Source organism: Lissotriton vulgaris, chromosome 11 (genome assembly GCF_964263255.1).
Source record: "Lissotriton vulgaris chromosome 11, aLisVul1.2, whole genome shotgun sequence".
NCBI lineage: Eukaryota > Metazoa > Chordata > Amphibia > Caudata > Salamandridae > Lissotriton > Lissotriton vulgaris.
This window is the reverse complement of record NC_141699.1, coordinates 741,621,994-741,694,082: the sequence shown is the minus strand read 5'-3', so window position 1 is coordinate 741,694,082 and position 72,089 is coordinate 741,621,994. Positions and strand designations below refer to the sequence as shown.

Sequence of the window (72,089 nt, the reverse complement as noted above, 5' to 3'; positions counted from 1 at the left end):
GATGGCTCTGAAAGAGCTTCCCCCGAAAGTAATCCAATTTCCGGCTCACCTTATCCCAATCCTAATGAGTGTGTCAAGGTTCCTATTTCTGGGGAAAAGATAGATATAGAGGTTTCCTCAGTTTTAAACGCAGTACGTTTTTTTCCAATTTTTAACAAAATGAATGTAAAAGAACTAAGTCCTCAGCCATTTGACGAATTAGGTAACACCTCAGTTAGTGCACCTGTGGGGGAGGCCTCTTTAGTGAGTAAAGGCAATACTAAAAGTGGCCATAGGGGGAAGAAGAAGAAGATGAAGAACCGTCTGTTTCCGAAACGTAAACAGAAAAAATTGTGGTTCTATCCTGAAAATGAAACAGGAATTAGTTACACATCCCCCACCATCAGAAAGAATACAGAATCCGTGGTGCAACCCATAATGGAAGATAGTCAAACTCATGGGCATGAAAATGATCTTCAGCATAATAGTTCAACCATAGCATTGAATGCCCCTTTGATTCAAGAGGGTAAGGAAGCTAGTGGGCAAAATTATGGCTTAAACATTGACCTTAGTTTAGGAAGTAAATTGGTTAAATCAAATAGCCCCTTAATAGTCCCGAATGTAGGCTCAGGAGGTGCCGCCCAACATCCCTATGGGCCTGTTCTGTCCTCAATGGGTGCTGTATCCGGCCAGGGTACGGGTGGGGGTCGGAGAATAACATTGATTGATAATAATAGCGGGGGAAAGCCAAAAAGTAATGTACCTATGGGCCAATTAGACATGAATTTAACTAGGAACACTGATATAGGTGCCAGGCACGTGAACAAGGTTCTAATCTTTAGCTCTCTTTTAGACGCTGAACCGATGATATTGAATAGAAGTGCCCTCCTTAGAATTATTTCCGAAATAGAGGATCTGGGGTTAATCACTACTAAAGATATTGAATTGGTATACTTAGATTGGAGGAGCTCTCCCCCTAGTACCAACACTTTCTTTTTCCTCAGGGATAGTGTCAGCACTTGTTTTAGCAAATGCTGATAGCTTTAGGAAAAGAGGAATAGACATTTTACCTAGTGTTGTTCCTCATAGGACCATGACAAAAAATTTAGAGTAGGTAATCAGGTGCAAGGGAGGTGCTTCACGGAGTATAAGGATGAAAATACCTACATAAAGTTTGAAGACATGGAAATAACGGTAGGAAGTAAAACGGTGTAAGAAAAATTAAGTTTCCAGCACTAGAGGTTCAGGAGGCCCCTGGAGAGGTCATGGAAGATGAGGTGACAAAATGGAGTTGAGTCGCAGGTACCTTGAATGGGGCAAAAACATCTAGCATAAAACCCGTAGAGCGGGGGTAGCGAACTGGGGAAAATCATATCATGGAACGTGGTGGGGCTAGGTAAATCTTGTTACAAGCTCATATCCTTGGCTGACTTAAGTAGCACGATCATCTGCCTTCAAGAGGCGTGGGCGATGGAAGAGTTCCAGCTAAAGAACTTTTATGTGTATTGCAGTACAGCAGAAAAATCTTTAAAAGGGCACGCAAGTGGAGGTCTAGCCATTTTTCTTAGTTGCCATATAGCATGGGACCCGTGATATATAAACACCCCTCAAATTGCTGTATTTGTGCAAAACTGAAATTAGGAAATGATAACTTAGGGCATGCAAAGTTTTTGCTTTTGGTAAATGTGTACATTGCCCCAGGGAGGGCATTTAACCCACTGGTTGATTCCATCTGTAGTTTCGTGCTAAGTTTATGTAATATGGAAGAAAGTGCACGTATATTGATGGTAGGGGATTTTAACGCTAAGTTAAATAACAGTGCTGTTCTGTCCTTCTCTAATACGGACTTGGAGGAGGTGTGGGCTATTCCAGAGTCTGTACTCCCGGCACAGTTAAAATCTGATAAACGTGGCCTTTCCCTCTTACAAAATCTTAGGAATCTTGACCTAGTACTTTTAAATGGTAGATTCCCTGAGGACTCCCCTGCAGCTTATACTTTTAATGGGACATACGGTCAGTCCCTCATTGATTACATGGCAGTCTCCATTCAAGTGTTCAGTGCGTGTACGCAGTTTAAGGTGCTCCCTTCTAAGATGAGTGACCATAACATTCTGGAGGTAATTATGGTTACAAATATCGAGAAGCCTGAACTCTGGAATCAGAGAAATGAAAATGTCACTTACTTTCGAAATAATGGCCGTACTTTCTGGTCGTATAAGGCACTTCCGAACTTCCAGAGGGTATTTAAGAATATTGCGTTTAGGCCAAGTCTGGAGACCCCGGTTGTGAGGTATGAGAGAGTTTTGGCAGCAATTAGAAAATTGTGAAGAAATAAGCAAGGAATGAGAGCCTCCCCTATAGTATTAACTTCATGGGAAATTAAAAAACTGAATAAGGAGATTAACAGGTTGATCAGACTCCAATTTAGAGTTCCTAGTTCACAAATGCAGAGAGAGGTACACAGATTAAAACAGGCAAGGAAAAGAAAATTAGCATCAGATAGGAGGGCCGTTGAAGATGAAAAATGGGTCACCTTACGTGAAGTGGCCCTAAACGGGGATACTAGAAAGTATTGGGCATTGATAACGAAGTTTTGTGATGGTAGAGAAAAATCACAAACCATTTCAGTCTCAGAATCTGAATGGACCATTTATATTTCCCAACTGTATGCTCCCAATCAATTAGCAGATCAGTTTGAGGGGGTTGCTAATAACTCAGAATTGGGGGTTGATGTAGGAGAACCAACAGAATTGGAGATTGAAGGTTATATTAAGGGGGCAAGATACTCTGGGGCAATGGGGTCAGACGATGTTCCAGTAGCTATAATACAACAGGATCGTGAAGATTGGGCAACATTTTTATATCTGTTGTTTGCCCATTGTTCTGCTACTGGGGATATCCCGCATTCCTGGAAGGGAAGTATATTGGTCCCGTTGTATAAGAAGGGCCCAAGAAATTCCCCAGCTAGTTTTATACAAATCTTCCTTTTAGACGCAACGGGGAAACTGTTTGCGAAGAGTATCCTTGGGCACTTGCAAGAGTGGGCATTCGGAAACAATCACATACCTCTGGAACAAACAGGATTCCGTAAGAATAGTGGCACTCTGGATAACATTTCTGTCCTACAAACGTTAATTGAAAAATATCCTGTGGGCCGAGGGGTCCCGTTGTATACAGCCTTCATAGATATCTCCACAGCGTTCGATAGGGTAGATCGGGGGATGCTGTGGAGGAAATTGGTCACAATGGGGATCCCAGGGAACCTTTTAAGATTAATAATTGCACTCCATTCTTTGACGTGGACAAAAGTTTTGTTGGGGGGATCTCAATGCCTATCAAGGAAAATATGTACTCACAACGGGCTGAAGCGGGGGTGCCTTTTGGCCCCTTTGCTCTTCTCTATCTATATCAATGATCTGCAGAGTCGGGTAGGACGGAGCAAAGAGGACCCTCCGCAAATAGGTAATCTTAAATAAAATTGTCTGTTGTATGCAGATGATGCATTCATTATGGACTTAACACCAATCGGGTTCCAAAGAAGATTGACAGAGTTGGTCAGGTACACAGAAGAGTACTTTTTAAAAATAAACATTTCAAAGAGCAAAGTTATGATTTTTAGTTATCAAGGGTGTAAGGTTAGAAACAATTTGAGTTGGTTTCTTGTAAAGGAAAAACTGGAATCAGTGAAATTTTATCCATATTTAGGAAAAATATTTTCAAACAGGTGTTCTGCTACCAGACATATGGACCATTGTAAAGGGAAAGCAATTTGACAAGCCTCGGCAATTAATCGCCTGTATATGCAATGTGGGAAAAGACACTTTTCCCACATCATTTCGGTTTACAAAATAAAAATCCCACAGACTTTGAATTATGCTAGCAAAACAGTTGATGAGTGTAAATGGGCCAAATTTGAGAGAGTGGAAGGAAAGATCTGGCGCCAAATTTGTAATTTGAATTAAGCTGCGCCGATCGCGGCACTTAGGCTCGAATTTGGTCTCCTCTCGGCATACGTGTTATCGAAGGCTGCCTGTTTAAGGTGGTGTAATGCTTTGATAAATGGCCCCGGTAATGTGTTGAGGGTAGCATTGCACAGGGAAATATTTGTAATTATGATGGGGAAAAGCAGTATTTTTAGAAATTATATAAAGGCATTAAGTATGTTTGGTTTAGATAAGGAAGGGGCAGCAGCTTTATGTAAAACCTTGTTAAAGCAGATAATTAAGAAGACAATTTATGTGGTTTCTCGTGAAAGAGATTTGATACTATGTTCATTGAATGGAAGGATGGACTGCATTGTGGGGAGCTCCATTGTTAAAAACCCCCAACTGTATGTTTTATGGAACCTGGAACACGGAGTACGTAGGGTGATTCTGTTGTTAAGAATGAATTTATTACCCCTAAGAATTGTAATAGGTTCTGGGGATGGTATTCCCAAAAATAAAAGATACTGTCATCTGTGTAACTGCGCTAAACAAGATTTTAATCATGTTTTGATTATGTGTCCTGCACTCCATTCAACACGACGTAGATATTTAAGGACTGGTTTTTTAAAGTTTAATATCTCAACAGCTGAACAGGCCCGTAATTGTCTTCTGTCCCCTCCATCCAAACTGATGTATTTTAAAAAATTTCGTTTTTTAAAGTTTTTAAACGGTTATTAGGATTGTAACATTTTAAAGTGACTCGAGAGTTTACAATATCCTGATGCTAAATCATTTATACTGCTGCTAGGAGAGGGTGGGAAATATTTGCCCTAAAAAATTGCACAGAGCACTTGCACTTTTTGAATGACATGTAAATCGCCTTTTTTAATATCTTTATTCTAGATTATTTACATAGCTGCTAGGGGAGTTATGATAAATACTCCTCAAAAAAAAAATTCCACAGAGCACTTGCACTTTTGTATGATAAGGTAGTGCCTTCCTCTTTTCCGTAAATCCGGATTACAACTGTTATTAATTCTTCTGTGTACCTTTTTTTATTTTTTTATTCAGGTTTTCCTGACAGCCCAGAGTGTGTTTTAACCAAAAGAAGTTTGTTTGAGTTGTAAGCCTTTCTGCATTGAAATGTTGTTGTCCAGTGTAGAACTTTTTAAAGAGTTTTTAAACGTTTATTAGGATTGTAATATTTTAAAGTGACTCGAGAGCTTACAATATCTCAATGTTAAATTATCTATACTGTAGCTAGGGGACACAGAGCACTTGCACTTTTTGTATGACATGTAAATCGCCTTTTTAATACTTTTAGGCTAGATTATCTACATAGCTGCTAGGGGAGTTTTGGCAAATACTCCTCCAAAAATTGCACAGAGCACTTGCACTTTTGTATGATAAGGTAGTGCCTTCCTCTTTTCCCTAAATCTGGATTACAACTGGTATTAATTCTTCTATGTACCTTTTTCTTAAATCAGGTTTTCCTGACAGCCCATAGTGTGTTTTAACTGAAATAAGTTTGTTTGAGTTGTAAGCCTTTCTGCATTGAAATGATGTTGTCCAGTGTAGAGCTTAGTCTACTGAAGGAAAAAAAGGGTTTTCTTTCAATTGTTTGTATCTTAGCATAAAATTGTATTTGTAATTGTATTTCGCGTTCTTGTATGTACTGAATGATGTTTTATTCATGTACTTTATGTGGAATTCTTCGGAATTCTAAATCATAATAAATATTAATTGAATTGAATTGCTGTCCTGACCGGGTTTTTGGCTCTATTTCTGAGTGATGGTGACTTTAAGCTTGCTACCATCCTGGATCCCTATTCTTAGCTTGTTTTGGTCCTTTTAGGCCTCTTTTCAGACCTAGAAGCATAAACTAGAGGATAGCCACTTTATATGAAGATAGATCCCTTATTCCTGACTCTAATCCATCTATTGCCTATTGGCTTTGACATAATTATGTGTCCTTTCATCATTCTACCTATAGTAGAGGGTGGATCCTGTAGTTCTGACTTTATATTATCTATTGGTAGGGTTTGTGTATAGAGTTAAGTGTCTATTTCATCCTTTTCGGGCCTACAAGGCCCAGAACCAGAGAGACTCCATTTTGCTTTCTGCCTCTGCAGACTGAGATGCATGTAGGTCAAGTGTGATGTTTTAGTTATGAGGTGTTATTCACTTGGAGAGAACCGGCCTGGGCCGGCCCTTATCAGTAGACTGTATTTGTGTCGAAGACATCACAAAAGGCCGGCCGGCTGGGTGTGTGTCCTTGGCGCGGAGTGGTGCAGGCATCTGATGGGCGGCAGGCTGATGACTGGAACTTTCCACTAGGGGAGAGCATTCCATATTAGCGAAGTGCAGAAGAGGCGGAGTAGTCAGTTGGAGCAGGAGAGAGAAGTCAGTTGGTTGCTGGAGCTGGAGAGAGCAGTCAGTTGGTTTTTGGAGTTGTCAGAAGCAGTTGTATTCAGATGGTCTCTGGAGCTGAAGAGAGAAGTCAGATGGTGTTTGGAGCTGAAGAGAGAAGTCAGATGATTTTTGGAGCTGAAGAAAGCAGTCAGAAGCAGTTACTTATCAGAAGGAGTTGTGATCAGTTGGAGCAGGCAGTTAAGAGCTGGAGTTTGGAGTGATGCCTTTTGGAAGAGACTGAAGTTATATTGTGGATTAGTCTGTGGGAGCAGCTGGAGTGAGTTGGATATTGGAGCTGAAACAATCAGACAGAGTGAAGAAGCTAGTGGAGCGAACGGTTATCAGAGCGGCAGAAACTATATCATTAGACTGAAGTTGGAAGGTGAAGACAGTTTGTAGGAGGGAAAAATCCAATGCAGAGTGATCAGCACAGATGTGTGTCCAAGAGTGCAGGGTAGAATATGAGCTGAGCCATGGCACAGACGAGAGAGGAACACAGAGGACAGCTAAAACAAGACTTCATACTAATCAGGTGATATCTGTCCTGTTATATTAGTGCCCATATACATTAATCTTGTCTTTTATTTCCTAGGCTAGATTCCTTACTGTATTGTTATACTGATTAATCCTTTTTCTTTCAGCGGTGTGCAGTCTGTTATAATCCAGTTCCCTTTTTAGCTATCTACAGTTATGTGTTAGTAATAAAGCTTTCCATTATAATAAAGAGACCCCGCAGATCTGTGTATGTGTCTATTCCCCTTTACTTTTCAGGCTATGTCTAGATTGCTAGTTATTAGGATGTTATAATAATAAAGGAACCGCAGTTCTTAGTGAACCATTATGTAACTGTTATTATTCATAATGAAGTTAACCTTTCTTCTAGTCAGATGCTGTTATGTGAACGGATGTATCTCCCGTCCAGGTAAATGGTAACTGAGCAAGGGAGTAGAGGAGCACTTGTATTTGATAATAACCTTGGCATATTGTGATTTGGCCATTCTTGTGTACCACATAAAATATAACAATTGTATATGAGACATTCCCAGTAGATATTAGATATATATAGAGAAACTTCCCAACAGAGAGAAAGAGAGCTGAAGGTATTCATAGGACAGTGATCGTCGTTGTGTAGCTGCGTAAATGAGAGCATTGATTGTGATCAATGTGTATACCCACAAGATTGTGGCTTGAGAGAGCACTGATTGTGGTCAATGTGTAATGAGATCGCCGCTAGGAAAAGTGGCGTTAATGAGAGCATTGATTGTGGTCAATGTGTATACCCACCGGATTGTGGCTTGTGTATGTGTTGGATTTCACCCAACTCGACCCACACCAAGGAAGCGAGGATGGCCCCAATCCTCTGCCCCTATTCGGAACGCAACACGCCCATTATATATCACAGCGTGACAGCGGACCGAACAAAGGGAGAAGGTAGGAAAAAAACAAAAAGAAAGAGAAACGCCAAGACTCTTTCTATGTTTCAGCTAGGCAGACCCTGTTCTTGCGGATATATATATAGGTCTTCTAACCTGCAGCGGAATAAGAAAAGAAACAAAGAAAAAACAGAATGTCAATACAGTTCCCAGTGTCCTCTCACCTGAGTTCTCCTCAGTACCCACTTATCACTGCCCAACACAACCCAATTCCCCTCCTTACTTGTGTAACACAGAAGAATTCTCAGGAAAGAGACTTGTGGAGGAAAGTCCATTAGGTGAAAGTAGACAAGCTCTCTTTTTACCAGCGTTTCATTTACAGGGGGGAAAAAGTCATAAATCTGACAAAAAACCCCTTTGACAGCTATTAACAGCAAAACCGCTGTACTTGCATAGCGTTTAACCTACTTGTGGCCACAAACTAAAGCGCGTTCCTCGCAAAACGCCAGAAGCAACTTGCTTCGTGAAATCGTCCAAAATTTCACATAACGATGTGAAACGGGTTACACAAAACCCGGAAATCGGCCCCGCCGTATGTAGCAAAGTCCCCACACGATCTAAGCAAAAAGACGTCCGCTGTCCCAAAAAATAAAAAGAATTATCCAATCCTTTTAGGTGCACTTGCGGTCAGAAGCACAACTTCCAACTCCGAAGGAGAACAGCTGACTGGAAGGCGTCCGACGCGTCCCGACTCCAGGAAGCAGAGCGAAGCCTCGTACTGCTCAGCGAAGCTTCCCAGCGTTATTAGAATCCAAATGCTGTGGAACATACCCAGAGGGAGAAACGCTAACTCCCCAAAACACAACCTGGTACTAAAAAACCAACCAGGCTAGAAACCAAGCCCCGAGTACTGGCGCTGGTTCCTAGATAAGGAAGGAGGAGGAAAAAAGGTGCGGAGGCTACCGGAAAGCAGAAAACAGAGAGAAGACACCGAGGATAACATGCAGAAAGAGGCACAGAGAAAGGAAAGTCAGTAAACATCTGCTAATTCCCAACAGTACCTCCCCTCAAAGGCCTCCCAACAGGACGGGGTTTAGTCGGATGACGGAGGTGAAACAGTCTAATCAAACGAGGAGCATGCACCCCTGTAGCTGGTTCCCATGTGGGTTCCTCAGGAGGATACCCTTTCCAATCGATTAAGTACATCAACCTCCCCCGTCTCCTCCTCGAATCAAGGATAGCATTAACCTCGAATTCTTCTTCTCCATCAACCAACACTGAAGGAGGAGGGGGCAGGGTCTGATCAGTGTTTTTATATGGCTTCAATAAAGAGGTGTGAAACACCGGATGAATGCGATATTCATCAGGCAACTCCAACCTCATGGCCACAGGATTTATCACTCGTGCTATAGGAAAAGGACCCACGAATCGTGGTTGCAGTTTCCAAGAGCCTTCCATTCTCAAGTTCTTTGTTGACAACCAAACACGATCACCGACTACATAAGAGGGGGCGGGTACCCTGTGTTTGTCAGCCTGCCTTTTCATGTCTTCCTTTGCCTTGACCAAATGATCCTGAGCTAAACCCAAATCCTGCCCAATGCTATTCCCAATGAATCGACCGCTGGCACATGACCCGAGGGTTGAATAGGGATGGCCTTTGGAGGAAATCCCATAGAACAGTAAAAGGGGGACATACCAACAGCGGAATGAACGCTGTTATTATATGCGAATTCCGCAAGAGGGAGGGCTAACACCCAATTACAGGTCAAGGAAGTCAATAAACACCGTAGATACTGTTCCATCGTTTGGTTGATCCTCTCAGTCTGACCATCGGACTGAGGATGATAGGCAGAAGACAGGCAGATTTTCATTTGTAACGCCTCACATAACTCAGTCCAGAAATGGGACACAAACTGAGCCCCCCTATCGGACACAATGGCAGATGGTAAACCATGCAGTCTCACTATAGATGACACAAAGATTAAAGCCATTTCCTTAGCGGTAGGCAGTTTAGATAAGGGGATAAAGTGGGCCATTTTTGTGAAGGAATCAACCACAACAAGAATCACCGTGCAACCTGACTCTAACGGTAAATCCGTAACAAAGTCCATACTAATCGTATGCCAAGGCGCAGGAGGTACAGGTAAAGGTTGTAACAGATATATATTTAACAGGGTAGGAGAGTTAAGGGATTTCATCCACTACTGTGGATGGAAGGGTACTCCCAATCCCCTGGATAGGTAGCTATATAACAATACGAAGGAGTACCACCAAAGATAAGGCTAGACAGCCAATATTGGTGGGATGAGACACTAGTGTGAAAGAAGAAGTCCTCCTTTGTTTTTGAGGAACCCCTCACTCACCGACCTGGTCGGTGACATGCTTCATCATCGGGGCCACCTTGACAGCCGAGTGCCGCCAAGGTGTGCTGCAACACCTGGAATACAGTGGAGCGGGTATGTGAGTGATGAATGTGAAAAAAGAAAAAAGTCAGTGAGTTAAAAATTGTCCTGGTATGACTTATCCAAATATTATTTATTCTAAAGCTACTGGACAATATTAAAAACAGTGATGATACAATAAAGGCTTTAATGGGACCATCACAATTCTATGGATGGCTTCAAAAAGCCATCCATAGAAATACTGCCTACAATCTTTTCTGGTGAGATGAAAGACCCCATATCCATGTCGGTCCCCCACTCGTTCTGTTTCACATGTATTCTGGACAAGGCATCTGATTTCAGTTGCTGTGCGGCAGGCCTATAGGTAATTATGAAATCATATTCATTGAAGAATGAAACCCACCTCATCTGCCTAGGGGTCAAGGCACGAGCGGACCTAAAGAATTCAAGATTCTTATGGTCCGTAAAGATGGTAATGTTATGTTATGTTATGTTATGTTACAAACTTTTGTATTGCGCACAGCTGCCCCAGCTAAGGGGCGTCCTGGCGCATGGCAGATAAAAAAAATGCAACACCACAGGAAACATAACAGAAAGGAGGAAAGTGATTTATTAAAACAAAAAAGTTTTTAAGACTTTGCGAAAGACTAAAAGATCGTCTAACAGCCGCATCTCTACAGGAAGGGAGTTCCAGAGCTCGGCTGCTCTGACCCAGAAAGAACGGCCACCGACCCGACACAGTCTGTATCGGGGAATCACAGTAAGTGCTTGGCCCAGGGATCTCAGGGGCCGAGTAGGCACATACCAAGACAGAAGGTCCGCAAGAATTGGGGGACCTACCCCCCTCAAAATCTTGAACGCCATACACAGCACTTTAAACTGAATTCTGGCCCTGATAGGCAACCAGTGCAGTGATCTCAATGTGCTGGAGACAGAACAAGTTCGAGGTAGGCCAACAATAGCTCTCGCCGCAGCGTTCTGGACGCGTTGGAGGCGGGTAACCTCAGCCACATTGGACCCTACAAGAAGAGAGCTGGCATAGTCCAGGCGAGATAACACTGTAGCCTGGACTATCAGCTGCCTGGTGCGATGGTCAAAAAACTTCAGAACAGGGCGAAGCGACCGTAAGATACCAAAGCAACAGGCCGCGGTTTTCTTCGTGTGGCCTACATAGCTGAGGGAGGGATCCATCCATACTCCTAAGTTCTTTAATTCCGTGACAGGAAGGGGGGCCGGCCCCAGCTCCGTAGGCCACCATCTGTCCCCCCATAGCTCTGATCTCTTACCGACGATCATGATCTCTGTTTTCTTAGCGTTGAGCTGGAGACAGTTGTTCTTCATCCAGCTCGCCACCGCCACCGCCCTAAGTCCACTCTGAAACCTGGGGGCATCCCGGTCCGCATCCCCGCTGATCGTAACCGCTAGCTGAGTGTCGTCAGCATATGAGACCATAGTCATGCCCCATTGCTTGACGACCTCAGCCAGCGGTCTCACGTAAAGATTAAACAACGTGGGACTCAGCGAGGATCCTTGCGGCACCCCCTGTTTCAAAGGATGGAATTGGGACTGGAACTGTGGGATGGCAACGCTAAAGAAACGATCGTCTAGAAAAGACCGGAACCACTGGAGGGCAGGTCCACCCAGCCCAATCTCCTCCAGGCGATGCAACAGGATAGGATGCGAGACAGTATCAAACGCGGCGCTCAGGTCCAATAAGACGATTGCCGCTGTCTGTCCCGCATCCATCACTGTGCGAAGGTGTTCAGCCATGGAGAGGAGGGCGGTCTCCGTGCTGTGTCCAGCACGGAACCCATTCTGGGTGGGATCCAAGATGTTAGCATGGGTAAGGTGAGCCGAAAGAACTTTGTTGACATGGGCCTCCAACACTTTGGTCGGCCACGGAAGCAAGGAGATGGGCCGGTAGTTTTCGGGTTTATCTGGATCCAGGGACGGCTTCTTCAAAATGGGAGAAACCACCGCCCGCTTCCAGCTAGCGGGTACCGTGCTTGACTCCAACGAGATGTTAATCAAGGAGTGAACCACGGCCCGTCCCACAAAGGACTGCTCTCTAAAAAGAGTTGCTGTAAGCGGATCAGCGGGGGACCCTGATTTAACCTGCTGAGCCAGGAGGTCAAACCCCTCTGATGTCAGCGGGGGCAGCACGTGCAAGGTGGAAACTCCATAGATGTTGATCGGGGGCTCAACTGGAGGCCCTGTACAAGGGAACGTCCGATAGATGTTTTGGACCTTTTCCAGAAAAAACCGAGCAAGAGCCTCACAGTGAGTGGAGGACCCAGTCGTCGTAATACAGGCACGCTTTGCCAAGAGATCCTTCATCACTTTAAAGATGGTTTTAGAGGGGTTGAAGCTGTTGCCGAATTCAGCGGCGTAATAAGCTGCCCGAGCTCGGCAAACAGCCCGATGGTATATTTTGACGGAGGCGAGATAAATAGCTTTTTTCCCGCTATCGTACGCCTTCCGCCAAGCCCTCTCCGCTCGCCTACAACTACCCTTGAGTGTACGTAAGGCGCCGTCGTACCACGGACTGGAGTCCCTGGAGCTGACTTTACAAGCGGTAATTGGAATAAAAGCGTCAAGCGCCTTGGAGATCCAGGAGCAGAACTTCTCGTAACCTGAATCAACCATCATCAGAGGTTCTAAAGGCTCCTCGGCGAGGACACGATGTAAGTCCTCCAGCCGTAATTTTCTCCAATGCCGCCTTGTGACCAGCTTTGCCGGGGGAATAGTAATCATTCCCGGCAAAGGGGTACAGATGGTAACCAAAGAGTGGTCCGTCCAGCCAAGAGGTGTAACGGCGGAGACAGCAGCGTCTGCCAAATTAGTGAAAAAAGGATCTAAGGTGTGGCCGCCTGTATGGGTAGGCTGTCGAACCATTTGCACCAGTTGAAGGGCCTCCAGGTCAGCAAGAATGCCGCTAACCGAGGGGGTGTTAAGGTTCTCAAAATGTAAGTTGAGGTCTCCCAAAATAGAAAAATTGGGGCAGCCTACCACCAAGGAACTAACCACGTCGGGGAAGGCCGCTCTGAACACCACATCACTACCAGGGGGGGGCGATAAACCACCATCCCCGAGATGTTATTGTGGGCAAGGAGGTCATTATGCCAGAGATTGTTCTGTAAAACCATCTTCGATTTCTTCTAAAAAAGTGGTAGCATGTGTGCAGCCACCCGAGGATTTGGTAGTGGAAGATAAACTTAATCCATCATATCAGATTTCTGGTATAGTCAAGAGAGTCCCTAAACATTTCATGATCACCGTGTGTTTGGTTATATCTAACAGCCATAGGGCTCCTGTGTCTGCATTATCGGACTCTGGTGCCACGGGTAATTTTATGGACATCGAGTTGGCAGAACGATTAAAGGTGCCCTGGATCATGAAAGATCAACCTGAACCTGTGAGGGCCATAGATGGAACCGAGTTGTCTTCTGGTACTATTACTAAACAAACAGAACCCTTGTGTATGATATGTGATAATGGACACTCTGAATACCTTGGGTTTGATTTGATTGATGCTCATTCTTTTGGTATTGTGTTGGGGGTAGCTTGGTTGCAATCACACAATCCCAGGATTGATTGGATTAGACGAACTGTGACTCTTGATTCAGTCTATTGTCTGCAAAGTTGTTATAAGGTCGCCACGGATTGGGTTACCCCTTTAACTTGTGCAGTAGGTGATGGGTTAAGGAGTGAAGTGCAGAAGATACCTGAATCATATGTAGAGTTTGCCGAGGTGTTCGACAAAGGAAGAGCGAGGGACTTGCCTCCCCATCGTTCGTCCGATTGTAGAATTGATTTGGCCCCCGGGGCTACACTGCCCTGTTGTCGTATATATGCCTTATCCGGACCTGAAGAACAGCATTGAAGGGAATGGCGAGCCCCCCACAAATGATGTCTCCACTCCTCAAAGGATAGCTTGATTGCCAACAATTCACGTTCTGCTACCGTATAGTTTCTTTCAGCAGGTAACAGTGTTTTTGAAAAGAAAGCTATAGGATGCATAAACCCAGTTTTTACATCTCTCTGAGACAAGACTCCCCCCACTGCACCCAAAGAAGCATCCGCTTCAACAAAAAAGGGTAACGCAGGGTCAGGATGGACAAGAACAGGGGCCGAGGTGAACCATTCAATCAATTGATCTAACGACATTTGCGCCAAATAGGACCACACAAAAGGAACTACCTTTCTCAACAAAACAGTCATGGGAGCAACAATCTCCGAGAAATGGGAGATAAACCGCCGATAGAAATTAGCGAATTCAAGCAACACCTGCACCTCCTTTACACATTTAGGCGAGGGCCAAGAGGTTATAGCCTCGATCTTACATGGATCCATTCTAATGCCCTCAGCAGAAACAAGTAAACCCAAAAACTCTACTCTGTCAGTATGGAAACTGCATTTCTCCAGCCTCACAAATAACTGATGGTCTTTCAAGGTCTGTAAGACTTGGCGAACATGTGTTTCATGTTCAGCCACAGTGTTGGAGAATATTAAAATATCGTCTATATAGACGATCACGCTCAAATCCAAATATTCCCTTAGTACCTCGTTGATGAAGAACTGAAAAGCAGCCGGAGCATTACATAATCCGAAGGGCATAACACAATACTCATACAGACTGAACTTAGTCCGGAAGGCAGTTTTCCACTCATCACCTTCACGGAATCGTATGATGTTTGATGTTTGTTGGTTTTTGTATAGCGCACATACACTCCATGGAGCATCTTGGCGCTGCTGATTTCACTGCAAAGATGAAATATTTGGGGATGGTAGCTGAGCTATAGATGTCCTTAGATTAGAGTCTTACATTTTGCATCAGATAATCCGTAAATCCATGTTTTTAGAAGTTTTTTATAGATTTTTTCTGATGGTGATGCTCTAAGTTTAGCTGGAAGGGCATTCCAGGCCTTGGCGCCTAGGACTGCTAGGGATTTTCCACCCTTGGTGGTCAGTCAAAACTTGGGTATGGTCATTAGATTAGCAGTGGCTGATCTAAGTTCCCTATTTGGGAGGTATCTGTGAAATTTGGTTGACAGATATTTGGGTCCGCATTTATGAAAGCCTCTGTATGTGATCAGAAGGACTTTGAATAGTATCCGTTTTTGGATGGGGAGCCAGTGCAACGCATTCAGAGCAGCTGATGCGGATGATCTCCTAGGCCATCTTAAGACAAGCCGGGCCGCCGCATTTTGAATCATTTGCAGTTTGTGCAGGGTAGATTTAGCTGCTCCTGCGTACAAACTGTTGCAGTAATCGATTCTCGATGTTATGAGAGCGATTGCAACCGTACGGCGGGCGGCCAGTGGGAGGTAGTCAAAAAATTTTCTGAGGCCCTTGATTATGTTGAAACAGATACCGGCCACTTCTTTGGATTGCTGTTTAAAGGACAGCATATTGTCAAATTTTATACCTAAGTTGCGTGTGGCACTGATGGTTTTGGGAGGGGCTTCTGCGTCTGATGGCCAGCATGTAAGAGGGGAAAAGATGTTATTTTTCCCGAAGGGCAGGAACTCTGTTTTCGCAGAGTTGCACTTTAGATGGTTATTGTGCATCCATCCAAAAGTCGCAGTTAGGCAGTCTTTCAGTATCTGTTCAGCCTTTCCTGTATCTTCATCTAAGACCAGGACCAATTGGGTATCGTCTGCATATGCAACTGTGGTTACATTATGCGTGGCAATTAGGTTGATCAGGGGTGCCATGTATAGATTGAACAAGGTTGGGCTCAAGCTAGAGCCCTGGGGCACCCCTGACCTAACCTCCTTCTCCTCTGAGTAGAAGTGTCCCAATTTGGTTATTTGTTTTCTGTGGAGCAGAAAATTTGTGAACCATTTCAACACGGTGCCCCCAATGCCTGCCTCAGCTAGGCGATGTAGTAATATGGTGTGGGACACCGTGTCGAATGCTGCAGATAAATCCAGGAGAATCAGGACTGCCTTCTTCCCCTGGTCAAGAGCCGCTCTAATGGTTTCTGTCGTTGACAGGAGTGCTGTTTCTGTAGAGTGATTGGCTCTGAAACCTGCCTGGTTTGGGTGTAATATATTGTTTGTTTCCAGAAATGATGAGAGTTGTTTATTTACCAGGGTTTCGGCACATTTACATAACGCTGGGAGTTGTGAGATGGGTCTCAGATTAGTTAAGACGGATGGATCGTGTAGTGGTTTTTTTTGTAGGGGTTTTACTATCGCCGTCTTCCATGTGCTGGGGATTTCCCCCGACTGGAGTGAGGCGTTTATGATGGAATTAATCATGGGGTTGACCTCACTTTTGATTTCATGGACTAGTGCCGGAGGACAGGGATCCAGTGGTGATCCTGATTTAATTTTTGACATAGTATGGGATGTCTCATGCAGATCGATTGTAGTAAAAGAATTCCATCTAATTTTATCTGGGCTGGTTTCTACAGCTGGATTGTCGGTGTTTTCAATCACTTCAGGAAAGTGTTTTATGATGTTAACTATTTTTTGTTCAAAATAATCTGCGATTTCATTGCAGAAACTCTGTGATGGAGGTATTTCCTGTGACAAAAACCCTGGATCTCGGAAACTCTTTACCACATGAAAGATCTCTTTTTGGTTATTCTGAGATGTATCTATTTTGTTAGTGAAATCGTTTATTTTATTTTGTTTGATTTGAGCATGATATTTTCGTCTGGCTGTTTTATACTTGTCTTGGTCCTCTTTTTTATAATATTTACGCCATGTACGTTCTAGCTTGCGTACTGCGCGTAGTGTCTCTTTGAGGTCTTTAGTATACCAGGGGGCAGAGACTTTCCGTTGTTTAGGTTTTGATTTGGTTGCTCCTCCCGAGGTTATTTTCTCCCTTATTTTTCTCATCCATTTTTCATAGTTGAGATTATCCGAAAACACATTCTCAGTGGTCAGAGGTTTGTTTTCTTTAACCCATATGGGTAGATCCGGATGTTCGATTATTTTTGTCCAACAGGGAGTTGGTTTCTGAGGTCTGGGTCCATTTGGTTGGGTTCTGTTGGCTTCCCTTGTTGTAAGGTGAAATGGTATAAAGCTATGGTCAGTCCACGTCTGAAGCAAAGGGGTAGATACCTTGATAGTCTCAAGGTTAGAGCAGACACAGTCTAAGGTATGGCCAGCTATATGTGTGGGAGCTTTCGTGAGAATCTTAAGTCCAAGCACCTGCATGATATCTTTAAAGCATTGTGCATTTGGGTCTGTCATATTATCAAGGTGAATGTTTATGTCTCCCAGTAGTGTGAAATTAGCTGCTTTAAGCGTCAAAGCAGTAATTACCTCCCCCATGCTATTCAGAAAATTGTCCATTGGTCCTGGGGGGCGGTAGATTAGTGCTCCAGAGAACATAAAGGAGTCATGGGCCAGTATATTGAAGGCTAAACTTTCTGCACCTTTAATATCCTGTAACTCGGAGATGCTGCATGTGAGTGTCTCACGGTGTATTATAGCAATTCCCCCTCCTCTATGTATCGGTCTGTCGAGTCTTTGTATGTTATAACCAGGTGGTAGTGCGCAGGTAATATCAGGATTTGACCATTCTCTTAACCATGTTTCTGTGATCATAAGGCAATCCAGATTGTTCTCTGCGAGTAGGTCATATATGTGCAGGGCATTTTTGCACATGGATCGTGCATTTATTAGTCCACCTGTAATAGTTTTATATATACTTTTAGGGGAGGTCTTAACATAAGGTTGTAATGTGAGTTTACACTTCATACATGTAATAGGTCCTTGCCATTTAGCAACCTCTATGAAATGGTTGCATTGTTTAGAGGTGTGATTAAGAGACAGAAGTTTATCTCTGGTTACCTGTTCAGATGGCATTTTGAGCAGGTACAGCAGCCCCCAGCCCGTCCTTAGCGCGGACGGGTGCAGACGGGCTGGACTTTGGCTCGACTTCGGCGCGCTTCCGGCGCGCCCGCTGATCGCGTCCGCTGCGCGGAGGGATCACCGTATGCTTTTATACACGAGGCTGGGAAGTCTAGAGCGCTGGGGCAGTGACTACGCCCAATATGTCTGCCAAGAATGCTGCCTCTCACTCAGCACCTTAGTCGGCTGGGTTTGGGGCAATTCTAGTGTGTTTGGCTGTCTGAGTACAGCGTTTTTCAAAGGACAGTGCTCCTGGTGAATTTACAAGCACATGTAGCGGCGCAAATTATATTTTAAAAAATAAAACTAACACTTTTAAAAACGAGCAAACAATTCTAAATAAAAGCGTTTTGCAGCTCAATGCTCAATGCTAACCCCCGGCTTCCGCCTCAGGGGAGTGAAGTTGCAGTGAGATGTATGCCCCTCGGAGATCCAATTTAGTAAAAACCGTTGCATGCCTCAGTTGATCAAGCAACACAGGTATCAAGAGAAGGGGATACTTGTTCTTAATAGTACCCTTATTGAGCGCCCTATAGTCTACACAGGCGTGGAGGCAGCCTTCCCGTTTGGGAATGAAAAAGATAGCAGAGGAAGCAGGAGAGGAGAAAGGACGAATAAACCCCTTAGCCAACATCTCGTCTATGTACTCCTTCAAATGCTGTTCTTCAGGTCCGGATAAGGCATAGATACGACAACAGGGCAGTGTAGCCCCGGGGGCCAAATCAATTCTACAATCGAACAAACGATGGGGAGGCAAGTCCCTCGCTCTTCCTTTGTTGAACACCTCGGCAAACTCTACATATGATTCAGGTATCTTCTGCACTTCACTCCTTAACCCATCACCTACTGCACAAGTTAAAGGGGTAACCCAATCCGTGGCGACCTTATAACAACTTTGCAGACAATAGACTGAATCAAGAGTCACAGTTCGTCTAATCCAATCAATCTTGGGATTGTGTGATTGCAACCAAGGTACCCCCAACACAATACCAAAAGAAGGAGCATCAATCAAATCAAACCCAAGGTATTCAGAGTGTCCATTATCACATATCATACACAAGGGTTCTGTTTGTTTAGTAATAGTACCAGAAGACAACTCGGTTCCATCTATGGCCCTCACAGGTTCAGGTTGATCTTTCATGATCCAGGGCACCTTTAATCGTTCTGCCAACTTGATGTCCATAAAATTACCCGTGGCACCAGAGTCCAATAATGCAGACACAGGAGCCCTATGGCTGTTAGATATAACCAAACACACGGTGATCATGAAATGTTTAGGGACTCTCTTGACTAAACCAGAAATCTGATATGATGGATTAAGTTTATCTTCCACTACCAAATCCTCGGGTGGCTGCACACATGCTACCACTTTTTTAGAAGAAATCGAAGATGGTTTTACAGAACAATCTCTGGCATAATGACCTCCTTGCCCACAATAAAGACACAAATTCTGAGAACGTCTTCTACTCTTCTCTTTGGCAGACAGGGGACCCCTTACTCCACCTATCTCCATAGGTTCTGGAGTTGTTCGGCCCTCTCCTGTACTCCTAGCTTCACTTCTAGCAGGAACCACTCGGGATACCTGAAAGCTTTTTTTTCTCACCCCTCCTTTCCAGTAGTCTGTGATTCAACTTCACTACTAGATCAATGAATTCTACACAGTCCTCAGGTGGGTTCACCACCTGTGAAACGACTTCTTTCAAGTCTTCAGACAACCCTTGATAGAACAAGGAGGTTCTCTTATCAGCGGGCCAATGGGTTTCGGACACTAAACGATTAAACTTGGACACATAGGTCAGTAAATCCTGTTTCCCTTGTCTCAATTTTAATAACTCGGCATCACTGGCTTGCATAAAGGCATGTTTTGCGAAAAGACAACGCATCTGTTCTTTAAATGCCCCATAGTTATACAAAACAGGGTCATCATTGTCCACCAACGGTACCGCCCAAGAAGCAGCAGTTCCAGCCAAATAGGAGATAACAAACGCCACTTTGGAGGAGTCGTTAGGAAACAAAGTGGGACGACACATAAAGTGAAGATGACACTGATTCATAAACACACTGTATTTACTGGAATCTCCTGTAAACATTTCTGGGACTGCCAACGGTACAGGGGTCGGGGTAGTAACATTCACCGTTAAAGGGGGATTACTTGCACTTGTACTCCTGTCAAAATGGAAAGTAGCAGGCTGGACCAAAGGTGGTTTGCCCATCCCCCATACCGGATCCTTAGCCTTTCCTGCACTCATTTCCTGCCTTAGCCCTTGATTCTCTTGTTGTAACTCCTGTACTTTTATCTGTAGAGCATTAACCGCCCCCATCAGGTCCTGCATTGTAGGGGCCCTGTCCTCCAAAACATTCCCATCCTCATCCATTCTCGCTCGGGTGGTGTAAATTTCATGGGCTTGGTTTTCTGTTGGATTTCACCCAACTCGACCCACACCACGGAAGCGAGGATGGCCCCAATCCTCTGCCCCTATTCGGAACGCAACACGCCCATTATATATCACAGCGTGACAGCGGACCGAACAAAGGGAGAAGGTAGGAAAAAAACAAAAAGAAAGAGAAACGCCAAGACTCTTTCTATGTTTCAGCTAGGCAGACCCTGTTCTTGCGGATATATATAGGTCTTCTAACCTGCAGCGGAATAAGAAAAGAAACAAAGAAAAAACAGAATGTCAATACAGTTCCCAGTGTCCTCTCACCTGAGTTCTCCTCAGTACCCACTTATCACTGCCCAACACAACCCAATTCCCCTCCTTACTTGTGTAACACAGAAGAATTCTCAGGAAAGAGACTTGTGGAGGAAAGTCCATTAGGTGAAAGTAGACAAGCTCTCTTTTTACCAGCGTTTCATTTACAGGGGGAAAAAAAGTCATAAATCTGACAAAAAAAACCTTTGACAGCTATTAACAGCAAAACCGCTGTACTTGCATAGCGTTTAACCTACTTGTGGCCACAAACTAAAGCGCGTTCCTCGCAAAACGCCAGAAGCAACTTGCTTCGTGAAATCATCCAAAATTTCACATAACGATGTGAAACGGGTTACACAAAACCCGGAAATCGGCACCGCCGTATGTAGCAAAGTCCCCACACGATCTAAACAAAAAGACGTCCGCTGTCCCAAAAAATAAAAAGAATTATCCAATCCTTTTAGGTGCACTTGCGGTCAGAAGCACAACTTCCAACTCCGAAGGAGAACAGCTGACTGGAAGGTGTCCGACGCGTCCCGACTCCAGGAAGCAGAACGAAGCCTCGTACTGCTCAGCGAAGCTTCCCAGCGTTATTAGAATCCGAATGCTGTGGAACACACCCAGAGGGAGAAACGCTAACTCCCCAAAACACAACCTGGTACTAAAAAACCAACCAGGCTAGAAACCAAGCCCCGAGTACTGGCGCTGGCTCCTAGATAAGGAAGGAGGAGGAAAAAAGGGGCGGAGGCTACCGGAAAGGAGAAAACAGAGAGAGGACACCGAGGATACCATGCAGAAAGAGGCACAGAGAAAGGAAAGTCAGTAAACATCTGCTAATTCCCAACAGTATGTATGAAATAGTGAGAGCACTGGGAGGACACAGTGCGTATACCCACCGGTTTGTGGCTTGCGCGAGCACTGATTGTGATCAGTGTGTAATGGTAAGTTATCGGAACTGCCCCCTTCACTATGAGTAGGAGGATAGCATAGTCTGGGTCTGAGTTGCCGCGAGACTATAAGGTATGAGTGTGGTGTAGAGCATGGAAGTCCTTAGTAATCAGTGAGTATTCCTAGTAATCCTATAGATTTAGTGGTGTTTTGATGATATGAGCTTGTATATTGCTAATTCCCCATCCTCAGGTAGGTACCCAGGTGCCTGGATAAATAGGTCCTGAGGAGGGAGATGGTTATGTTTTGGCTGGATTGGAGGTGTTTTGTGAGCTGGTTCTATCTGGTCCGAAAATCCGGTCGTTACAATTGCATAGAATAAATCTGGCGTCCAAACATTCAGTATGTGTTCATCCACATATCCAGCTACTTAACAATACAAACACAAATGTATGAGTAAACATAGACACATTTAGACTAATAAAATAGCCAGACCTATTGACTTTGCCAATTCTTCTTCAAGGATTTTGTAGGAGATTGCCTCTAAATCAGACAAGTATCACCCTCTTAAATGACCAACACCAGAGATTTGGGATTTCAATAATACATCCCAGTACCGGTTTCTCTTCCTTTGGCCAAAATGCTTGACAACTGTGACAATAGTCAACATAAATAGTTTATGATTATAATAACTATCTAAACAACATCCACGACGTTTCAGGTCTAGCACAATACTGGAATCTCTACCTTGAAATTTATTGATGGGACTCTTTGACTATTTCACAAAAATGACTCTTGCCTGCTCACTCTGCTTCCTGTCTTAGCAGCGTTTGGCACTGTCAGTCACGAAATGCTTCTGAAATTGTAAAGGAATGTTCAGGACAATATTTTGAATTGCTTTATATCTTACTTCTCAAAAACATCTCAACAAGTAAAAATATCCAAATCCCTCTATGACTTGGTTCCTCTCTGGCAAGGTTTCCCATAGGTATCTCTAGTAGAACAACCTCCCTTTAATCTATATCTAGAACCTGTGGGTAATCTCCAGCCAAGTTACAGTATTTTTTATCAATAATGTGTTAGCATGGGGAATACAATGTTGATGTATACCATGATATGTGCAGGCCCAACAATGGCAATACCAATAAATGAATTTTCAATGTATGCCAAAACCTATGCCTGCATAACAATGTCAATATCCATAAATGCAATGTCAATTTATGCCATCATTTTTGCCTGCACAACATGAATCAAAGGATCCCTTTTTTGTGAATGGGTTACCACTGGATGTTGGAAGTAAAAAAGGAAATTTAAAGAGAAATGCTGGGGAAATTTACTGGAAGCAATATAAACAAAAAATGTAAGAAGGTTCTAGAAGCTAATACAGGAAGGCTTAGGCAAAACTCAGGGTGCAATGAACTGATTGGTGGAGGAAGTCACTTGGGAGGAGTACTTGTAGGAAATGTATGGTAAAAGGCAAGAGACAGCGGAAAGAAATAGAGCCCACTGGGTAGGGCTGGAGAATGACATCAGAGCGCACTTCACAGTCGGGAATATAAAACTTATCATATCAAGCTTAAATCTGATCCATGCAGCAGGTCCTAATAATCTCCCAGCCATTATAATAAAGACCCGGCTGGGATGGTGGGAATAACTTTTATCTCAGTTGTTCATACCAGACACAGGGCAATACCCAGACAATTGGAGAGGTGCTATAACAAGACCCATCCATAAAAGAGGCGATATAGGTCCCCAAAAACCACAGGCTTATTAACCTTTTAGATGTGGGTGAAAATGTTTTCGGAAAACTCATTCTGAAATATTGAAGGACTGGGTTGAATTGAAATCGATAGTTCAGAGCAAGTTGGCTTCAATAGTTCAGAGCAAGGTGGTTTCAAGGAGGCTCACTCCACAATCGACCACTGCTTTGCCAATATGGTTGATCGCCTGGAAGTCGGTTGAGCAGAGAGGGAGGTTGTTTCACTGTTTTGTAGACTTCTGTTCAGCGTTTGATCTGGTGGAACGCAATTTTTATGGGAAACCATGATAAAATATGATATTCCAAAGGGAATTTTGGTCCTAATACAGGAGCTACACACGCATAATTGGGCCCAAGTCATTATGGACATACAGGGGACAGCGAGTAGCAATCAATAATGGACTAAGGCATGGTTGTGTGTTGGCCCCACTGCTCTTTTCCATATTTGTAGCGATCAAACAAGACCCTGGCTGAGCTAGAGGCACTAGCCCTAGAATGAATGGCAAACACATATCATGCTTTCTATATGCAGACGACCTTGTCATTTTAGATCAGCTGGAAAAGGGTCTATAGAGAAAGTTGGATGAATTCAAGGATTACTGTAGTCACAAACAGTTAACCGTAAATATGGACAAAACTATGGGAGCCTAGTTTAACTGGCATCTGAGAACCACAAAACTGGAAATAGTTAACGATTATAAATACCTAGGTATTTGGTTTGAAAGGTCCCTGAACTTGCATACCCACTTGGAGGCTCTAAAGTCAATGGCCCTTTCCTCGGTGAGCGGCTTGAGAAGATTCAACTGGGACTATGGGGATATGTTGCATAGACCAATCTTGAAAGCTTTCATGGCCATGATACAGCCACAACTACAATACCAATCCGAATTACTCTGCATCAGTGGTAAAAGCGGGTGGGATGCTGAGGAAGGGAAATGTGCCAAGACCCTATTGTCCCTACCAGGTTCCTCCATGATACAGGCCTTTAGTCTAGAGGTAGGTTTGACCTTTTGGAACATATTGCCCAAGTGGCTATAATAAGATTCTAGAAATGACTGGGCCAGGGAGATGAACAGAAAGACTCACGTTGGTGCAAAAACAAGATCAAGCAAAGTGAATTAAAATGGGCCAAATGGGTCAGAAAGAATCTGAAGACAGTTTGTAGGGATATGAAGGTGAGGATATGCCATCAGACCATGCTTTTTAAAGTCTCTGAGGGCAAGCTGAGGTCATTAGGAATGGTTTAGCAGTATCTCAATAGGAAAAAATCAGTGCAATTTATGTCAAATTCCTGACAGAAGGGAGTCTGGTTTTCTTATCTGGATATCTTACCAAACCGCTGGCTTAGGTGTGAATTATTAAGAATAAGAATGGATGTCAATCCTTATTATACAAATGTGAAAACAAAAATGCAAATGATCCAACCTGATGAGAACTGTATATGCAAGCTCCGTACATTTTGCACATGTTAGTGGATTGCTTAAAGGTGCTGCAGTTGTGGAAATTGATTTTACCTCTACTATTTCTTTTATTCAGAATTACGAATCGAGTACAGGCTGTTGAGTTTCTTACTGATATGTGCTACCTGGATATTGCAATTGCTATTGGAAGGTTTATGACTGCAGTTAAAAAGACATGCTCAGATAAATAAAATGAATTAGGTGTTTAGATAATGTATTACAGTAGTTATAATAAGAAAAGAAATGGTATAAATATAATCAGGAAGTTTAAACATTATGGGTTTTATCTTGGTTTTAAATGAGACTCCAAATGCGTCAATCCTGCAGAAATACATTAAAAATGCATATCTTAATTTAACGATAGGTGAAGCAGCTAAAAACTGACATTTTATAAATAGGGATTCTGACAATTGTGTCATAACTTTTTAATTACATGAGTATGAAGGGGTATTCAGATATTATGGCTTTTTCTTTTTCTTAAATTGTATTGATTTGAGATATGAATCTTGGCTTTGCAACATTTATTATATAAATTGCTAAATGTTGAAGATAAGGTGATTATACGTATGATTGTGTTGTTTACAGACCATAGGTCTAAATAAACTTTTCTTTGAATGACTGACTGAATAGCTAAATGTGTTTAGTAAATAGAAAACGGCCTCTAATTTACTGATTCAAAGGGTTTACGGTTGCTAAAACCCTTCATATATGAGACCGTTGCACTTTTTTCACCTTCGCTTCCATATTTCTAAAAGAAATTGGAAAAAAAGACATAGGGCCTCATTTACGAGTCTGTGCGTCACTTTTACGCCTCCGGTGCGTCACTTTTTGTGACGCACCAGTGGCGTAAAAAATGCGCCTTGTTGCGCCATATTTACAAAGTGACGCATCTAGGTAGATGCGTCACTTTTTAAACCCCTGCGCTACATTATACCTATGCCAGGTATAATGTATGCAAGGGGGGCGTATTGACGCAAGAAAGGGTCATAGAAGTGACGCAGTGAAATCTATAAGATTTCACTGAGCCACTTCTAGGACACAAATGCATCAATTTCTTATGCCTGCCTCACAGCAGGCGTAAGACTGGCGCAGGCCCTTTCACATGGGGCTTGCCCCATGAGAAAGGACACATTACTGGAGTTGAGTCACTTTTGTGACACACTCCAGCAATGCGTCACTTTTGCGCTTACAGATACGTCAGAAATACTGACGTATCTGTAACTTCTTGCGCCATGATGGGTCATACTGTAAATATGATGCATCATTGGTGTCGCAAGGAGGGCGCAGTGAAAAGTCACGCATCGCTGTTTTCACGCAGCGATGCGTCACTTTTCATAAATGAGGCCCCATGGGCCTCATTTATGAGGCCGTACGTCACTTTTACGCCTCCGGTGCGTCACTTTTTGTGACGCATCAGCAGCGTAAAAAATGTGCCTTGTTGCACCATATTTACAAAGTGACGCATCTAGGTAGATGTGTCACTTTTTAAACCCCTGCGCTACATTATACCTACACCAGGTATAATGTATGCGGGGGGCGTTCTGATGCAAGAAAGGGTCATAGAAGTGACGCAGTGAAATCTATAGGATTTCACAGAGCCACTTCTAGGACACAAATGCATCAATTTCTTACGCCTACCTCACAGCAGGCATAAGACTGACGCAGGCCCTTTCACATGGGGCTTGCCCCATGAGAAAGTACACATTGCTGGAGTTGAGTCACTCTTGTGACACACTCCAGCAATGCGTCACTTTTGCGCTTACAGATACGTCAGAAATACTGACATATCCGTAACTCCTGGTGCCATGATGCGTCATACTGTAAATATGACGCATCATTGGTGTCGCAAGGAGGGTGCAGTGAATAGTGACGCATCGCAGTTTTCACGCAGCGATGCATCACTTTTCATAAATGAGGCCCCATATGTCAAGATTGAAAGGTGTCCTCTACATCACTTTCAAGGGAAGTGGCTCCTTTCCAAGAGCGATTCAACAAGGAGGCTGTTTTGGATGTCAAGACCCCAAGATCCTATCTGCCAAGCCAAGACTTTCTCTTATAGATTACCTGAACTTCCCAGTAGTTAATCAGGATTCACAGTCTCTTTAGAAGGGAATTTGCTACTCAGTACCTTTAAACATTGCTTGTTTGTTGGTGATGTGTTTGTGTGTGTGTATTTTGTGGTGTGAGCTGGAAGGAAGATGCGCTGCATACTGTGTTTTTCTGTATGGCATCCATTTTATGAGAGTGTAAGAGACCCTTTAGGATAATGTTGCCCCCAAAAGAGAGTTTAAAACTCAGCCTGTACTAACAATATAGTGTATTATATTTGTGTGCTGTCTCTTATCAATGCAGACATTCAAAGACACTCTACTTATCACATGTTGGCCAAGTTTTATTCTTTTCATAATTGGGCCTTTATGGAGTTCCTCAGGGCCCAGTTTCCAGCCTAAGGTGTTTGATAAGGATCGCCAACAATAACATAATGAAACAGTTCGCAGTTTTGAAATAAAATAGACATGTTTATGATTATCCGCATTTCTTTGCATATTTTCATAAACCTTTATTTTAAATAATAAATTAGATGTATAAAAATACAAATATTAATAATTAACATTTCTGGGGTGTAAATAATATTAGGCAAGTGCTTACAATATAACACATTACAGAAATAAATATACATGTCACACTTGGCGGGATAAATAGCACAATATGACTTCATTATAGAGGATTCCTGAAAATAGCCAGATCAGAGTAGGCCTCATTTATGGATGTGTGAGTAGTTTTTCAATGATAACATTTCCTACCCCCCATTTTGGCAGACGACAACACAATGTAGGATTTAAAGAGATGATGTTTTGTAGTCTAAAAGTTGTCACTAACATCGGAGGGCATGTCATTCCGTTCCCTATGAACACTGCCCCTTGAAGTACCATCTTCAATGGGTTACTTTAGGCAGCTATCTACAAAAGTTATTTTTTTTAAAGGGATCTTGAGAGAGATATTTTGAACACCTCAACTTTTTAAAAACACCCTGTCAATGATATTAATGCAGATTTTTCATAAAATGTTGTTGAAGCCCTATCACAAAGGTACATTTGGTTGAAAGTGTACCTTTTTCACATTCCTGGAATTCACTAAGGGATTCTTTGTTGACATAGACCAATTTACATGTGCCCAACTAAGGGCATGGGGAAATGAGTGTTCAAGAGCCTTTTGAAGTTTGGGCGCACCCACAACCATACATTTGTGTGCAGTCACAAGCTCCTCTCCTCCACTTTTTTAAAGTGGAAATGTTAGATGTTAACTCCAAGATCTGGCTTAAATTCCTTGCCATGCTTGGGAGGGAAAGGTATAAACCCCAGTACTGCTGAGGTGGTTGTGGAGGATGGGTTTCCAAAGGAGAAAAATATATTCCCTACAGAGAAATAGGATAGTGCTTGCAGAGGGGATCCTATTTTCCCTGTTTAGAGTTCTGCGTTATGGAGAACTACCAACAGCGGAAATAGGATCCAATGGAAAGGATACATGACCTTCCCAGGAAATGGTCTCGAAACCTGTTCCTCTTACAACATTTGATGCAGATCGCTGTAAATGTTAGTGAATCTCATAAAGTCGTAAATCTACACCCGCACGCAAGGATGGAACTTTATTGCAAATCATTACCTTAGTGCTGTACTACACCTGTTATGTGTGTGTATTTTAAAAATTATAAAAATTGTGCCCTTCGACCCTGATAGATATGTGAACGATGTGTATATGTCACCCAATTGAGAAACTTTTTTACAGCAGATATAGGGATTTGGAACTCTACAATAAAGGATTCCTATGATAAAGGCGTGCACCCAATAATTGTGTGCTTTGATACAATAAACACTACACTAGCATGGAGTTGTGCAGCAACAGTGTGGATTTGGCCCACTACAATGATGCGCTACTATTATGTGGAGTTGATACACTAAGAAAGTTAGTTACTCATGGTGTCACGATGCACTCTAGACAGTCCTATGAAGTTCTTATATAATAATGCTGTGCGTCTGGCTTATTAAGTGCCGATTTTCCAATGCCCAGACTCTGTATTTGGTGCATCATGCTACTGTTCAGTTTCTTTTCGATATTAGTGTCCAGCATTCTCACAGAATGCAGGATTCTAAACATGGTAATTAGGTTCGTGCTTATGGTGATGCTGTGGCTCTGGCATATTGTTTTTCAAAGTTCCTTTGTTAATGGTGGGTGTTTGACACACTGCACAACATGATACCAATTTTAATGCTATTGATGTGTCATTGAATTGAATGGTGTTTCAATGCTATTGCCAAAGAAATATGGTGAATCTATACATCGTGCATATAATATTATGTGATGGTATACAATATTTTTCATTAGATTGGCTCTAGAATATACCTCCCTAGAGTTTCACATTCATTTAATACAGCTATAGATTTCTTCACATTGAATGCAGAAAAAGAACGGTGTTGCTTTGATGCCCCTGATATTAATGAAGCCTTATAATTGAGGATACAGCCTTAGTGACTCTTGCCTGGTGACTGCAATGGACTTTCAGTGAAATTTTTAATCAGTTCATCGTGGCTTAGTAGAGGGATGGCACCCAGTGGCATAAAGTCCCATTGCGACACCACTTTGAAATCCAGGGACTTGTCCTCCATCTGGAGACTTCTTTGCTACAGTTCTCAATGGCGATTTGGCTTGATTGGGCTGCTCTTTATACTGCTGTAAAATCACGGGAAAGAAGAAATTAGTCACTTGTTTTTCCTACACAACAATGGCATGTACATGTATTCAACTGAAGAGATATCCTCATTGCAGTAGTCCAGCTCTGATGCAAAAGAGCATGTGCAATATTGCTATGGGGCATGTGCACTGGGAATCAAACCTAATAAAGACCTCTCATGTTGCTAAAAGCAGAGGATAGTTGCAGGAGACTAGACCACATTTAGTCACATCATACATTTAAGATATCACTCCATAATCTTAATAAAAGGCTATGAATTATTATTGAATAAGCCATTATCACAAAGCTATAAAGCAGGGGTCTCCAAACCGGTCCTGGAGGGCCGGATCCATGCCAGATTTTTTGGATATCCCCATTGAGATACATGTAGTTCTTTTAAAAATCTGGCATGGATCCGGCCCTCCAGGACCGGTTTGGAGACCCCTGCTATAAAGTATCCTCCTACACAGCCACGGCCAATGTTTGTTGCTGACACTTTTGAATCAAAACAACCCACTCCTGTTATTTACTTTATTTTAGGGGTATGCTCATGTTGTGGTTACAATTTCCAGGCCAAATGAAAGGTCTAACAAACTTACTCTATTGCACTTAAATAATACCTGTCCTCTTCAACATTGAAGTACCATGTTGAGCATTTACTTCTGTCTTACTGGTTGCAACCCCTTCCGAGTAGAGTAAGAGCTTAACAAAATTTCACAATTCAAATTCACACTAATTGCAAGGGCATGATCCTATATCACCCACATATCTTTTTTTTTACCTTACCGCTTAATCTGGGCTTGTCCATGTCAGGTGGCCTGCCAATTCTTTAGTCACTTTTTTATTTGGGCTTTGACAGTTTCTGAGACAACATACTGCTCTGGATGAGCAAATCCCTGGTCTGCACCCTCTTCATTTCAGACACACTAAGACTAATCCATATCTCAAAATGGATAGTTTCACACAATAAGAAAACCTGCTTTCCCAGTTAAAAAACCTCCAGCTTCAATAAAACTAACTAATGGCCACACCTTGTTATAAAACACTTTTCCCTCTTTTGCAATATCTCTTACGTAACTCACAACCTGTTTTAGGTAACAACCTTTCAACTGACACAAGATCATCCTGGATCATGTTCACATAATAAATGATATCATTGTTTCACACAGTTCCTTTCTGTGACACATTGTCATCATGTGCCATGCTCCATAACAAGAGTTTCCCCCATTCTTAAGACTACCCTTTCCTACTTCAAACATACCTCCTCCGTTCGGCCAACCTACTGTATCATGTGCCATCATGGGCCATACCCCTGTCTAGAACCGACAACCTCATCTAATTATGTCTCGAAGTGGACATCTCGATATTATAATTTGATGTCACATCATTGGGTTGTATGTCAAAATATTGAAGTAAAAATATTGGTCTACAAAATATTGATTCAAGAATATTAACTACCGATATATTGTTACAGTGGGTAAATGCAGGTTTGCTATATTTTTCTACTCTATTATACTTCTAATCTTAAATTGCACATCAACCTACCTTGGAATTCGATATGTATATTATCAAGGAGTATTAATCTGCTGCGAGAGGCCACTAGAGTTATGATGCATCTGAGAAACTATCATAATACACTGCTAGATCCTTTAAACATATTATTGTAAATTAATCTCTTAGCTGTATTACTCACTCAAGTTCCTTCATCTTGCGAGTCACCCATTTAGCTGTGGCATTCAAGCACCTATATGTTCCGTCTTGCAAGGTAAATCTGAAAAAAAAAACAATTTTATGCTAAACGTGTCAAACAAAATTCAACAAGGAACATCTCTTTGGAGAAAAAAGATGTTAGGAGCCAGGTGTATCTGTGCATGCCCATTTATATTAGTGAATGCAGAAGTCCAAGACTGTCTAAGAATATGTGCTGATATCAGTAAAAGCAGGAACTCAGCTTTGTTAAACCTTTTCGGACAAAATCAATTAAGCTGCAGGTCATTGTCAGACAAAATGAGATTCTGTGCACGCCAGGTTGACCCATCATTCACAGTGAATTCATGATCTGCCATTTTTATAGGATATCAGGTGGGAGTTGCTTTGATTATCCATAATAAAAAATGATACCAAATCAAAACTTACATGATGGCTTTGACACAAGGAGGGGCTTCTTTTTGTATTTCATATTTCACAAACATGCTTGAATTCCTCTTGGATGCGTTGACTTTTTCACAGCAGGTGGTTGGCTTGCCAATATCTGTGAAGGAAAAAGATCATAGCTCAAAAGAACATTTCCATACTTTTGGTGACAAATTCTGCCAGGGCGGCACAAGTCTATTTTCTAAGCAGGATGATGGAAAGCGTGTGGACTAGATCTCGTGGGCAATAGGACCATGTGACACTCAGATAGAGCTTTCATTTAAACATTTAATTCATAAATATCTTTGTTAGACCTGGCATATTTGGAGTGGTTTCCCTGTCTATTGTGGCTACCTCCTGTATTTTTGACGCTGTGCTGGATTTCGTTTTTGCTGGTTTAGATGCGTTGGGCCCTTTGCCACTGCTGATCAGTGTCAAAGTGCAAGTGCTCCCTGAGTAAATTGTTATTGTAATTGGTTATCCATGTTTGGCATATTTGTATCACCAAGAAGTTCCTAGTAAAGTGCACTGAGTGTGCCAGGTCTGGTGATACACATGCTACTAGTGGCCTGCAGCACTGATTGTGCCACCCACATGAGTAGCCCTAAAATGGTGTCTAAGGCATGCCACCGCAGTGCCTTTGTGTAGTCTGTGAACTGCCATGTCAACCTAGCCATTGTCCCCACTGACCAGGCCTAACCCTTCCCTTTCTGTACACATTGATCACCTCTATGGAAGGCCCAAGGTACCCCCTTGGGCAGGATGCAATGTATGTGAAAGGTAGAGCATGTACTAGTGCAGGTGACATGCTCTGGTAGTGAATTACAGCCATTTTCGTTTTTCACTATTGTAAGGCTATCTTGCACAGAGGCTATCACAGGGAATGCTGGCTACAGTGGTTACCTGCATACCTTCCTATAGGAGCAAGCTATGACATAAAAGTCTGGTATCCCTGAACTCAGAATTTAATAACACATCTTTTAGGAAAGATGTTTTTTAAATCCTGTGTTTGAGAACTGCAATTTTAGAAAGTGGCTGTTCTCTTGTCTGACCTTTCTATGTGCCTTGGCCTGTTTGTGAATTGACTGTCTGGTTTGTGAGTGGCAGGGAGTGGGTGGCTCCCAGAGGCTGAGTGGGCCACCCCTGGGCTTAATAGCTCAATCTGCATCCAGAGTGGTGGGAGGGTATAGCACCTGGGCTTGAATAGGGATGTGCCTGCCTTCCACAATGTTGGCTCCACCTCCTGCAGGGCGGCTGACGACCCTGCCCCTCTCTCTGAAAGGAAAGGAGAAGCCAAGAAAACAAAGTGCTCAAGGAACACCCAGAACTGGTTCAGACCGGGCTCAGAGCCCTCCTGCACAAAGGGAACAAATACTTTTAGGGGTATAAGTACAGGACCCCAGACTACAGAAAATTAGATCATCCTGGAATCCAGAAGGAACCTCTGCCAAAGAGAAAGCTGGAAGACTGAAGAGGAAGGACTGTCCTGCTGTATGTTTGTGGGCTGACCTGCAGTTGCTTTGTTGCCAAGGAGAGGGGAAGGACTTTGCTTTGTGCTGTGTTCCCTTGCTTGAAGAGATCTCCAAGGGCCTGAGTTAAGCTGGCTCCCTGTTAAGAAGTCCCAGGAACAATTGGACTTCACCCCCAGCTTCGCTCCCTGAGCTCTATTGAGAGAGTTCTGTCCTTCCTAGAGTGCTTGACCCAGTCACGGGGCCTCTGGAAGTTGTTCCTGTTGTTTGGGAAGCTGGACAAGAAGAAACTGAGTCTTTCTACCAAGTTTCACGCATCGCTCGCTTGCGGAGTGCATCCCTGACAGAACGAGGAAAATCCCGCCGCCGCGAAGATCAAGATCATCGCAGCGCCTATTGGCGCTACAGGAACTGACGCATCCTTCGCTTGCGGAACGCATCGCTCAGATGCTGGAAAAGTACCATCGCTGCGAGTATCGTCGCAGAGTCTGTCATCACTGGGTGAGATCGTCACACCGCCTGCTTGTGGACCGCATCACGTTGCTTTGAGAGTCGTCGCAGAGCCATCACATCAAGGGGCCGCTAGAGGAGAAGATCGACACTGCGCTGCGCATCGCCGCTGCACCTGAGATTGTCGCCGTCCCGAAGATCGCCGCATCCCACCTTTGCGAGATGCTTCTTACGAAACCTGCGCACCGGAATCCACACAAGGTATCGCATCCCTCCCCATACAGACCGGAGTCACCGCAACATGCCCCCTGCATCCAGCGGGGTTGTCGCATCGCCTCCCCAGGGTCTCAGGAGTGTCGCATCGCTTGTTTTTCAATGCTGCAGCTTTCACTTGGAACTTTTGTCACATCCAAAGGTACTGTTGACGCAACTGTGGATTATTTTAACGCAACCTTAAGAACTCTTTTGAAACCATATTCTTGAACTGTGTATGTTGGATTTATGTAATTTTGGTCTTGTGTAGTTTAGATTAAATAACTATATTTTTCTAAACTGGTGTGGAGTCCATTTGTGGTGTTTTGACTGTGTTACTGTCAGTGTTGGTACAAATACTTTACACTTTGCCTTTGATAAGCCTGACTGCTCGTGCCAAGCTACCAAGGGAGTCAGCAGGGGTTATCTAAAGAGTGTATCATCCTTACCCTGACTAGAAGCAATGGTCCCTATTTGGACAGTGGTGCCTACCTCTGCCAACTAGAGACCCCCAGATCTAACAATCCTCTTTCAATGGAAGGATTACACATTGTTTCAAAACTTAGTGGTCACCATAGACATAAATTCATTGAAGCCTATTTTCTAAAGCTATCTCATTTTCACTCCTATAGAGCAGGGGCCAACATTTGAAGAATGTTTTTGAAAATGAGGAGATCCAGAAACACCACACACAGATTCTCAGTCAATATTGCAATATAATCAATACATTACCCCACTTTTCTATGGAAACAAAGGCACAAAAATAAACCACTAGGAATATTAGAGAAGTGTCTAATAAATGCGTTGCCTAATTCAAACGATCCATGAAAGGATATGGATGCTGATCATAACTTGGTCAACTTCATGAACTTTGCAAGGTTGAAGAAATATTTAAAAAAGTGGTTACAAGACTCTTCTAAAAGTACGTTAATGCAAGAAAACCCCCAGAGGATCCTAATTTTAGAAGGAGAGTTCTGAGGCAAGGAAATATTTAGTGGTAGACTTCTCTCACAATGCACAGTCGAAAATGAGGGATTGTATTTTAGACGCATTTCCCATTTCAAAGCCCCATCTCGTTCTGGCTTTAAACATCTCCAGGATTGGGTTCACTACTTATCCGTCTTTGGGCCTTGCTATTGGACCACTATTCCTTGGAAGTGTTTTTTTCAAAAGCAGGAATGCTGCACGGTTTAAAAACACTATTTGAGATTGATACAAGTACATTGCAGTTGCATAAATTACTCAGTACTTTTTGCTTCAACTAGTCTTGAGTTTCCACTTCAGTAACCCTTGCATTAAAACGAACACACCCCTTAGACTACATGGCTAAAGTCAGCAAGCCCAAGTCCCTGTCAAATGCCCTTCACGGAGAGATGGTCTTGGATGTCATCAAGATGAGAACCTACACAAGATATAGGATGGCTATGCAATTGTATATGTATACGTAAATGTATTGATCACCACATATGTTAACGTTCCTTTTTCTTTCTTTTGTTTTGCTTTTTTAGTGATTCTAGTGATTCTACTACCATGTTTCCATCATAATCAGAACCTTGTATTTGGAGAATTGCTTTTACTGTCTTTAACGTATTCTTTGCACCTTATTGTATTGTCTTGTGCTTTTCTTTCTAATTTTAAATAAATATGATTTGAATTTAAAAAAAACGGACACATCGCACCTCCTTGCAAGCAGAGACATTTTTCCCAAATACACTAATAGTTAGTGCTTGTAACTGGAGTATGGTGTTACAGCCTAAAAGCAGATGTGTTGGAAAGTGGCTCAATGTATACAGATGGGATTGTTTTTATGAATTATTCGCTCATTAATATGAAAATAAAAATTCAATTCAATACACAGATTGATGCAAAAACACTTGAACTGGGGTAAAACTCCTCAGTTACGGCCCTTTTCCTTTGTTCAGTCAACACAAACAACCTGTACACAAGTCATTGATAGCCTTCGTTCTACACCTGGAAGACAGAAGAACAGTTTTTGTGGTGCAGAAAAGCCCCCTCCTAAAATGGTGGTCATAACGTAAGGCACATGGAAAGCATCTGAATGATTCCCCTTGAAGCCCATTCCTTTTATTTCCACTCATATCTAACTGTTGGTGGGAGACGGATTGGAAGACCTTAACATGTAAGAGCAGATGCCACTTTTTCCATTATTTTGTTTTACTTCAAGTTAGACTCGGGGGATTTGTTTTAGGGGAATGTAATATTCCGTCAATCCCAAATATTGTATTTTCTTTATTGTATCCCATTTTTTCCCCTGATACTTTTTGCATAACCTAAGGTACCAATGATTTTTCAGACAATTGCCCAAGTTCATTAATGACCGACTGACTGGCCGAATAATGCATTAGCCCCAATGTACTGCCCAAGTTGATTAATGTATTAGCCCTAATTTTTTTTAAAAATATGATAGAAAAATGTGTGCCATTTATCCCAGCCCTACTTTTAAATTAGTAGTTTTGTTGTTCTAGATCATTCACTCCTGAACTTTAAGGAAGTCAATGCCCTCTCTCAGCCTTCTTTTTTAATGTGTCTGCCAGTCCGAAATGCGGACATTTTTCTAATGCCAATCCAGAGGAAGAGGCAGAGGGGCAGACTTACAAGAAAGTAAAGCAGCGCGGTGCCGCAAGTCATTTTGCTGTGTTTTGCTGCGTTCGTTTTGAAGCACAGGGATGCAACATATTTACAACAATGTGTTGCATCTCTGTGCTTGCCCCTGCGGTGGCACACAAACTTCTGCCATGCGCTGGTGCAATCTCCCCACGACGCAAGGATGCTTGCGTCGTGGGGAGATTGTTTTTGTGCAGGAAGGGGCACCTTCCTGCAGAAAAAACAATCATTGGAGGTGATTTCCTCTTCCAATGTGTGCTGTAGAATGCAGCACGCATTGACAGAGGAAATAACAAGGAGAAATGAAAGCATTTCTCCTTGTTGCACCTCGCTACGCCACCCCTAGGCTGGCGTAGCATTCTGATGCATGTCCAGATTTACGATTTCTCGTAAATATGGAAATGCATCTGTGGACATGGGTGTTGCGTGGGAACACCCACAGCAACACCCATGTTATGCCCTTAACACACAAAGTGTTGCGTGGAAAGGGGCAATATTTACAAGTACAGGTAAAGTCACGCAGGGTGACTTTACCTGTGCTTGTAATTATCTCTCAGCAGGCTGCGCCACCGTTGCCTCACGCAATGTGATGCACCGACGGCGCAAGGAGCTTGCAAATCTGCTCCAAAATGTTTTGTGAGGATCATGGCCAAGCGTGTCCCAAAGAAACTAGCACACCAAGCAATTCTGATCCTAAAGAAGGTCCTAACGGTGGTCGATGGTCTGCAGTGATAGGTTCAGCCACAATGAATTATCCACTAATCACACCCACCACTATGTGGAAAGTAAGAGAAATCAAAACACTGTGCCAAGACATCTGATGCCTGGCTTCAAGACTTTGCAATAACCTGTGTGAAGTTCTTACACTCAATGGCAACCTGCTGTAGTTAACTTGAATACTCACCTATTAAGATACTCTCTGAAAGATTAAAAATACCCATAAAGCATTCTTTTACCACCTGTATCTGCCTCCTGCTGTTCCAATTGTATTTTTTCTAGCCTCCTTTGTACCTTCCAATGCATTTTACCATCCTTCGCTAATCGCTGCCTATGTGTCTGCATATGGGCTCTATAAATATGTTCAATGAATAAATTAATAAATAAGTGATATGACGTGCCTTGGAAACATTGCGGTGTCTATTAATTCATGTATTTATTGTATTTTTACCACACTAACATTTTCCCAAAATGTGTCTTGCTATCACTGCACGAATGAGAACCAGAGAAGCTTACTTCATTGCGCGAGTGTTCCTAATGTGAACAATTACGATGTTCTGGCTGTTGTGCATGTGCCTAATTACTTTGTCTTTAAAAAAGATTTCTGACCTGACTTGGTGCAGCTCATCCATTTGATAAGAATGTTTGAATAACTATGCAGTAGAAATCAGAAATTAAACTGCTTCCAGGTACTAAAGACCTGTCTTACTAATAACCATCTCAGTCTTACTCATCCTATCTGCATTAAAATGATGGACAGACCAATCAACTCAGAGGGATAAGGACCTGTCATCTTCAGGTCACAGACAGATATATGAGATAAAGTACCAACTGTGGTACATTGCAACAATAATGCAGGTCATTGAGGAGTTTTGTGACGTATAGAGGAATGAGGCCGAACCAAGTTCCTTCATAAGGCCAGGGAACTCCAAGGTGACTTGCAGTAGCCTTATAATGTATGCAGCGAGATATTTTATTCCTTATAATTCATGGGCACTACATGACCTTTTCCCCCAACCACTTAAATCCTCAGTGTGTTGCTCTTTCAAAGTAATAGCATGTTTGCAAACATGAATAAAAAAAGCTGCATCTCTAGAGCACAATTAAATACACTAAAAAGAAGCTCTATATTTGTTGCAAAAAGATATTAGAATCAGTTTAATACAAGTCCGATTTAAACAAAAACAATACACTGTATCTTGGAATGGGTAAAAACATGCAAAAAGATTGTATCCTTTCTATAATTACATGTTGCAATAAATGTCTGTTTATCACTGCTCATCTGGAAATGCCTTTCCCCTCGGCTGCTCGTTCTAACAGCACGCATTGTGACATAAGAATTCAGTGGTAAATGGTTATTACAGTAGCAGCTCGTGGAGGGAGTGGGGCGGGGTGGGGGAGGGGCAGGCTGGGGGTAGTAAACTGCGGCTCACAGCCAATCGGAGTAATGTAAATAAATAAATAAATAAAACAAATGTCATTGTGTGCGCTGAAACACATTTGGCATTTCAGAGCACGCAATGAAATTCGCTTTAATTAATGTATTTATTTACATTACTCCAGTCGGCCGTGAGCCAGAGTTTACTAACCCCCACCCTACCCCGCCCCGCGGCATTCCCTCCACGAGCCGCTACTGGGTTATTACAGTAGAGCGGCTATCTCATTTCTTTACTACAGGCGAATTGGTGAGTGGCAAGTCGCTTGTGATGAGGAAATTAGAGACATGCTGTTATACAGGGATTGCATGATCCCATGTATTATACCTTTGATAAATGCTTTAACCCTGTCAGCTGTATTGCCAGCATTTTACAAAGGGTACTTAAATCCCACAATGTTTTCATTGTCTATAAAAAAAACACAATTTAATGAGCTTACTCTTGATTTTCAAGCTTGCTAATCAACTATTTCACATTCCCCAGTGTCACATTTCGCATATGTGCAGGGCCGGACTGAAAACCAGAACCGGCCCTGGAAAAGTGCTCCGCCGGCCCCCCTTCCCCACACAGGAGGGGACCGCGCTCTGTGCAAGGGCCGGTTTTCGGCCGTTTTTGTTACAGGGCCGTTTTTGCAATAACGGCCCTGTAACAAAAACGGCCCCTTGGGGCCCAAAACAGGCCCCCAACCATGCGGCCCACCGGGGGTTTTCCCGGTGCCCGCAACGGCCAGTCCGGGCCTGATGTGCACACAATATTGTACCGATTACAAAATGTGACCAAACAATGCATTAAAGGGAAATATATTAATGTCACCAGCATGCACATTTTGCTGTAGGATAAACAAATCCTTTTTTTCTGTAGCAGCATGATAGTGTGCGCTCATTTTAGTGTGCTGTCTCTTGAGGCTTTACTTGAGGTACACTATCTGGTATCCCCCACACCAAGCTGGTATTTATTCAGTAGGTATTATTTTCAAATATGCATCCATATCAAATCTTATATGTTTAAGTACACTGCAAAAATATTTACTCCAAATAACCCTCACTTGTTTACTCTTTCTAGCTCTGCCCCTTTCCCCACAGCTTGCCACCCAGGCTGTCTCTTTGCTACTTTCTGTCACTGTGTCTCTGTCTGACCCTCCACTTCTCTTTATTACTCCTCACTTACAGTCACACTCTTCCAGTTGTCTCTCCATTGGTCACCCCCCTTGTCGTGTCTCCCCTGGCCTTCTTTGGAGTTACTTCCGACTTCTTTCCTGGCCACTAGAATGACCAGTCTCCTGCCGTCTCGACCCATTCTATTTGGAACACAGTACTGGAACATTACTATGTTTGACCTGCTGGATTCTATCTGGGGAAAATTGTGGGAGTGCAGTAATAGCTGCCCTACTCGAAATTCCAATCAGGGCACACATTTCAGAATGTAACAATCCACTGTTTACTGGGCCTTGTTTTAGTAATAGCGGAGATGTGATAGTAACGCGAAAAAAATATGAAGTTATTTTTTAAACAAACATTGGCCAATTAGGTATGTTTATGTTTGAGCCATTTTTAGAGCGCGCAAATACCCGGGGGTGTCTCGGCGCTAGAATACCCAACCATCGCTGAGGTGATAAGTTATACTGGGAAGAGCCAGGTTTTCAGTTTCTTCCTGAAACTAAGGAGGGTTGGGTTGGGTAGACATTTTTGTGAAAGACAATGAAAAAATAAAGGGGTGGATTGCTACTGAACCTCAATCCAACCACCACCTATCCCCAAATAAAAACAAATAAGGAAAAGTTTAGATGGGAAAGGGGTAGGGCCTTAAGTCAATAAGGGCTTAAATAAAACCGACCGTACAGTGTGCCCCCAAAATATGTAATTCTGAAAGTAGATGTCTATCGCGTATATAAAATAAAATAATAATAGCATCGAATGGAATTATTATAGTTGTTTACGTTTTTTTGTTTAAATAGCACCTGTGAAATAGGTGCACAATGAAAAACCATAGTGAAAACAGCCTTTTGAGAGGTATGCCACAGCATTTCTTACTAGGTGCAGATGCACATGTAGATAGATCCACCTTCAAAAGGTGTAGGGGAGGGTAATTTGATGTGCTGAACTTCTGTATGGAATAATTGTGATTACTAACCTAATCCTGTCTTCCTTAATTTTTTACGAAGTTATTTCGATGTGTAGCTATTTTGTCAGTGCCATTTTTGCAAATGCGAGTAAATTATTGTTAACACAAAAATTCTACTCTTCGAGTACACCTCTCATCAGGCTACATATTTTCTCACATCAATCCTTCTCCTTCTCGGCCACATTGTTTACCCACTAGATTTTACACCATCCGTTTAGAAGACATTATGAAAACCTAGCTACCACACCTTGTCCATAAACTCCTTCGGTTATTCTGTTAAAAAGGTTAAAATGAAAACTGTCACACGTAGCAAGCCAGTCAAATAATCAATTACTGTTGATTCAGAATCCTACAGAGGCTCCCAAGAACATTCACCATCCCACACAACTTGTCCTACATTATTATGTACATTTTGATTCAGGCCCTATAATCCTAATGATCGGATCCGTTGAACAGAGGGGAATATATTACGATTAGAAGTGAGTTTTGCAATTCATTAGTATTTTGCATGCCTCCTCCACACACAACCCCAGTGCCTGCCAGAAAGTGCTCAGTACTCACCACTTGATACCAGAACCGCAGCACAGACAGCAAGGAGCAGTGCAATGCGCAGCACAATGCTGGTTCCAGACATCATTCAAGATGGATTTCTGCCTCTGTCTGCTTCTTGGTCAGAGAACCTTTCCTGCAGGGTTGCGTCTGGCTTTGCAGAGGGCAGCGAGGCTTCTCCCTGGAACCACAATGCCCTCTTTTTAAGCAATCAAAAAAAGAGGAAGGGCGGAAAGAGCAATCTCTTACAGTACAACAAAACCAACGCCTTGCCCATAGCGAAGTAGAAAAAAAAGTGAATAATGTATCCATCAGCACATTTTGCACTTCTCAGAAGGAAATCTACTTATGGAGACACTCCAATTTAGGTATGCTTCATATTTTTCTGCAGTTGCTTTCCTGGCTTCTCCGTAGCACTTTTTTCATCCTGCATTTGACTTCTCAATTCACAGAATGATATTTGAGGCCCAATTACCAAGAAATTAGGTAAAGGCTGGGTACAAAGGGGTCTCAGGTCCAAACGATGAACCATGGGGTTGGGAAGGTGAAGTGAGAATTGCTTGCCTCAAAAAATTCAACTCTTTGTGTAAGTAAGCCCGGTTTGTTTGTAAAGGGCTAAGGCCCAGCCAGGTTAAAACAGTTATTTTTTTCAGCAGTCAACCTCTCATCATTGCTTTATACTTATCCTTGGTCAAACAAAAACCCGTTGATCAAGAAATATATATTTTAAAGAGCCCAACAGTGCCTTGGGCCTACACAAAGAACAAGTATTTGCAATGCAGTCGGTCTCGCCTTTGGGACCCTATATGTATTTAGCTATGCAACAAATTAACCTGGGTGCTGAAACATATACAGTTTGTTATCATGGAGGGAAAGTAAGCACCAAACTGTGTGACATGCCAGGTATGGGAACACATGGAGAGAAATATTGCCTTTCAGCGGGAAATGGTATAGTCCAAAGCACTGTTTTTAAATATGTAATCAGGGCCTTCGGTAGTCATGTCACTGAAAATACAAGATTTGAAAAATATATTATTGTGTACAGGTGCTCATGGAAGATAATTTCTACGGACTGGAATCTAGAGAATGCTAAAGTGATTCTGGCATTTTATTGACCTCTGCTGGTTGTTTTCTATCAAGAAAATTAAATAGAGGCAGTTGCCCGAAAAATTTAAAAAAAGAAAGACCCGCAGCAGACAGCAATTCCGGTATTTTACTGACCTCTACTAGTCGTTTTCTATCAAGACAGTTAAATAGAGCCAGTTGAACAGAAAAAAAATCACTAAGCGGAGGCAGACAAGTCCTAAGGCTGATCTCCAGAGCCCACAAAGTACATACACATATAAGTATATACTAAAGTAAATACAAGAGGTCTCGAATGCGCAACCTAAAAATTACATATGGGCCGCATTCCTGTGGCAGACTTTCAGATAGCATCGATTCCACTGACCCAGATTTGTATTTGCATATCTTAAAAGGGCTGCCTGTGGTGGTTTGCCACCTCACAAAACAGTTTGCTTTTATTGCTGAAAATAATTGTGGACTACTAAAGGACAAGCAATTGACACATTATTCTCAGAGAACCCCTTTCCCAGCTTTGTTGACTTTAAGCCTAATTTCCATGGAGCCAGATACTATATCAGAACCAAATACTGAAATTGCCCTAGTTAAAAACAGTGATAAAAATGACGTCAGATTTGTTGCCACTGTGCTTCAACACATTCATTTAATAACTGCTATAGAAATATAATGCAGGTCAAAATAAAAAATAAATGTAAGAAAATCAATTTTATCTTCAATATGAGAAGTCATTAGAAGGCACATTCTGTGGCAGTGAGACCAGTGCAAAACTTTGCTTAATCACAAATATGTGGAATCAAATGGGTATTCCTCTTCTAATGCAGCTCTGACAAGATCACTGTTTGTCACTGTCCAGATGAGCTTAACTTCAGGTTAGTTTTAGGCAGCTATTTGTGCTTGAAGGGAAGTGCTATGTCTGCCCTCTACTCTGCTGCATTCTTTAAAAGATTACATTTTGACTGTAAAGTTTTTATGGTACCGGTCATGTTGGCACTTATATTCTTATCACTCCCTTCATCTTTGGCTTGGTGTCTGTAAGCATTGCTTTGTTCTTGTTCAACTAAGACAAACACTTTGATAGATGTTGAAGATTCTTCTCTTCGGATACATTTCTCTTGGTGTCAGTAAGTATTGCTTTGTTCTTGTTCAACTGAAAAATGCTCAAGGTTCTTCTCTCCAGCTACTTTTTATCTTGGTGTCAATAAATACTGCTTTGTTCTTATCAGTGCAACCAATAAAAAAACCTTGAAAGATGCTTAAAACAAACATCTCTACCATATTAGTGAGAAACTTGACACTACCTGGCATCTACCAATCTCCTGAAATTTGGGGTATAGCCTGAAAAGGCAACTCAGATGCAGTCATTCACATGTTCATCAGTCAGACGTGTTCAAAACTTTGATTTTACAAAGTTCATATCAAAGATGGCTGATTCATAACGATAAGTGGAGCCAAACAGGCAAAAAAGTTTCATCGAAGCTATGTGGATGTTCTTGTACTTGTCAGCAACAAGAAGACTCCAAAAATGAACGTCAGGTTGCCTTGCTTTCAATGGTATGTCATATCGAAGAGTGACAATCGTCATCTCTACAGTGGCAAAGTCAAGGTTAAGCACCACACTAATTGTTTCAGAAATGTCACTAACATTCACTTTTATAAACAGGTTTAATTTAAACATCACACAGGGCTTCAGTTGCTCAAAATCACTAAATCCATCATTACCCCCAGGTCCCTTATGTCCTCGGCCCATTCAGAAACTTATGGAGATTACTATCTCCTGACAGAAAATAAAAACAAGAGGAATGCTGGGATATACCTACTGCCCCTCCCCCCGGGAGTATAAAGGTAGTACCTACCCAGCAGCCCTCCTGTTCTTTTTTTCTGTCTTCGACAGAATGGCTGATGGATGCTGTTGATGTGGGGGGCTGCACCTGCTCCTGCTGGGCTTGAGTGGCGTTCAGTCCTCCTATGGCTCCTCCTGTCCGGCTGCCTGGCTTCTCGGGCAGGGGTGAGGTTCCTGATGTGTCTCCCCCCCGGCCTGCCGGGCTTGCTGGGGGGGATCGACTTCTTCGCAGCCGCTGTTCCGGTTTTCCAGCCCTTTGCGGCTGGTGCGCCGCCTCCCGGTTGCTTCCGGGTCGCTGTGAGCGTCTCCCCGAGCCTGGCCGGGTGGGAGACGCGCTGCGCTGAATTTCGATTCCCGGATCCGGCTGTGGGTGTGTGGGGGCCTTGATGGTGCTGCTCAGGCCCCCGCTCCGGGTGAGTCCCGCTTTGCGGTGTTTTTTGCCCTATCTGAGTGTGTAGTGCTGTTTCTCTGTCCATCTCCGCACTTGGGCTGGGTGTCTCGGTGCAACACTGCCGGTCCGGCAATTGCTTCCTCGGAACGCATCTTCGGAGGTGCTGATTGTGTTCTATGCCGGATGTCTCAACACAATTTTACCACTCTTTCTGAATTTACTTAAGCTTCGTGTAGCAGTGATGAAAGAGTTACACTGATGTGGCCTGCTTCGGAGCGTGTTGCTCGATCTCGGGCTGCTTTTTCTGCCTGTACACCCGGTGGCTGCTCAGTTGGTGCTTCTCTCCCTGCGGTGTGTTTGTGTAGTGTGGCTTTGCAGTCTACTTTTCCGGCTTGTGTTGACTGTACCAGTACTGGGATACGTGCTGCCTATGTCATTGTGTCTCATTGCCAGCATGTCAGTACGACAGTTACCGGAGTTTGGATGCCTCCTAGTACTTTGTTGTCCTGCCGTTTTTTTTTTTTGTTTGCAGGGGCTTTCTGGTCTGTCCTCTTGGCTGCAGGCTCTGGTCCCGGTGGTTTCCTTATGTCCGGAGCTTCCTTTTGTTTGGTTGCTGCGATACATGCTGCCCTGCGCCCCCTCTGCTCACCTCGTCATGGGCGTTCTTTGTTGGAGGTGTGCGACGGGGGGTGTTTTTTGCTCCTGCACTGCTTTGTCCCGTGCTCTATTGGGCCCGGGTCTGGGGGTGTGTGCTGCCTGCCGCTGTGGTGAGGGCTGCTCTGTCCCTGGCTCGCTGTCGGTCTTGCCCTCTTGTCTTTGGCTCTGACGTCTTTTTCTTCTGCCACCCTTGGTTCAGGCCTCCTGTCCTCTCGCCTCGCTTGCGTTTGCTGCGAGGGGGTTTGGGTCCCGGTTTTCTGGTGTGCTTTCTTGCGCCCGGGTCTGGATGGGTGTCTGGGCTGCTGCCTGCCGTGATGGCTTGTTTGGCAGTTCTTTGGCGTCTGTATTGTGCTGGGTCTGGTGGCTCTGTGGCCCTCTTCCCTTCTGGGTGTGCGGTTTCCTTTGGCCTTGCTGTACGCTTGTTGTGCAGGGGTCTGGGTGTGTCTCTGTGCGGGGTACGTTCCTTGTTCTTGTTGCCGGGCTGTTTCGCTGCGGCTGGGTGTGGGTGCCTTTGTCCTTGTTGTAGGCTCCTCGCTGCCGTGCTGCTGCTCGTCCGCCTCCTGGGTTGCCTTGACTGGCACTTTCTTTTGCTGTGTTGGTTGGCACTTTGCCCTCTGTCGATCCTCCGGTCCCTTGTGCGGCTTTGGGTGAGCCTCTGTTTGGTGTCGGGGCTTGCTTGCAGGCTCTGTGCTGCCTTCCCTTTTGGGGTTTCCTGCTGCTGCTTTTTTGGGGGTCCGCGCTGCCCTCTGCTGGCCCTGGTTCTCCGGGGGTGGGAGTTCCGTGGGTCTGTTCCCTTGGTTCTCTTCTTCGGGGTGTTCCCCTGCTCTTGGCGCCTCTGGGGGTGTTTGCCCTTTCCATTTCGGGCTGCCGCAGGCTGGCGGGGGGTCCCGGTCACCTCTGTGGTGTCTGGTTCTTTCGCTGCCCCTGCCTTTGCTTGCTCTTGGGTTCCCTGTGTGGTTGGTTTTCCTGCCTCCTTGCTTGCACCTTGCCCTCTGGTGCTCTGGTGTCGGTGTCGCTTCTTTTTCTGCTGAGGCGGCCTGATTGGGTTGCCTTCTGCTTCCGGCTATCTGCACCGTCTGTTGGTGGGTCGTTGTTCATGCTTCTGGGGCCGCTGCGCGGTGGGGGGTTCCTGTGGGCTCCCCTCGTTCCGGTGGGCCTGCCGTGCTATTCTTCCTTGGTGGCCTTGCCTCCTCTGCGGGCTGGCTGTTGTGGCCTCTGCCCTGCTTGGGGGTCCTGTTTCTCCCCGTCCTGGCCTCTGTGTGGTTGTCCGTTTTTTTGGGCTCCTGGTTCCTGGGCCTTTTCCTCCCTTTCCTTGGCTACGCCTGGTTCCTCTCGTTGGTGCCGTTGGTTCTTTGGGGTGCTCTCTCCCCTCTGCCTCTGCTTGGGTGGCTTGTGCTGCCTTCGGTCCGGCTGTTCTGTTCCTCCAGGCCTGCGTCTGTTGTCGGGCGTGGTGCGTGGTGGGGGCCTGCTTGGTCCTTCTGGTGCTGTGGCCTTCCCTTTGCTGGGTTCTGCTGTTTCCTGGCGTCCCCTCCTGTGTCTGCTGTATTGGCTGCCTGGGGCCTCCTGGCGGCTGCGGGGTCCTGTCATGCCTCCTTGTCTCGGGGTTGGTGTGTTGTCCCCACGCTCCGCTGTCTGCTCGGTAGCTTGGTCTGGCCTGGTGGGTTTCTGCCTGGCCGCCTGGAGCTGGGGGTGCGATTGGCTTCTTCCTGTGGGTTTCTTCCCTGCCTCTTCTTGTTTTGGTGGTGGTGCGGGGTGGCCGTTGTTGTTGCCTCTCCTGGGCCTGTGGATTCTTATCTCACTGGATGTCTGCTGGGTCTGCCTCCCGGCCTGCCGGGCTTGCTGGGTGGCATGGCTTCCTCCTGGCCGGTGTTCCGGTTTCTCTGCCCTTTGGGGCGCGGGCGCCGACTTCCCGTTTCTTCGGGGTCGCTCTGCGCATCTCCCCGTTGCTTGGCCGTGTGGGAGGCGCGCTGTGCTGGTTGCTGTGGCCTGCGTTTGCTTCTGCTTGGCTTTCGGCCATGGCTTTCTGTGGTGACCCGTTGCCTTGGGCTTCCTCCCTGTTGGCTCCTGTTCTGGGCTGGTCTGCCTTCTGTTTGTGCGTCCTGCTCTGGGTTGCCTGGTTGTGCTCTTTCTGCGGTCCTGGGCTGCCTGGTCGAGTCTCTTCTGGGAGTTTCATGGGTGGCGGGGCACTTCTTTGCGGGTGCCCTGTATGCCTGTGGGGTGTCTGGTCCCTGTGTCGTGGGGTTCCGGTTGCTTGTGGGTGTGGTGTGTTCCGGTCTGGTTCTTGTTTCTGGCCGTCACGCTGTTGCCTTCTTGTTTTCCCTTCTTGCCTCTGCTGGGGTTCGTTGGGGCTTCAACGGGGCTGTTGGCTCTCGGGCCTGTGCTCTGTCGGGGTCTTGCCCTCTTTGCCCTTCCCTTCTTTTGGGTTGGTTCTCCGGGTTGCTTTGGCTTCGGCTTTGGCTTCCTGTCTGTATCCTTGGTTGCGGCTTTCCGCCGTGCGGGGTTCGTCCCCTGTGCTGGCCCTGCCTTGAGTCTTGCCGGGCTGTGGGTTGTGGTTTGCTTGTGCTTTCCTCCCTGGCTGCGGTTGCTTCTGTGTGGTCCTCTGGGGTGGTTTTGCCTCTGTCTCTCTGGCCTCTGGGTTTCTGCCCCGGCCCTTTGCTTGGGCTGTTTGGGGTCTTTGTGCCTGGCCTTTTTCTGGTTTGGCTCGGCTTGGCTGTGGTTGTTGTGTCCTTGGTGGGATCCTTGCTGTTGTCTTGGGTCCTCCGGGTCCTTGGCCCGTCCGGTTGCTCTCCTGATTTGGTGTTCGGGTTTGCCTTCTTCGGGCTGTGGGTTCCTGCTCCCGTTTCTTCCGCTTTGGCTGGAGTTCTGTTTTGGGGTTCCTGGGGTTCCTTCGGTTCCCTTTCCTCTTTTTCCGGGTCTCTTTGTCCTGGTTGGTTGCCCTTGTTGGTTCTTCTTGCTCGGGTTTCCTGGGGGTGCTGGTTCCCTTTGCCTTGTGTCATCGTCTTGCGGGACCTGGTGGCTTGGCTTCCTGGGGTTTGCTCTTCGTTCCCTGGTGTCTGGGATTTTTCTCTTTCCCTGGCCTTGGGCTCGGTCTTGCCTTCCGGGTCGGGGTCTGGTGGGCTTCCGCTGTTCTTCTTGGTTGGGCCTTTGGTTCCTCTGGTCCGCTTGTCTCCTGCCGGTTCTGGAGTGGGTGGTTTTCTCCTGCCCGTTTCTGGCTTTTTGCCCTGGTGGTTCTTGGCCTTTCTCTTTGTTTGGCCTCTCTTCTGCTGTTGTCCCCTTGCCTGTGGTGGCTTGGGTGTCTGTGCTCACCCTGTCGCTGGTTGGCTGTCGGGTGTTCCTGCGGTGGGCTGGTTGGCCTCTGTGGTGGCCGGTCTGGTCGTCTGGCTGTGCGCCCTTGCTCTTGTTGGGTGTCTGCTGGTCTGGTGGGGGTCCCTCTTGTCGGGGGCTCGGCCTGGGGTTTCCCCGGTTCTTCCTTTTTCCTTCTGCGGTTGCTGCCTTGGTGTGGTTTCCTGGGTTGGCTTCTGTTGGGTTGGGAAGGCCGGCTTTTTCTGCTTTTGTATTTCTCCATACGTTTCTGAATGGGCCGGGGACATAAGGGACCTGGGGGTAATGCTCTATTACTTACCGGTAATCTTCATTACTCCTGGTCCCGTTGTCCTCGGCCCATTCATACGCCCCTCCCTCCCTCCCGGGCGGCCGGCCTTCCTGTCTGGGCTTGTTAGTACAGGAGGGCTGCTGGGTAGGTACTACCTTTATACTCCCGGGGGGAGGGGCAGTAGGTATATCCCAGCATTCCTCTTGTTTTTATTTTCTGTCAGGAGATAGTAATCTCCATAAGTTTCTGAATGGGCCGAGGACAACGGGACCAGGAGTAATGAAGATTACCGGTAAGTAATAGAGCATTACACTCTCACCTAAGCCTCATCAGAAGGCTACTATATTTCTTAATGTCCAGGATATCAGGCTCAGCTTTGTTTTCTGAAAGGATTTGGAGCACAGAGAAAGGTGCTGCATCTTCCTTTTCTGCACATGCTGTGTGAAGAGGTTAGGTTTAGATATAAATATATTTACATAACTATTCATGTTGGTGATTGTCTTGTTTTTACCTTGTAATTCACAATAAAACATTTACAGGCACATGCATCAATGTTGGCTTTTGTGATTTCTTAATTGCGATTTTTATGTAGAAATCGCTTAAAAATAGAGATTTCTTAACATTCCTTAATAGCTACTCGCAAATTGCGAGTCGCAATTAAGGAATACCTCCCCATTCATTCCTATGGGCCTCTAGGAAGACATTCTCAATTAGAGAATCGCAAGTTGAGAATGCAATTTCAATGGTGCCACGGTGTCAAAAGGACACCCTGTTGCACCCCTGAAATCTGCATATGAGTACATCTTACACACACACATGCCCCAAGGGCATGTGTGTGTGCAAAATGGAACTTTGAAAAATGCCCTTTAGTACATTTTTCAAAGTTCTTGCAAATTACGATGAAGTTCAACTTCAGGATAATTTGCACCCCCTATTAGCGAAATTGCTAATTATTTCACTTTAATACATTGCATTTAAGAAATCTCAATTTGCGAATCCGTAAATGCAATCGCAATTTGAGAACTCGCACTTAAATGCAAATTCTCAAATTGCGAGGTCCTTGTTCCTTGATGCATTGCAAATGCTAATTTTGCAATCACAAACGGGCGATTTTTGCGAATCGCACCGTTTGTGATCGCAAAAAGTTTTTATGCATGTACCTGATAGGGCCTCATTACGATGGAGGTCGGACGAGTGTCCAACCGCCATTGTATCGGGCAGGTGTCCGACTGACTACATGTCGGTGGTTACATCTGCCCAATTACAATGCAACCGTCATGCAGGCACTCAGAAATATGTTCTTTTGCATTGCGGCTTGTGTTGCGGCCCTAGAACAGAGCTGCAGTACAAGCAACAATGCAAAAGAGCAGTTTACAAACATCCATGCATCTATCCACAAATTACGTCATTAGTAGGGGTGGGAGGACATCTCCGTTCCGCCCACGGAATGTGCGGAGATTTACCCCTTCTGCCTTTGGCAATGAAGGCAGAGAAACGAGGCAAATCTCCGCACATCCGGGCATAACTGAAGTTGGCCGTCCGCCTCCTGCCCGCCTCCCGCCCGCAATATTAAATGACATTAAAAAGCCTAAAATAAGATTTAAATAAAACTTACCTTATCATGGGGTCATCCTTGTCCATCTAGCCTTCTTCTTGGAACTGCGCATGCGTGGGAGCCTGCGGGCAGCGGGCGGGCATCTCGTAACGGAAATATGCGGAGAGGTGTAAGTGGCAGTGCACCCCGGGGCCCGGGCACTCTGCATGGCACCCGCAATTTTTTTCTTTTTTTGCCCCGGGGAGATGGGGGTCACTTTTGCTTCTAGGAAGCCCAGAAGGGGGGGGGGTTCACACAGCCCCCTCCGTTATTAAGCATAAAGTGCTAGGGACAGCAGTTACAGAGCAGAAGCAGTGCTATTTTGCCACCATGAACAGTACTAAGTGGTTGCTTGGCACAGGAATTTTCAAGGAATGTTATGGTTTTGTCTGGAAAACTAGCAGTATTTGTTGACATTAAGCATGGGCGAATTTTGAGAATTCGCGATCCGCGAATTTGCGGATTTGCGAATTCGCGATCCGCACAATTCGTGAATTTGTGCGAATTTGCGGATTTTTGTTTTTTTGCGTGTTTGCAGGGTTTTTTGCGTGTTTGCGGGTTTTTTTGCGTGTTCGCGTGGCTTTTTGCGTCTTCGCGAGCCGCTTGCATAGCGAAGTTACCCATGCAGTCGTTTATGGGAGATGGAGAGAGAGATAGATAGATAGATAGATAGCACAATAAACAGTGCAGCACATCACCACCACAGCAAAATGTCCCACAAAAAAATGTGCACAAACATTCTAGTCACACATTACCACCTATAGAATCCTATTCTCATACTTCGGTGGTAAAAGTTGTATGTAGCAAGCATCACCTTACCTTACCACCAGGCATGAAATACGGCCACCCAAAAAATATTGTGCGATCTAGTTCTTGATGTCCAGGCACATTGATTTCTAGTGTGAATGTGTCTCCATGTTTCATATACATCATATTTATCTAATGCATTTCCTTACTGTGCACATGTGCTTCTGGTACGGTACTGGACCATGGACACCAAAAGATGTGTATTAAGGCCAGACATCTACAGGACAGATACTGTCAAGGATACAACATTTAAGGGTTCTCCACTGTCCCCTACTGATGTGCATAAGTCAATTCTTGTGGTTGATCTGGTTGAGTGAGGACTGACAATCCTATGAATAATGCTCATGTTGTTCATGTTATTGCAGGTGATGGACCCTGGCACTTATTTTTCATCATCAGAGTTTAACATAGGGCAACAGGGTGTGGTATTATACTATTGTAGTCAAAATATTTTCTGGCGCAAATGTTGTACCCTTAATATTGTTTGTATAAATGTTGCCCTGTTGTAGTAAATCACATAAAATCTATACTGAATAGGACAATGTTTTCATAAAAAATATTTGGAAAACAATGTTTATGACCGTTGATGTATATAACCATGGTATTCTTTCATACAATGGGCAAGGGAGAGAAAGGTGGAAAAGGAGGGGAGATGAAATATAGCAAGACAGTGACAAAAGGAGGAAAACCTTAATGAATTATATATACCCCAGACAGAACAGGTAGTAAAGGCTAGACAAATGAACCACTGAAGGTCAATTCTTACCACTACTTCTAACATATTGAGTAAGTGACACAGACTAGCCTGCATAACTACCAATCATTAACTGATGTTACAGTTCTTCAATTTGGGTATGGCTTTCAGTCTGGTTCCCAAAATGTCTTCAGCTAATTTACCATCTGTTTATTAGTTAGACTTGTGTACTGAATTATTTTAGGCCTGCCCCTCCCTCTTAGGATTCTTTTAGTCTAATGCTCTGTGCATTATTTAACATGCTTTTATTCTGCGTACTAGTGTCACTTTTAATTCACAAAAAGCAATGCAAAAAAAGAGTCCTGCCAAGCCTTGCCCCAGCTTCTTCCGGACATTTACTAATAGCAGAAGGCTGTCTGGTTGCCCAGCACAACGGACTGGGTGAAAGGTACAGATGCCTGCCTTACTCATCCTCCGCAGATCCTGAGCAGGTACTACACCCTAGTGCAGTAACGTTTTGAGGAAATCGCTAAGGAAGTTAGTGTAAACAACGTCACCCTTAGTCAGGGTCCATTCGTTACTAAAATAGACGTGCATATGGTTGAATTAGTCAGAGATCCTCCGAAGGGCCTGGGCAAGCCCTTTTCTACAAAAGCCTTTTTTTAGTTCTACATGACAAATTGTCAGGCAAAAAAAAGAAATATTTGGCCGAAGTCAAGGAAAACATTGCTAGCTTCCATCAAGAACAAGGTTGACGTTAGTTCTAAAACACCGAGGGTCTGATTGGCAAAGGTAAACTTACGCTTTTGTGTAAGTTTTCTATTTGTTGGAATTCACAAACTAATAGTTTAATTTTACTAATAGTAATTTTACGACTGAGGACACTCTGCAGTCCGAGCGCAGAACTCCAGCCAGCCTTTTTATGTGTGGATCTACACCACAAGATCAGAGTCTCCGCAGTCGTGAAATTACCATGATTAAAATTAAACTCGTAGTTTGTGAATACCAACATAAATATTAAACTTACACAAACTGTGAGAATGCCTTTGTGAATCAGGCCCTGGGGGAATTGAAGGGTTTCTGTTTTGTGTAAAGGTACTCAGTAAACCCTTGTAGACGCAGAGGCCCAGTTTTACTATTGATTAGCTTGAGGGCTTGTGCAATGCTGGCAGAATTTGTGTGTGAAAGGAATATTTGCACCAAAAGTTGAAGCTGAATGGATTGGCTTGTGTACCACCAAGTCATTGCTAATCTGTGTTAAGGGGGCATGATGTAGCTGGAACAATCCAAACATTCCTTGGACTCGATGAAAAACCATATTGTTAGAAATTGGGTTACTGGTTGACTGGGGTGTGAACCCTGGTCAAGCAGAAACCACAAAGCAACCTTTTAAATAGTGAAATAGTGAAAAACACCGCTCAAAAAGATCCCAAAACAGTTTAGAAATACAGAGCACAATTTAATAAATATAACAATACCAAAATTACAAAAATCCAATCAGTAGAACGAGAGTAATGAATCTGGAGATTTAACTGTAAAATAGCAAATAAAGGCATGAAGCAGGGATATATGATCATGCTGGACCAGGTCAAATTCCAAAACCCAAGCCGACCGCAATGGAGAGCAGGTTGGATACTGTCCCCGATTAATCTAGCTAAAGATTTACCTTCTCAATTTTTGTGGCAAGAGTCCTGTTTATGTGGAAGAAGATCACTGGGTGCAAGGAGAGCATTGCTGGCTGTTGTCGGCATGGCACAAAGAGCAGCGTGGCGTCACTGATGGTCTGGTGCATCGGACTGGCAGTACACAGGGGTGATCAATGCTTACTGTGCAAAGGGACAAACTTACGGCACCTCGCTCTAATTTTCTGTGTGCGCCGCATGGTTCCAGTACGAATGGGTCTGTTCGTGGTTGCGAAGAGCCCAAAAGCTTTAATTTAAGAGCTCAAGAGTCACATCAAGAGCCCAGGACCTGAGAGGGGCGTGTTGTGGGTTGGGAACTCAAGAAGACGGTTCCAGGAGCTGTGGTGCCTGTTATGTCCCTAAGGATCAGATCAGGAGGCCAGCAGACTTCAGTCCTCTGAGTAACTCTGGGGTCCTAAATTCAAGAAGGAGTCACAGGTCCAGCTCAGCAGAGGGCAGCAGACTGTCGGTCAGCAGTTCCTTATAGATCAGCAGTCCAACAGAGTTGGATCTTCTCATTTGGAAATTACTTTTATAAAATATAAGGAGGTAATCCCAATGTTATCCTATAGGAGAGATAGGCATTGCAGTAGTGAGAAACGGATTTTAGCGTTTTCCACTACCAGGACATGTAAAACTAAAATGTACATGTCCAATTTTACATTGTACCCTGCGCTGTCCAGGCCCTACCCCAGGGGTGACTTAAAGAGAGGGCCTGACAAAAGTTTATGTGAGCAACACAAAAAGATTATGGTTGAAGTGCTGACAAGTGTCCAACATTCAACCCTAGTCACAGATCTGGGTCATGTCCATCGTGTTTTTTCTCACCATGCATATGGCTGGGTCCAAACTGAAAAACTTGGTGAGCAAAGAAGCGCTAAATTAAACCCAGAGCTGTGACTGGGGCTGAATGTTTGACAATTTTCAGCATTCTATACATCATCATTTTGTGTTGCTATAGTTGCCCTGAGTGGAAAGTGTATGCACAGTGCTCACTGTGCCAATGGAGTCAAGCTAGCCTGGCTAATGAAGGGAGATACCACAAAACCAGTCAAAGGATGCTTAAACACAGTCCATGGAGGACATGGCCTGGCAATTCGGGCTGGATTGTTCCCATGGGTAGCAGGGTCAAGACTGATTTGCATATGGCTGGGTCCAAACTGGGTAGGTATTATGACCAAAAGAACAATGGATTTAGCCAGGATTCCTTGACTGGAGGTGAGTGTTTTGAAAGTTTCAGCACTCCAGCAGTTTGGCTTGACTGTTCCAATGGGGAGCAGGGTCAAGACTGATTTGCATTTGTTGGGTCTAAAATAGGCTGGCATGGTGATCAAAAGACCAATGGATTTAATCCAGATCGTTTGACTGGAGGTGGATGTATGAAAAGTTTCAGCACTCAGTCCATCATTTTGTTGTGTTTGCTAACGTCAACATGGAAGGTTAAACTGCACAGGCAAGCTCTGCATGGAAGGCATGAGACATATTTAAAGGACTACTTAAGTTTGTGGCACAATAGGTTCTGCAGGCCCACTAGTAACAACACAGGGTCAAACCACATTTTTCATTTCAGCGGATCCTTGTCAATCTGACATAAAGAGCAAACAGTTCCGTGGGTCTCACTTAAAAATCACTTAAAAATCATCATGAGGTAAGAGCACATCTCAATGTTTGATCATCACACTATTACAACTTTATTGTAAGGGTAGTCTGAGTTTGCGTAGTAGTACTCTGTGGAATTTCAAAGAGTTACTAGAAAACTCTGTGAAATTCCACTGAGTTCCGTGGCTGGCGGAGTCACTCATAGCCCCGTGTCCCCCTTCGCACTTCCCCTGCTAATCCCCCGCCCCCCTCCTGCTAAACCCTGCCCCCCTCCAACTCCCCCTTCAGCTCCCCCTCCCACTAAACCCCTGCCCCCCCTCCCACATAGTAAGGCCTGCTAACCGGGAGACTTACCTTCTTCCTCACAAATCATTGTCCTGCCAGCTACTGCCGCTGTAGCTCCACTCGCCTTCCACTGTGCTTCTCCGGTTCAATTAAAATTAACAGGAAGAACTGCAGTGCGCATGGCGTACTGCGTGTAGGCATTCCTGACCCTATCAAATCTCATGATAGGGTCAGGCATGCCTTTACGCAGTATGCCATACTAAATTATATATTTACAATACAGTGCAGATGGTGAAGGTCTCATAGGTACACCTTGGGTATCCATGATTCAAAACATAACAGTTCCATATGAATTCTGATACAGAATGTCAAAATATTGTCAATAATTCCGATGCAATTGTCGATGTTTCAATGTTTCTGAAGCCCACCATCAGGTAGGGCAGGGGGTAATTATTACGCTACCCTCAGCTATTTATGTGGCTTTTTATAACAGAGAGGGTACAACTCCCTTGATAAGGATTTGGTACTTAGACTGTCAAGGGGTGTGGAAGAGACTCCCTATACTGATAAATGTGTATATATCAATTCTGTGTACCAAATATGTGCAGAACAATGGTTTGCCTGATGTATAAGATGGGACTGCACTATTTATTCATAAGTGGGTATCCGAAATATAATAGTACCTGATTAAGTACCTACTGGGTGCAGAGTTTGGGTTATAAATTGAACTGTGTAACATATAGCTGTGCACTGCCTGTTGTATTTGTTTAAATATGGATTGTCCTTTGTTTTACACTTAAGAGATGAAGAGTGCTACATCAAGTATTGTGATGTTGAGTTTCATCTTGGCACAGTAATCCTTTTGGTTGACCGTAGCAATGCACATATGTTCATTTCTTACAGACATGAATACTGTTGAAATGTAATGAGTCCTACAGATAGGCAAGCTACATGTCTAAAAGGTACTTGGCTATTTGAATTAGGTGCCTTCCCAACGCACGTAAGTATCTCATAAAGTTTATAAGTGTCTTATAAATTCATTTTCTTAGGTGCTTGGCCAGATGGTATTTCTGTCCTGAGGTGACCCACTATATTAAACATATGGGTCGAAAGATCAACAATTGTGTGGGGATTATTCAAAGTATTTTGACATTCTGGATCAATATTCATACTGGAATGTTATTTTGTTAATCATCGATACCCACAGTGTATATATGTACCAGATTTAAATCACTGCACCTTTGCACCAATGGGCACTGCGCTGTCTGCACCTTAATATTAATGTATCATCTAGCACTTTTTGCACAGAATAATAATGTTGTAATAGTGTCATGATCAAACATTAATATGTGTTCTTACCTTGTGATTATTTTAAAGTGAGACCCAAGAACTGTTTGTTCTTCATGGCAGGTTCACTAGTAGCTTTTAATTTACAGGCCCTGGGTACACATTGTGCACTTTACTAGGGACTTATAAGTAAATTAAATATGCCAATTGGGTATAAGTCAATTCCACCATGTTTAGAGAAGAGAGCAGAAGCAGTTTAGCACTGGTTAGCAGTGGTAAAGTGAAGAGAGTCCTAAGGCCAACAAAAACAAATCCAACATAAAAAGGGGGGGTAGAATGCAAAATGTTTGGGGTGAGCCTGCAGAGAGGGCCACTTCCAACACAGATCTCCTAAAGTAATGTGACCTGGCTTTGTGTGGAATCCTAGTGTCAAATTAAACCAAGCACGGACAATAGGCTAGGGGAGTATGACATCTTCAAGTATATTTTGTAAAATTTGAGACTAGTGACATTTTCAACATAAAAGGCTGCCAAATGAATAATTCAACATTGTTTAGTCACTTCATTGATGTCAAGAAATAGTAGATAACCGTGATATGCTTGACTGAAACAAATGTTTTTTGAGGTGACCACCTTCCCTGTGGGACAAGAAAGGCATTCACTGTCATTAAATCGTTGTGGGGATTTGGTCTTGATCCTCTAGTGCCCCCCAGATTCTTTCTTTAATTTATTTTTTAAAGTCTCCACTGTATGTTTGTGAACGTTTTCACTGTACAACGTTTCAGAGAATCTCTTAATGAGAAAAATTAGATCTTGATGTTGCATCTCAAACAAGCTAGTTTGAATGGGAAGATATTTATCCAAAATAGCACATCTGCTGAAAGTGGTCGTATTCTTACTCATGACTCAAGTAGCATCAACTATATGAAGCATGTATGGTACTGTTAAATAAAATCCAGGAGGCGAGAAGCCCTTTTATGGTGTTTTTGATTTTTTTTTCTTCAGGGATATTCATTTCAAGGCCAAACTAGGAACAAAAACCAGCTAGGGAAAATGTTCAAACCAGCCACTCACCTTTTGTTTGGGTTATAGCAGCCCATTCTGATGTGCAAACAACCGCCTAAGCCTGCAGCCTAGCAACCAAATACATGAGTCACCAAATGGCCAGTCCGTCTGTAGATCCTTTTCTTCTCCTAAGTAGAAGTGGATATGTGGCAGGATGATTGTGCTCTGTCCACACTCATAACGGGACCATTTTGGGGGATATACTTTTAAGGATCAAAATTGCATGAATTGCTTAATGTGGGTTCTCTAATTGGAAAAATGTTGCTCTACGTTATTCTTTTATCTGATTTCTTGAGGAAGTGCTTATTCCATCAAATAATTCATAGGTGAGTTGCTTCACTTGAGCCCAGATTTCGAGTTGTCTTTTAAATTTCGATGTTCATGGTAAGTTATTTTACTGATCCAATCAAATTATGAGAATTGCAACAAATATCGCAACCCCCTTAAAAGGTTTGCCTGATTAATCATACTAATATGTATGTGGGGAAATGCGTGGTAAATATTGAGCTGTGTGGCTTTTTGTCAGTTTTTATCTATTAATCAGAGAAAAATACGTAGTTGGGTGGTAATTATAGCACCTGATAAACTCCAACCCAGCAGAGCCTGATTGAATTGGATGCAATTATATCACACAATTACAGGCCAACTCATAATGAGGGCTTTGAGTTGAGTAAAAGCAATTCTGCTATTTCACCAACAGTGAAAATTCGAAGAGTTTCCATTAACTCCTGACTCAGCCACAACTCCTCTTTTCTCTGTGGTATTGAGATAATACAGATACATAGGGGCATATTATCAAGCGGCAGCAATAATTATTGCTTGCCGAACTTAGCGTGATATTTTTTACCGCTGGAAATTATCGTCAGGCCAGCGCTGTATTAACAATGCATAGCGCAATGGCGATAATTATTCCAGTGATAGCTGTGTTTTCCATGGAACACCGCTGGTTTTCCAGCTATGTTCCATGGAAAAGGGCAATAACCTTGCTGATACGACACCGTGGTCGTATCAGCATAATCCACCACCAATGTTAGATGTAGGTAAGTCAGCATTTTAGCAGACTTTTTCACCAAAAACTAACGTCTGCTAAAATGCATGGGACTCCTTGTAAATATTGTGATGTGCACATCAGCGATAATTTACATGCAGTACTGCCCAGTAACTCCCACTTTGTATCTCGTTAGAGATGCAAAGCTAGGCATCGGGAAAATGGGTGCTAACATGCGCTAATGCGTTAGCACCCACTTGTAAATAGGGCGATAGTTTTATCTCAGCTTTTTTGGCTTTGAAAGCCAAAAAAGCAGATATAAGGCCCTTGTTGATATGCCCCATAGTATCAAATGAAACGCCGTTGTTCTTGTAGCTAAACATTTTATGTGACTCAGTCTCACGCAGCCCAGCCCATGTGTGAGTTGCTATGGAAATGTCACTAGACACAGCAGGTTTCCTGAAACAAAGATAAATTGGTTACTATCATCTTAGTGAAAGCATGTACAGAAATTGTGTTTACTGGCGAACACATATTACTCCTGAGAGGTTCCTGTGACATTTTTTTGGGTGTGTGCATTCCCAAAATATGGAATAGTGTGCACAGTAAAATTCCTTATAGGGGAAAGGCAACCCAGTATACAATTGGACAGTGTCGATGTGTTTTTCCATCCAATAACTTCTTCTTCGAAACAACAAGAAGTCTCAGGAGTTCAGTTCCAATTGCACCCCAGAATGGGATTTGTTTCAGAACGTGCCTTGTGTCATTCTCCGACCAATTCCAGGGTGGGAAAGTTCTCGAGAGGAATATGTGAATGCTGACAAATTAACATGTTTGTGGGCGGGATGGAGCGCACACACCACGACTGAAGATGGCCACACAGCGCTAAGACTCTGCACGTCATTGGACCTTCGACCGACCCCATAGCGGCTCCAGCGCCTCCTGCATCACAATTATGCCAGATTTCGATGTCGGAACATTACAGATTTGAAGTGATGTGTTTTGTGCTTTCTGCAACTCACTGAACATGGAGGAATAGGCAGGTGAAGTTCATAGCCTGTTAGCAGCCGCCATTTTGTTTTTTCTTGCCGTTTTTTAATATCACCCCATCTTCTATATATTTTTGAATGATACTTCTAAATATATATTTGTGAGCACTTCTTCTGGAGACATTTGCTGACTCTACTTTGTATTGACTTACAAAATGAAGATTCTATTGAGGTGCATTCTGTAGTACGGTTTTGGCGGTCGCCATTTTGCAGCTTGATGGTTTTCCCTGATGACTTTCTCCTCATGAATCACTAATGCTACCCTATATTTATGGTTGTTGGATGCCTTTGCATCATTTTTGATGTCTCTCTCTCTGCGAAGCCAGCTTTCCTTGGGGACTTCCTTATTTTTGTCAATTATTCTTCCTGAATTACTTCATCGCTTTCTGTGTGGTGCTTTTCCTCGTCCAGACAACTTCCTTGCCACTTCATGGGTAAGGGCAGGCGTCTCATACACCAACATAAGTTATCAACGAGCACTCCTACCAATTCCACTTCGGAATTATCTACGTTTAATACATTTTCTTGCCTATCACATTCGCCTTCAGACTGTGACCCTCTTGAATTTTCAGGACTTTCCTCCAACATGTCATCTAATGGGTCACTATCCTCCACTACTGGCAAGAGACTCCAGCAAGACCCTCCTTCTCCCCCTAAGTCTGCCTCTCTGGTCTCTTTGGAAATGGTTTGGGAGGAATTGTGCGCCTATCGCCCATTCATTGAGGAAACTAATTCTTGCCTGCAAATGTTGGATGATAAATGGTCTTCTATGGACTCTCGCATCGTGGCAGTGGAGCATCAATTGGATGATGTTCAAGAATTATCTTTTAAGGTATCTTCATTGGAATTAGAGATCCCCCAGCTGAAAAGAGCATCCGAAGACTTGGAAAACAGAAATTGTCGTAATAATCTGCATATTCATGGACTTCCTGGGGGTCTTGAGGGAGAGGATCCAGTCACATACTTTACGACCTTTTTACCTCAGTTTTTTGACCTGCAGCCCACCACCAAGTTAAACATTCATTGTGCTCATAGACTTGTTCCCCCCTCTCCTCCTCATCAGCACCTGCTAAACCCTGTGGCATAATTATTTTATTTTTGCAATTCACTGACCTTTTGTGGTTCTTAATGCAGCTAAAACCAAAAAGAACTTATCCTGGCATGACAGCAAAGTTTTTATCTCTCAAGATGTCTCTACACTGACTGATAAATGTCGCAAGGAATGTTTGGATCTCCGTCCTTCTCTTCGTTCCTTAGGTGCAAGATATGGTCTATTCCATCCAAGTCTCTTCAAAGTCACTTTTCTCAACAAGACTTCTACCTTTGAGGACCTGGCTAAACTTCTAAAATTTATTCAATCCCACTCTACTACGTCAATGGAAACATCTCCCTCTTTGTCTGTTTCTTGACTTTTTTGTTTTGTTTTTTGATTGTACTATTTCCTTGGTTTAATTAACTCACTTTTTATCTTCTAACTATATTGTTATATTTTTAAGTCCATTTTAACTAATCAGTATTTTCTTTACAGGTACATTGTTGCTCTTTTCGTCCTTGTCTTTTATATGGGTATCTCTTCATTTTATTTCTCTTCAGTGTTTTATTATGGTATAGACATCCTTGTATTGTTTTTAACTTAGGTTTTCATTTCTCCTCTTCACAGGTTTAATACTTTCTCAGCCTACATTCGTGTTCCATGTTCCCGCTCATGCTCCTACTCCCTTCTATGGATGTCCTGACGTGTTGTGTCGCCCTGTTGGGTGTGCTGTCTTTATGTTGTGGTTTCGTTAAAGGTAGACTGACTTTGGATAATTCTCGCCTCTTTCTTAATGTTTTAAATAAGATTCCCTCCCTTTCCACTTCTCTAGTGTTTTTTTCTGTCGATGCCGAAAAGACATTTGATAGAGTAGATTGGTATTTCTTATTTGCGCCTCTAAAATGGCACGGTTTCGGCCCTAAATTAATCTCGCTTATTTTCCTAATATACTCAGCTCCTAGAGCATTGGTGTTAATCAACGGTTCCACTTCCTCCTATTTTCCATTTCGACGTGGAGTTTGGCAAGGTTGTCCTATTTCCCCTCTACTTTTTGTTCTTACTCTTGAACCTTTCTTATCTTCCATTTGCAGCAATACTCTATTTCAAGCTTTTCTTATGGTGACCATCATTTAAAACTTTACGCTTATGTAGACGTTATTCTTCTTTTTATTTCTGACCCAGACACTTCTATTCCTTCACTCCTGCGTAAATTTACTTATTTTTCCCTTGTCTCTGGGTATAAAATTAACTCGGATAAGACAGAAATACTCCCTCTTACCAACACATGCCTTCCACATTCATTTTCTTCTACTTGTGTCGAGTGGCGTAGTTCCAAAATCAAATACTTAGGTATGTGGTTTTCTAATTCCTTTGCTTTAACCATTAAAATAAATATGTCTGGGATTGTAGCTCGAATAGAAAATTGCTCTCCTCTTGGAATCCTCTCTTTCTCTCCTGTTGGGGCCGTTTAGCCTCAATCAAGATGATGGTTACCACTTTTTAAATTTATGCCCTCTCTATGCTTCCTGTCCATATCCCTGCTTGCTATTTTAAAAAGATTGATTCATGTTTATCCAAATTCCTTTGGAAGGGTAAAAGAGCCAGAATATCCCTGTCCTCATTACGTAAAGCAAAATCTAACGGAGGTGTTAACTTCCCTGATTTCCGTCTTTATCACAAATCTTTCACCCTTCGCCATGCCTCAAAATGGCTTACCTCAGAAACCCCCCCAATTCACTCCTCTTTGGCTATCCATCAAACATGATCTCTTGTTGCCTTTCTCTTTTAAGGAAGTTCATACCTTTTCTGCAAAATCCTCTTACACGTCTCCTCTCTTGTTTAAACATACAAGTTAATTATTAAAACCTATTATTTCTCCAAAACAGATATCCCGAGAAACTTTTTTGGAGTCGTCTATTTGGTACAATTCCCTTATTACTGTAAACAATAGACCAATTTTTTGTAAGACATGGCGATGGAAAGGTATAATTTAGGTTAAACATCTCTTCGATGGTTCATCTCCTTCTTCTTTCCCCACTTCCAATCTATCTTTCATTGTCCTCGCTCATTTTTACCGAAATTTTCTATTCTAATGACGGTAATTCTAGACACTTTTTATTCTCTTCCGTCCCTCTCTCCCCCTGTTCCTCCACATCCTCGTCTACATATCCTTATTTTGCTCCCTAAGGCTTCTCTTATCTGAAAGTATTTCTTGGCTCCCAATCCAGAGCATATTAAGACTAAATTGGAACTCTTGTGGGAATCTGATCTGGGATGCGAGTGGAATATCTCCTTTTGGGATCAACTTTGGTCCCGTTCTCCTAAAAGTTCTCGTTCTGCCTCTCTTACTCAATCAATGTTTTTTCTATATCACAGACTTTAGCTTACCCCTATCTCCTTAGCTCGTTTTCCTCTTTCCAATGATACTAATTGCTGGTCCTGTGGCTCCTCTGATGCTAATCTCAAACACCCTCTTTTCCTTTGTTCTCCAGTTTCCATTTTCTGGGAGAAAGTTTGGTCCTATATTTCTCGTATACTTAACATTTATATTTCTTATTCTATCCCTCGTTTTTTTGCTGGTAGCCTGTCGGACTCTTTAGATCTTTCCCCTCACACACAAGGTCTCTTTGACCTATGCCTTGCTTTAGCCTTCCAACACACTATACTTAACTGGAAAACACTCAAAAAACTTTCTATTCAACAATGGCGGAATAATATCTGTCACTTTCATCGTCTTGATATTGCTTTTGCCTCTTCTTGCAAACCAACTGTTAATAGGGATCTTTTTTTGGCTACCTTTGGCAATTTATTTAGACAGTTTGGCGTTGACATTTAATTCCCGAACAAATGTTGCAAATTTAAAACCTCCTTGACGGTTTTCTCTGTTCTTTTGATTTCGATAATTTTAGTGATTTAATAAATACGTTAAGTCGTTTGAGATTACTTCTCATACTCTGCGTGTTTTGTATCTATTTTCGCTTCAAGTTATATGCCTCACTTGTTTAAATTCTCCCTTTTTCCTCTTTCCCCTCCCCCCTTGATAGTTCTCCCTTAAAATACTTAAATAGCTTTCTCTTCTGTTTTTCAATTCCAGTTTAATACTGTTATAATGCTTGTTTTACATTGTGTCTCTGTAGTACTGGTTTACTGATACGTTTGTAATTCTTTCAATAAAGCTTTTTAAACTGACAAAAACATGTTTGTGGGCGTTCACAAAATCGCATGGCTATTCGTGCCTTTTAATGTACCCTGTGAGTAGAAGTTACTCCTGCTTTTTTGTCCGTTGTTGTGACATACAATTGAACGTGAATACATTGATGAATAATTGCTGCTTGATATCCCTTTATGAATACCTAACGGGCAAATTTGTGCCTTTTCAGTCATAAATGTATGTTTACAACCAAAAATGTCTTTAGAATTCAAAATGTGTTCATTATCCTTATGTCCAGAGTTATGGGTCTCTTTGTTTTCTTCTCTAATTTGCAGTGGAAATTGACGGCTTTTGAGGATTGTCTTTGTTTCTCATTTTTAAGAAGAAAAATATAGCTGAAGTTGGTGGGTCGACTTGTTGTTTGGCCAAGTCTGAACCTGTTTTCAATTTCTACCACGCCCTTGTGCCTTTCTATTAGCTCCTTTCTAAGGAGGTGTCAAGATGGTGCTAATGAGCACCACATAAAAACACAATAATAATGAACTTAGATGATCATTTACTAGTTGGATTCAAATGAGCTGCAGTAAAGCACCACAGAAACTAGCAAACAAGATTTTTGCAAACTGTATCTTATGGATCATACCTCAGAGACAATAAATAAACAGAAACTGGAACATTAGCCCTTACTGATCAAAATCTCAGTTTGATTAGGTCAGTCAGTTTAATTAGGGATGTGTGAAATTTTCATATTTTGCTTTTTTTTGGAATTTTGCTAAATTTTAGCAAAATTATGCTTAATGACACTATTTTATAATGTGAAATTCGTTTTTTCACATCCATTTTGGATGTGATACACATTTCATGCAAAAAAAAGTGCAAAAACCACAAGAAATGCAAACAATGGTTGCATGTGTTCTGGATGTTTGCCTTGTTCCTGTGTGCTTGAAAGTGTAATTACATAAAATGGCTGTGAGTAATTGTGTTGTTGGATGAGTGGACTAAGTCACATGAAGATTTCTGCATTCGTGCTTAGTCTCTTCCATGGAGGTTGAAAATCTCCAGAGAGACGAAGCTGCAGGCAGTTGCTGATGAGGGTTCCCCAAGGCGGAATAGCCCTACACAAGAAGCGCTGAACAGTATTTTCTGCTGTGGAGAAGAATGTAGTGGGAGCTGCCACAAGACAAGGCAGACCGGTGATGCACCTTCGGTGAATGGGCAAGCGGGTAAGTTCCGGTTATCTCGGTTCTCAAAGCAGTTTTTGGCAAAAAAAAAGTAAGTTCCAAGTTTTGTCTCCGGGCTATCTGGGCACATTTAGCACCACTCCCACAGGTCCAGGGCCAAAGGGACATCACTTGGAGTGTCAGGAATAACTTAGGCTGGGTCAAGGAGTGTTCAAGGTGGTTGAAGCCTTTTCTGTCCCTGAGGCACTGGCCAGGAGGCCAGCCAAAGAGCCCTCGAAGTTGCTCCGGAGGTCTTCGGTTGAAGCAGTTCAGCAGGTCTCAAGCAAAAAGGCGGTCCTCTGAGGGTACAGGGCAGGCTTCAGGCAGCCGGTCAGTACTCTTAGTACAGCAGGGCACTCCTCTAAAGTACACAGCAAGTGACCGGCAGCAGGACAGTCCTATGAGAATCATTCCACAGGTCCAGAAGTACACTAAATAGTGGATATGAGGTCCCCATTGTATATCCTTGATGCCAGCTTTGAAGTGGGAGAAGCATCTGTAGTTTCCTCTCCACTGAAGTGTCTGGAATTTCCTGCCTACCTGCCCTGGATGTAGTCTGTCTGCAGTCACAATAGGGTAGTGTGAACTTCTTTGGGTGTGAGCTGAGACAGTGTCTTTGAAGTTCAAGTAAGCCTATGCACAGCTCCACCTGCCATCCTGCTTTGGATACCCCATCCTGCCAACATTCCATCCCTCTATTGTGTGGCTGTCTGGGAGAAATGCACAAAGGCCAGCTGCCAACTACACTTAGTCATATGACACAGGAAACAGGCTGCAGGCACTAAGTGGTTAGGACAAGAAAATGCCATCTTTTCAGAATTTTGACTTACAATCTGACTTTACCATAAAACAGGATTTTAAAGTACAATTCCCTAGACACCAAGCATGACATTTCTACCTGCTCCCACTCATTTAATAAATGTATTACGGTAGCCCGATGTTATCCCATGGGAGAGGTTGGTCTCACAGTTGTGAAAAACGAATTTGTGAGTTTTTCACTACGAGGACATGTAAAACTTAAAGGTATATATCCAACTTTTTAAATACAATGCACCCTATCCTACGTGTTGTTTAGGGCCTACATTAGAGGTGACTTACATATAACAAAAAGGTAATTTTAAGCCTGGCAAGGGGTTTCTTTTGACATGTTGAATTGGCAGTTTAAAACTGAGACATGCTTGAATTGCAAGACTGGTACAAGTTTTAATGGGCTGCTTCTGTGTGTGGCACAATAAGGATTGCCGACCCACTGGTAGCATTTAATTTACCAGTGCTGGGTATATGGTATGCAATGGTATACAATTTTTCCAGCAGCTTATAAGTAAATTAAATGTGTCAATCAGCTTAGCGCTGATTAGCAGTGCAAAAGTGCACAGAGTCCTAAGGGAAATAAAAACAATTTCAGCAAAACAGGAGGGGAGACGGAAAAAGGTTTGGGGAAGCCCTCCCTAAGGCTGACAGGTCTAACAATGGCATAATAAAGTAATTTTGGAAATTTTGCTTAATAGACTGGACATGAAATTACTAAAATGATCTGATATTAAGCTGTTGTTACAGACATTTACTGGCCTATGAGGCATAAGGTTTTATTTTCCCACACGCTGTCATGTCAGTATTTACATACGTGGAATTCTGCAAGGTTCTATTTCTTTTCTTTTCTATGGATTGGATAATTGTCTTAGTTCAATTTATACATACATTATGAATACATATGCTACTCCTAGAGAAAGCTTTCTTCCTGGGGTGGAATGTCCTGTAAGGCACACGGGCAGTGCCCGATGTGTTGGTCTAACAGGTCAGTGTGTAGACCGTTTTTATGGCTGTTTTTGGGCCAATAGAATGGTAGACTGGTTTTTACTGCGGATGTCCCTGATATTAATACAGACATTGACAGCTGCAAGCTCAAATCCATTCAGTCTTCCATATCTTTCAAAACACTTATACAGAGTGTCTTTACAAGTTCAAAAGTGCCACAATTTACAAACATGGGCCACTTTTTAGATGTCTAACTCATTATTGGGGTCCGATTTTATTTTGCGCTCAGGGCCTATTTTATGTCCCAGTTGGACCGTGATTTCTGGCTAACCTTTCTCATATCTGTAGAACTGGATTGAGAGATCCTTAGGAAGCAAGTAGAGAGACAGGCGATGAACACATGAATATGTAATCCAATGTAAAACACACAATTGGAATCCACAATTGATATTGTTGGGAAATTCCTGCTAACACTTTATGTATTTATTTTGGGTGTGCAATCCCCATAAAGAGGTGAGTTGTATTACATTTGATTTCCTTGGGTGTGTAAGATGGCTTTCATATGTAGCACATATCTTATCCAAGAACTCAATATTCTTTCACTTCTATCACATTTGAGCTCATATATCCCTCTACTGTAGTACAGTCACACCCCTACTTGTGATGTCTGATATGCACATTTGCTATTTTCCTTGTATATACCATAGTTAGCTTCTTTGTTAGATGGTTGCCTGTCACTGGAACGCAACATACGTCTTCTTCTCGCATATAAAGAAAATACTATAACGAGTGTAAATTTTGTGTTTTGGATCTTCACCCATAAAGAGTTGCATGGGTCTCTCACAACACTACGTTTAATAACACTGGGTTATGCTTCCTTTTTAATGGATACATGTACCAGCCCTTTGAAATTTCCAAGGCATAGATTTTCTGGCTACACCTTGATGCTTTCCATTACTCTTTGTACTTCAGTTTGACTCATTTGGTCCCTACCTTGGCAGCAGCCTTTGAAACAATTTCCTGAGCCAGCTTGTCTTTCCCATGAACCACATTCATGGTTGTCAGCACTTACCATTATGCACCGATCACAATACCCTGGGGGTACATTTACCCTTCCCTATACACCCATCATTTACTCACTCCAGCCAGTTCCAATTTGCTTGTAGTCAGTCAGAAGATTCTTTATTTGGCCAGTCAAGGCAATAAAAACACACAAGTAAAACCAGTTGTACCAGAGACACTTATAAATGCAAAGGCTTAAAAAGTAGACCATAAATACACAGCAGGTCCAGTTAACGTGAACAAAATATCCAATACTGTTTATACAAACAGCTAAAAGTAAAACTCACTGTTGAAAAGAGTACAGGAGGCAACTCGGAATATAAAATTCAACAGATAAAGTGCAGCTTTAACAGTGCATTTTCCTGATCAGGAAGCAACTGGTTCATGCAATACAATATAGAATCATAAAATACCCGAGGAATGCTAGTCGGATTCAGGCTTGCTGGACCATGCGCATCTTCTTCTCGAGTCTTAAAGCTTCTGAAAAGAAACTTGCGACCCAAAACAAACCATAAGGGAGGAAAGCATTTATAAATAAAATAGTGCAGGCCTTACCTGAACAAATTGGTTAGATCTAAGAAGTGGAAGGATGAATTTTTTCTGCGGGGGGTCATATAATTTGCAAAAGACAGTAAAATGCAGAGTGTCCTGAGCGTTGTTAGCAAGGGACAAATAGGGCTGCACCTGTGAGCTTGAACTTAGTGTGATATATTGTTCATCGAAGGCTTAGCGAGTTCCCTACCCTCCCTTTTCCCCTGCTGCCTAGCCTGAAACAGATGTTTAATATTCCTAATGTCTCTTGGCCGTGAAGGCCTAGGCTTTGTATACAAATCAGGACAGCCTAGCCACCTCATCTGCTGCAAGATATACCTCATCCAAGGAATACAAAAGGGCCTCTTAAGTGCAGTACAGTGCTACTTTTGCAAGTTGATTAAAAATGGGTGCTGGGCATGACTAGTTTCTAATCCAGCGCATTAAAGGCGAAACTGCAATATGATCAGAGATGTATCCCAGACCAAGCTCCTTGTGCAACATGAAGGCAGGAGTGCAGGGGGGACAGCGAGACGTCTGCACATAAATTTGTTTCCGCCACCTTCAAGTCTCTCACATCCTTAACTCCCACACATTGCATCTATAGGTGGCCATTGGAATACATTTATCTCTGTACACCTTTAACAGGTCCGGTACAGGCTTTGCAACTAGTCTTTTTGCAAAGTCCATGGTTGTCCCACTGCCCTTGGCAAAACATTCTTTTTGTGTGCTCTTTGCTCAACCTCCGTCCCTCTGTCATCAAACAGCACACACAAGTAAGGGAAGGTTGTGACTTTAGATAGTTCTACCCCCCTGCAGAAGAACTTATACCTAACAGCCTTCTGGGTACCGATCGTCATAGTATGGGATTTATTAAAATTCTTTGCAAGGATGAGCGAGTCCATAAAATCTATAAAAGCATTTAGGAGTTTTTGAAGACCTACTGCACTCCTGAGAAACCTTACCACTTCGCCTACATATAAAAATGCAGGAATAAGTTTGGATCCAGCTCTCGGGATGTCTTTACTGGTTGCCAAGAGGACATCCCCCAGCTTGTTGATGTAAAGCATAAACAGCAAGGAGGCCAATATACAACCCCTTCTTGAACCCCCTCTTGACCTCCCAAGAGACTGATACACAACCGTCCTCATTTTATCTCACAGCAGCAGTAATGTTAGTAACGGCGAAGTGTAGGAAAGCCACCAAATCTACGTCCATACCCAGATCCAAGAGAGTATGCCACAGCTTGGATCTGTTGACGCGATCAAATGCTGAAGTATAACTGCCATGTACAAAGATCCCCTTTTGGCTATTGTGTATTTCCCCACCACCAAGTGTGAGTTAATGCATTGATCTAACATCCCTCTGCCCTGCCTGAAAACCGTACTGTAAGTCTAAAATTACCTTAAAATTATTAACCCCGGGCGGAGTTTGCATATCACGGGAACTTCACCACACTGTCGCCAATAGGCGCGGCCATCTTCTTTTCCTACTCTTTGCATGGTTCTGGACAAGTTTCTCATCCTGCTCCAATCTTTTCAATCCTTTATTTTTACACAGTTTTTCTGATCTTTTTTATTCATTATCTATCACTCTCTCTCCCTGAGAGTATATTTTGTGATTTACTTCTAATTTTACCTACTGTTTTATATTACTTGCTTTTTTATTCTCCTACTACTACCCAGGAGCGTCACCGCCGGTGGGTGAGGGTGCGCTAGGCAGTGTCTCGCTGCTCTGAGGTCCGGCGCACCCATAACCAGCTTACCCACTGGTGGTCAGACATCTTGAACCGGGAGCAGGACCTGCTAGGTGTTGAGGTTGGGGAGCTTGGTGAGTAACTAACTAGAGTAGTACTGTGTTTTGAGTTACTATTATTGCGAATATTTTTGCCCAAATAGCAAGAATGTTGCTGCTTACATTGCAAATAAGTTATGTTTAAAAATCTTCTGTGATTGTTATTCTTCTAATCACTAAACAGGAGCTCAGCGCTCCCAAACTTACTTGTTTGCAACGTTGCACTCACTTGGACTGATTATGTAAGAGAGTTTAGAGAACTTAAGCTAAGTAATGTTAGAGAGACTGTAGTCCTTTCCTTTGTCCTCCTGACATTAAGATATTGGGGGATTGATAGGTAGTTTAGTTACTTAATATTGGTTGCTAAATTTTTGGCGGTCTGCATGACGCATCCTCCGTCACATCACGTGCTGCTGAGTGCTGAGTCCAGTCCTTTGGGTTGTCCTCTTCTAGTCTTCTTGAGAGGCTTTTCTTAACCAGATATTTTACTATTTTTGATAGGATAGGACATACTACTACTGTCTACTCTACTCTAGTACCCGATTTGTACTAAGGATGTATGTGGTGTATATATGTATTGTAACTATTTTTTCAATCTTGCTAGTGAAAAAAATTAAATAGGGGGATGTGTATATGGCATCTAAAAAAATGTGTAATGTTTTTTCTAGGTGTACCGACCACCAGTGCCTGGCCAGCAGTGGGGCAGGTGAAGCCAGCCAGGTGGGAGCAGTGGATGCGGCAGCTGCCACAGGGGTGGGTGAGCCAGCAGCAGTGGCGGGCGATGGTAAGGTATACTTATATTCCTTACTTATTGACAATAGTTACACACTCGCTGCAAGGGTGTAAACTGTATGTTGAGAGAGACTAAGTTGTCGTGAACAACGGTTAAAGAAGACACACTTTACTTAGCATTAGAGCAATAGCATTAGCGGCGCGAGTTTAGTAATTAATGGCCTCTTTTATCTGTCTTCAACTCTGCTGGGAAAGTTTTATGGAGAAGACTAAGGGGCCCATTAGGATGGCAGGCGGATCGCCCCTGCCAGGCTGGGGGTAGCCACTGCCAGCCTGGTGGGGGCAATCAGCCCGCCATCCATACCCTAATTCCCCCCGCCATATTAGGATAGCGGGGGGACCACGGCGGACGCAAAGACTGTCCGCCGCTTTTCCGCCCCGGTCGCCTCGCGGCCGGGGCGGAAAAGGATTATTATGGGGGCGGTGTCTATTAGATATCGCCGGCCATATTATGATGGGCTTAAAACAATGCCTTTTCGTGGCGGCTTCGCCGCCACGGAAAGGCATGTGGTCTTCCCTCTGGGGGCCCCCTGTGGGCCCCCAGAGTGAAGGTGAGTTGGGGGGTACACACGGGGGTACCTGTTGTACCCCCGAGAATTTGCATACAAGAAGCAGCAGGCACCGCGAGGTGCCTGCTGCTTCGTGTATGCAAATGCATTCATGCATTTTTTACAGTGTGGCGCCCGCCACAATGTTAAAAATGAGGGATGCGCCCGCCACAATGGCGAGTGCATCCTAATGCCGCCATCGGGATCCCCGCTCTTATGGCGGGCGATCCCTTTTTCCAATAGGATTGCGGGCGTACAAAGTCCGCCCGTCATCCTAATGGGGGCCTAAGAGTTAGACCACCTTGATGGATGGGTTGAGCGAAAAGGGAAAGAAAGATGGAAGGAG

The 72,089-nt window shown here is 43.4% G+C and overlaps 1 protein-coding gene across 2 annotated transcripts; it reads right to left on the bottom strand.

Moving 5' to 3' along the window:
* Positions 1–27,298: 27,298 nt before the first annotated feature.
* LOC147683424 (uncharacterized) lies at positions 27,299–41,419 on the bottom strand. Of its 2 annotated transcripts, none has more exons than XM_086943856.1 (4): positions 41,257–41,419; positions 31,629–31,743; positions 31,186–31,263; positions 27,299–29,491 (listed from the first exon to the last, which is right to left on the bottom strand). In XM_086943856.1, the coding sequence occupies exons 1-4, from the start codon at positions 41,330–41,332 to the stop codon at positions 29,452–29,454; spliced, it is 309 nt and encodes a 102-aa protein (XP_086799982.1). In that variant the 5' UTR covers positions 41,333–41,419; the 3' UTR covers positions 27,299–29,451. The 2 variants fall into 2 exon arrangements, with proteins under 2 accessions (XP_086799982.1, XP_086799983.1); XM_086943857.1 differs by having other exon boundaries at positions 27,299–29,488; positions 41,257–41,408.
* Between the last annotated feature and the right edge of the window lie 30,670 nt (positions 41,420–72,089).

Coding starts and splice junctions, on each gene's coding strand:
- LOC147683424 (XM_086943856.1), bottom strand. CDS start 41,332: ATGATGTCTGGAACCAGCATTGTGCTGCGCATTGCACTGCTCCTTGCT. Junction 31,744..41,256: donor TGCGGTTCTGGTATCAAGTG/GTGAGTACTGAG, acceptor TTTCCTTCACAG/ATATTGGCAAGCCAACCACC. Junction 31,264..31,628: donor CCTTGTGTCAAAGCCATCAT/GTAAGTTTTGAT, acceptor TTTTTTTTTCAG/ATTTACCTTGCAAGACGGAA.